Source organism: Alligator sinensis, unplaced genomic scaffold (genome assembly GCF_000455745.1).
Source record: "Alligator sinensis unplaced genomic scaffold, ASM45574v1 scaffold1044_1, whole genome shotgun sequence".
NCBI classification, from domain to species: Eukaryota; Metazoa; Chordata; order Crocodylia; family Alligatoridae; genus Alligator; species Alligator sinensis.
The window spans coordinates 133,412-205,500 of NW_005842283.1; positions in this window are offsets into that span (position 1 = coordinate 133,412).

The following is a 72,089-nucleotide window of genomic DNA, read 5'->3' on the forward strand; positions in this document are numbered from 1 at the left end:
GACTGGATGCAAGACCCTGAGGACAAAATGATGCTGCTCCTTAAGCACAGTCAGTTGCCCCTGTTGATCTTTCAGCATCTCCTTGATAATTCAGGAATAATGAATCGTCCTCAAGTCTCTGAAATACCTACTCCATAACTTTTCTGTTTTGTCCAACCAGTGAGACCAAATTAGCTGATATTTCCCTCACTGGCCACAAAAAACTCAGCAAACAATGGTCCAAATTCATCTGGGGCCTTTGCCTTTAGGTACAACTCAATGTTTTAAACCCAACTATTTTCCTCACGGGGCTCTCTGCAGGATGATCTCTTTCCTGGCCACCTACTTGGAAGTACAGATAAACTCAGTCTTCAGTGTACTTTAAACAGTAACATGTGACTGAAGCCAACAGCCTGATATGAACTCAAGTTCACAAGTATAGTTGATTGGAAATCAGTAAATAATTCTGTAGAAATTGCACAGAATAGAAAATCTCGTTCTCTCTTAGCTGCACTGCCTTTGTAATGCTTATGAGAGTGAAAGGCAGTCAAACAAAATTTGATGTGAAAGCAAACAAGTATTATTCAGAACACACAACAAGAGCAGCTCTACTCTGAATAATGTGCCAATTGTAGATAGTCACTTTTCCAAGTACAATCATACATTCAATGGGTACAGGAAATGAAAAAGCTGTGGCAACTTGTATTACATCATACAATTTGTAGTTTGGTTTCAATTTTCATCGGTGCCTACATTTTAGATGCTTTTCTAAAGTAGCTTGGGAACTCAGGCTGCTATCCTGTGTAATTTTCAATACCTTCTGTTTTTGGTCAGTAAAGAAATGCTGGAAATGCCAGAATCTCTTGCAAGGTGCCACTACCTGTTTCTATTTAGAACCAAATGGCAAACATAAGTTGTAATTAATAAAAGTAAGGACAAATATTGTCTGCTGGAGAATTTGTTTCTGTTGGGCTGCTTGTACATGACATGGGGGTTTACTTTGATTTAATTCTCCCCAAATTGAAGTGGTGTGTTTTTAAAAACACCACTTCAATTTAAACTGAAGTAGACTCCCATGGCATGTACACAAGGGTCGGGCCCAATCCTTAACTGCCTCCGGTGGCGGGGGTGGGGAGGTGGGGGTGTGAGTTGCTGGGAGGCCAAGTGGTCCCTGAGCTGCAGGGAGGGGCCAGTGGTTTCCTCCATGGTGGCCCCCCCCAGGCTGCACCTGCCCACAGGCACCTGACCCGAGCAGTCCTAGGGGCACCGCAGCAGTGGAGGGAAGTACCAGGCCCCCATGCAGCTCAGGCAGGCAGGCAGGCTCCAGGGAGAAAAAAAAAAAAAAGAAAAAGATCAGGCTCGCCTCTTTTTATTTTCCTTCAGTGGAAAGGAATCCCCTGAGCTGCATGGGGCCTGGTGTTTCCCTCTACGGCTGTAAGGTAGCAAACTAAAACACCTTGAACATGTTTTATTTTGCTGCATCCCAAAGTCATTCAATGAGCAATATGCCGCTGACAGTGTAAACATTAAAGTGTATTACGCCACTGACAGTGTAAACAGCCTCACCATTAAAGTGGTGCAAAGGGCATTTAAGCCACTTTAAAGGCCAATATTATGGTGTATACAAAGGCCCTTGTGTGGACTAAAAGCAAAGTCCCAAAGTTGCAGTTTTGGACCGTATAAGAAAGAATGATAATTTATTAACCATGTTTTTGCTGTGAATGTGTCATAAGCCTGCTGTAATGACAGGTGAGTATGTGTCACTGTTTACTCTTTCTTGGCTACGGAATGCCCTTGGAACCTAAATGCTTTATTCCAATGGGAATCTCCTGGGTAAATGTTTTCAGTAAATTAATAAAATCAAGGAATTTGTAAGTTGCATCCCTTCTGACATGAATCCTGTGAGGATCTTGAATGCAATCTGGGATGCATGTATCTTTCATACTTGTATTATGCCAAAAGCTCTGAAGCAAAGGGCATAAGAGCCATGAGAATTAGGCCAGAGGTGATAAGCATGGACTCAATTATATTTAGGAATGATGTTCTAATTTTATCTGCTGTGTGACAACAGCTAATTTGCCAAAACTGTCTCAGGGTTGGGTCATACCAAACAATGTGGAATCTGATTTTCATTTTACTTACACCAATTTGATGGTGTAATAAATATATAGATGAGAGACATTAGAGCCAGCAGTGGTAAGAAACACATAAGTCTGGTTTATATCTATGCTATGTAACCAGTAAACCTGGTCTATTAACTTCACTGTGGGCATGCTAGTAGGGAGGGAAAGACTGCAGAAAGACCTGGATAGGTTGCAAGTGTGGGCTAACAAAAATAGGATGCGTTTCAATACGGACAAGTGCAGGGTGCTGCACTTGGGCAGTAGTAACCGGCAACACAGTTATAAGATGGGAAACTCCTTTCTTGAGAGCACAGAGGCAGAAAGGGATCTTGGAGTCATCATTGACTCCAAGATGAACATGGGCCGACAATGCAAGGTCACAGTTGGCAGGGCTAACCGGACCCTATCGTGTATCCACAGGTGCATCTCAAGTAGGGCCAAGGAGGTGATCCTCCCCCTCTACGCGACACTGGTCAGGCCGCAGCTGGAGTACTGTGTCCAGTTCTGGGCACCCCACTTCAAGAGGGATGTGGACAACATTGAGAGGGTCCAGAGGAGGGCCACCCGCATGATCCAGGGACAGCAGGGCAGACCCTACAATGAGAGGCTACAGGTCCTGAACCTGTTCAGCCTTCCCAAGAGAAGGCTGAAGGGAGACCCGGTGACCATCTATAAACTCACTAGGGGGGACCAGAAGGGTTTGGGGGAGACCTTGTTTCCCCTAGCACCCCCCGGGATAACAAGGAATAACGGCCACAAGTTGTTGGAGAGTAGGTTTAGATTAGATATCCGTAGGAACTACTTCACAGTTAGGGCGGCTAGGATCTGGAACCAACTTCCAAGGGAAGTGGTGCTGGCTTCTACCCTGGGGGTCTTTAAGAAGCGTCTCGATGCCTACCTGGCTGGGGTCACTTGAGCCCAGTTTCCCTCCTGCCCAGGCAGGGGGTCGGACTTGAAGATCTACAAGGTCCCTTCCGACTCTACTTCTATGATTCTATGAACTCCTGATTTATGTTGGTGTAACTAATATCAGAATTAGGCCCACAATGTTATTCCAATGCTTTCTTTTACCTTAAACAATTAAAAAGGAATTTAATCCCTTTCTGTCATTATATGCAGTGGCTATGATGCTCATAGTGCTTATCCTGTCTACTATTTTAGACCTCAACTAATAATATTACACAAACTTGAAATGAATACATTTTTTGGCTTTAGAATAAAAAAGAACAGCACACCTGGGAGAACAGTTTCCTTTTTCATGTGATGGTATAGACTAGAGGTATTTTTTCCATCACATGCATGTACCTGAGAATAGTATGTTTTCTTAGGAATGTGGGATATGTATAATGTTATGTGATTCAAATCATCCTTATCCTGCCTTCCTCTGTGATAAATGATTATTTTCAGCAGCATGGAAAAAAGTAAATGCTAGGTGCCCGCATTAGGCCTGCATCATTAAGCAGGTGCAAGCCTAAGTCACTGCTGTGTGTTTCAGACTATGTGCAAAATCAGTGATGTTCATTTATCTCTGTCAAGAGAGACAACACAGATTTTACTGGTGCTTGTTCTCTGCGCAGGCGTGATTTTCACCCAGTGCGGGTATCTGTGCAACTAATGCCTGGAAATAAACTCTGGTGCAGTTTGCGCCGGAGTCAACTACTCCTGCATGCGTGCGCCCACGACTGCAGGAGTTTGAGCCAGGGCAGAGCAGGCCTGGGTTAGCTGGGGGTCCACGCAATCAGCCCCAGGCTCCAGGTGGTGGTGTTGGGCAGCAGGGGGGCTGACTGGGGCATGAGGGTGCTAAAGTACAGGGCTAGGTAGCAGGCAACACCTGCACTTTAGCACCCTTCTGCCCTAGTCAGCCCCTGTCACAGGCCACATCTATACGAGACGCTACTGTGCAGTAGCAATGAGCTACTGAGCAATAGTTCATTGCTACTGCACAGTAGCATAGGGGGGCACTAATCATAATGTGATGCTACTGCGCAGCAGTAACGAGTGCAGTAGCAATGAGCTACTGTGCAGTAGAATCAGAAAAAAGAACGTGTGAGGACCCTACTTCACAATAATGCCAGTTACTGCACAGTCATTTAGTACTTGGTTATGCAAGCACTAAATGACTGTGCAGTAACAAGTGCACAGTTCACTGCTCGTGTAGATGTGGCCACAGTCTTCCCGTGCATTTGATCACACATAATTACTCTGCCTGGTATAATAACTGTCAGGAACAGTACTATTTTATGGAAGAGTTAATTAATTTACTGCATCCTAATTCTGTAGACTGTAATGCTTTACTGTGGAGCTAATTAGTCTACTCCGCAGTAAAACACACAGGTAGATGCACCCAGTGGGTGTGTCCAGATGGGCGTGGTCATGGAGTATGTGGCACCGCGGACATGTTTGCAGAGCCACGTACTGCACAGTCCAGTGTTCTCCGTACTGCAAGAGTGTGCTGCCTGAGTGTGCACTGCACTGGGTTTTTTTTCCATGCATTTTTTTGACCACTGGATATCCAACACAGTGCAGCGCACACTCGGGCAGTGCATACTACTGAAAAGCGGAGCTGTGCCGCCTGGAGCTGTGCTGAGGCTGCTGGCCAGGCTCTGTGCAGCAGAATCGACGCAGCTGCAGCTCCAGGAGGCCGCTAGGACTCCAAGTAAGGCTGCTGGGGCCAGTACAATCTTGGCCCCAGCCTCCCCTACTCCAACCGGGGCAGCTTGCCATGCACCAAAGTGCACATGGCATGGGCATCCCCTGGAGACAAGTAGCTGCAGCACAAAGTGCACCACTGCTAGTTGTCCCCAGGGAACCAAATGTTCATGCACGTCTGGGCGCTCCCAGTGAGAATAATCTTAGAATTAAGGAGAGAGTTAAGCCTCCATGTAAGCAAGTACAACTCTCACCCAAATCAGTAAGAGTTGTATTAGCTTTTGCCAGGATAAAGAGTGTTTATCCTCTCCTGCAGAGACATTCGTATAATATGGCCAGATTAGCAAGAACCTTAGACCAGGAGTTCTCAATCCCCAGGCCGTGGACTGGTGCCGGGCCACAGTGGGTCATCTTCAGGTCTGCAGCATGGTCAGCTGCTGGACTGGAAGTGGCCATGGACTGGCAAACCGCGGCTCTCCAGAGCCGGGTAGAGGAGCCGTGGCTCCTTCTGAAGGGCCCATGGCAGCGCAGGGTTTGGCCCACCCTCCTGCCTGGGCCATAGGGGTATCCTAACATCTCTTTCAGGAGGAAATTCTGGCCGCGGTTGGCTGTGACTTCTGGGCTGCGGTTTGCTGGGCCGTGCCCACTTCTGGGCCGCAGTTTGCTGGGCTGCGGCATAAAAACTTTGGGAACCCCTGCCTTAGAGGATTTTCTTTTCAGTGGGACATATTAAAGGACAGTGGAGTGAGAAAGAAAGGTAAGTTTCTCCACCCACTGGATATAATGCATTTTTGATTAAGGAATATGGTCAGTGTTGGGCTTCCCTTACCATTCCAGAGCCCTGCAGAGTTCATGGAGCAACTGTCTAGGAACATGTGTAGGGTGCTGTAGCATGGTTGGAGAAGAGGGGTAAAATGGAGCTACAATGGTAGTACTCTATTGTGCTTCCTTACATGTGGGCAAGATTCAGGCAGAGATGATCCCCCTCACATGCCCTTGAAAACTGTCTGGAAGCTGCAGCTGGTGCAGAACACAATGGCCTGCCTCCTGATGGGGTTGGACCACTAGAAGCACATAATTCCAGTGCTCCAGAATCTGCATTGGCTTCTTATAGCTTTCTAAGCACAGTTAAAGATGCTGCTTTTGTCCTATAAGGTCGCTAAATGATCTGGTCTCTATGTACCTAAGGGCTTTCTTCTCCCTTTTTCCCCTTCACGACCCCTAAGGTCAACTGAGAGTGGCCTCCTACGAGTACCCATCAAGTTTGCTTGGAAAAATGTGTGGGATGTTGTTTTCAGTAGTTGCTCCTCATTCCTGGACCTCCCTCCCTCTTGAGGCCTGCCAGAGCCCAAGCCTGGACATCTTTTAGAAGAGCTGTAAAGACCTTTCTTTTTGGGCAGGTGGTTAGCAAACAAAGTTAGTCTGGAATAATATTGGGCAGGGAGAGGGTTCTCTTATGTGCAGGGATCCTGGTTTTCTCTGATTTCACCCCCGCCCCCCAACCACCCAAAAATTTTCTGTTAAGAAAAAGTAACCCCAAATCCACATTTTCCATTATTAAAATGAAACACCACTATCTATCTATCTATCTATCTATCTTAGTGGTGTTTCATTTAAATCATAGAAAAATGTGGATTTGGGTTACTTTTATTTTTAACCAAATATTGGGGATTTTTTTAAATCAGAGAAAACCAGGGTCCCTGGTTATGCATTGACACATCTGCCTTTAAGTGTTTTGTTCTGTTGTTTGTTATTTTGTTCTCCTATTGCAAGCTGTCCTGAGCCTTTATAGGGAAGGGTGGCATATCAACCAAGTGAATAAATGAGTGAATAAATGAACACCCTAAGGCTGAATTTAACTCTAGGATTGTTTAGGAGAGTGTAATATATAAGTTAAAAAAGGTTACAGCTTTATCTAATACCTGTTACTAGATATCCCTACTCTTTTCTATTCCCTTGGTAGGTAGTTTGCACTGTTTTTGCACACCTCACTGGATCCCGGATAAAATAAAGTTATACTATGTTACTGTACCCAGGTACCTATGTCTTGCTAGTAACCAATTCTCACTCTCTGTCTAAGATGCTTCACTGTTTAAGTCACTAGTACATTTAGAGCACCGTTTCCAGGCAATGCCTGTTTTCAATACCCAAAATCTGTTTCCATTTTTATAGAGGCAGTGTGTGACAAACTTTATTTATTAAAAAGGCTTAATATTATGACTTCAGGATCAAGAGGAAATATTTTCCTCATCTTCAATTTTGCCTTGGATTTTAGGTCATTTAGCACCTGATTTTGTTTCCTTGGAAACCATGGCAGATGCTACAGGGAGATGGTTGGGAGGTGGATCAAGAGATCGGCTGATCTCTCTGAATATTCCCCTGGTTCCAAGAAACATGATGGTGAGACACAACACTTAGAACAACATGTCTTGGCATGGTTGTAAGAACCAACTCCTCTTCTGGATCTGTGCCTGCCTGGAAATCAATGGCAGCACTGTTGTTGTCTTTCTGGGGTACAGCATAGGGTCCTTAGTCCCCAAATTATAAATTACTTTTCTGAGTTCATTCCTCTTAAAGTCTACAGCAGTGAAACTAAAAGAAATAAATCAATTCAGAAAGCATAATTTTTGGAGAAGAGCCAAGTATAATAAATATGTCACAAGTCAAGGATACTCTAGATTAGGAGAACAAACTTTGATATTTTGCCATTTATATTTAAGGAAATGGCAATGTTCTTTTGTGATTGTTTAGATAATTCTGATGCTATCAACTGTGTTTTGAATACTAGAACTGTAAAAATATCTTTAAACAATTTAGAAATGTAAAAATATTGAAATTCAGTCTGTTGTTTGATTTTTATTTGTCAAGTACTTAAGAATTTTAAAGCGAGAGGCAAGGATTTCTTAGGGTGATATCTTTTACTGGATATCACCAGTAAAAGATCACCAACTATATAGTAGATATGAAGTTAGGAAAGCTTTTGAATGCAAGATATTCTTCCTCAGGCCTCTGATCAGATCATTAAGTGGATGCAAGACTACCGGCAGGCCAGATGGAACTGTTTCAAGTGGGCTGTATGTTTGACACCCTTGCTCTAAATGTTAGCTACATGTTGTACAATTGTGAGGCAATATATAAATAAAATCATCAAGTTTGGATTCAAATTTGAATTTCCCCAAAGACTGGAACTATCTGGGCCTAAGAGTTTATTACATAAATCTCTGAAGTATTCATAATTTACACATATGGGCATATTCCACTTATACAACACCAAAACCAAACAAGTACTAGTTCCGGTGCTGAATTTAAGTTGAATGAATCTGATGATCTTTATTAAGCTGCCTTCTCTGGGAATGTGCAAGTCTCAGGGAGCATAGGTCAAATTTTGAGACAAATGTCAGAATTTGAACTAATAGCTTTTCAAAGTTCAAAAAACTAAAGGAAAGATGTGTCAAATACTCATCCCTGAATGTGAGGTGTGTGTAGGCACTCAACCCCACAAGGAAAAATAGGAGGCTCTATGTCTCAGATTCACTGTCTCCATGATTTCTCCTCAATCTTCCCCGCTGTTCTGAAGGAAAAGAATTTATGATATCCATTTTCAGGGTGCAGATTAGTCTTCCATAGTTAGCTAGCATGCATTCAGGGGTTGAGCCATGATATAACCCATTCTCATTCATTCCCTACCCATTATTTCCTGTGTGTTCCCAGGAGCACTAGTCCTCACATTTAGAGCTCGGATCTAGGGAGATATAACATAATTGCGTAAGGAGAGGAGAGGAATCTTTATTTCCCCAATATTTTGCAAAACTGAATTTAGGTGGCTAATCAGAATCTGGCCATAGTTATTATGACAAATGACAGTCTACATCAGTTTTGTAATTGATGGGTCCAATTCTTTTCTTATTTTGCTAGTGCAACACAGAACTGTGTTGAAAACACTGGGGTCATACCAGAGAGAAGAATTTGAGCTAAGAAGGGAGCAGAGAGAAACCTGACTGGTTCTAAGTATAGTGACATTTATTATTTTATGAATAGTAGAAAGGTGCTAGTGCTGTGCAGCCATCCACAAGAAAATTTGTTCCTGACAGCTTCTCTTCCTTCTTTCTTGTTAGCGATTTAATTGCCTTTACAGGGTTGTTCACTGTTGTCATACTGTTATGCTGGGGAGATTAATTTCAGTATGGGGAGATGATTTTCTCTCCGAGAAACTTTTTGGATTTTTTTTTGGTCTTTTTTTTTACAGCTGCTTATAGGCTTTTCTGGCCATCTGATCAAGGAATGCAGGTTTTGACTCAAAGATATGGCTCGAGAGAAAGAGAGTTGGAAATACAAATAATATCATGCAGGTGTTGAATGAAGTTGCCTGTTTAGTTCATGAACTTTTCATTGATCTTTATTTCAGTGACAATGTTGGAATTTGTTTCAGTTTTGTTTGTATTTCTTTCTCATATCTGTGTCTGACTATAAAGTCAGCCCTTATGTAGGGAAGTAGAATTCCCATTGGTTTCAAGATATGTCCCAATTTACTCCAATGGTAATGCTGGTCTGTTATCTATGAGGGCAGGGCAAATTTATCCTTAATTTAATCTCATTAGTTTTACTAGAGTTACTGGGAATGGATTTAGTCCAATAATGTAAAAAACATATAGCAAATTCTTCAAATATGAGTGCCTAGAATAAAGCAACATAAACAGGGCTATAGACTCCAATCCTTTAGGGTTATTTTACACTGTAGAAACAGTGCAAAATGCCAGTAAAACATCCAAAGATAGCTGATGAAAAGCTGACAGAAATGGTTCCATTTAACTCTTTCATTCCCCTCCTAGGAAAAGGAAAAATATTTTGAAATGGTGTAGATGGAAAGGAGGAAGTGTCTAATCTATCACCTGAGTGTGGTACAGACTTGTGTGAAGACAACAGGACCTAGGATCACCAAAGTGCCACCACCTCCCTGACCTGTTCCATTCTAGATGAATTGGAAAATCTGAATCTCAGAGTTACTGAGTGTTCCCAGATCTCACTGACTTCAGTACATGTGGTTACTCAATACTTGTAAATCTCATCCTGCCCCTGAATATAGGGTTAGGTGTCTGATTTTAGGCATCCATGTTGAAAAATAGTGGCAGCCGATTGTTAGATAAATGTTTTGTGGAAAGAAAATAGGTTCATGTGATTGGCTCTAAAGAGTTGGCTTGGAACCTGGATTTGGTCTCAAGTGAAAAGAATTGTTGGCTCCAATTATGTATCCATTGGACTTTTGTCAAGATAACAAATCCACATAACAATTTAGCTTAATTTAGCATTATGGACACTCTTGTTTAAAGTATGTGTAAAATGACAAGGGTGTTAAAAGCTAGGATTGAAATACATAAGCACATTTGAGAATGTGCTTCTTATCCCAGTAATGAACAAACAACATATGTTCTGAAGATTTGGTTTGTATAAGTGTCCATCCTTCTCAAGGGCTGCAGATGAAACTGTAATTAAGTTAGAATAGATTTTATTATGAGATTTCAAATATTCCTAGTACAGGTTGGGCAGAAGTATACAGGATCATGGACAGGCTTTATGAAGCTCAGGACAAGATGGTACAGCAAGGCCCAAGTGTTACCTAGTCCCCACGTCATTACCAGTAATCCTGGTTTTCTTTAATTAAAAAAAAAAAAATCCCCAATTTTTGGTTAAAAGAAAACAAACCCCAAATCCTATGTTTTCCTTGATTAAAATGAAATGTCACTATCTCTCTCTCTCTATATATATATATTAGTGGTGTTTCATTTAAATCAAGGGTAAGTGTAGATTTCAGGTTACTTTTTTAACCGGAAAACTGGGGATTTTTTTTTTAAATCAGAGAAAACCAGGGTCCCTGGTCATTACCCATGGTTACCCTCTCCCCACAGAAAGGTTCCCTTTCTTACCTTGCACTTACTCCTCCTACCCAACATTTGTATTTCCCCTCCACAGCAAGACAAACAGTCCCATCCCCATGACTAGACACTCATTCACCAGATATGCTTCTGTGCCCGCCTCTGCTCCAATAGGTGTTCCTGAGCCGCTTTTGCTCGGGCAGTTGACCGGGTTTGCCCCGGTCCTGCAAGAGGGCCCCAGAGGGTGCCTCAGATGATGTTGGAAGACCCTTGAGACTCACCTGCCACAACTTTGGATGGACCTTCAGTGGTGGGGGTCCCCTTCAAAGCAGCCTCCAGGGTCGTCACGCCTTCGACGGGCACTCACGGGGCTCCAACCTTCCCTACATCCCGGCCAAACACCACTTTCTGCTGCGGATCTCTCAGCTTTCTTTTCTTACTGGCCCCTCCTTGTCTCTTCCCTAGGACATCCCCTAGTCCCAGATCAGCGGGACTTGGTGACCTAGGCTGGGCTCTGGTCTGAGGGCTAAGAGGCCCGAGGTCCCTGCAGACCCTATCTTATTCTGACACCCGGTGGGCTATCATGTGAAAAAAAAATGAAACCACCACCACTGTGCCTGCCGGAGAGGTGTAACCACCGGGCAGGAAGGTCCTGAGAAAATTAACGACCCCTAGCCCAAGGAGCCCTGCAACTGATGGGTGCCTCAGAGCCCCCTATGCGGCGCCCATCTGGGGATGTTGCTACAGCCCCCTGAGGTCCCGTTGCCCCTGCGGGCTCTCTCGCCGGTTCCCCTGCTGGCTCTCTCTCCGGTTCCTTCACCGGCTTCCGTGCCGGCTCTCTCTCTGGTTCCTTCACTGGCTTCCCTGCCGGCTCTCTCGCTGGTTCCTTCACCGGCTTCCCTGCCGGCTCTCTCGTCGGCTCCACAGCTGGTTCCCTCACCAGCTTTCCAACCGGCTCTCTCATCAGCTCTGCAGCTGGTTTCTTTGTAGCTGCGGCTCTAGCCGCTTCCGCTGCTTCGGCTGGCGCCGCCAACTTTCCCCCCCCCGGCAGGCAGACAGACCCCGCGGGTGCAAGCTCCCGACCTCGGGTTTCCCCGCAGGCTCCCTGGTCTTCTGCCTTCTGCCTGTGCCCCCGGGGCTGCACTTTATTCCCACCGGGTGGCGTGTCTCGCTGATGTCACCCGGTCCCAGCTGGATATGAGCGCAGCTAATGAATTGCGCGGGTGGTTTCCCGGCATGCGCTCCCCTGCTACCTCCGGCTCCTGCAAGGGGTAAGTATGGGTTTTCTTTCTCTTTGGTTTTGGGCTGGGGTTTCCCCATAGCCCTGGTGTCCCTGGGACAGCTTCCCTTAGATCCCATACAAATATCCAAAAAATAGTTAATTGTTACCTACCTACCCACCCAGGCATCCATGCATACCTTTCTTCTCTTTCTGAATATGAGTCTGTAAAAGTTGGGGGATAGTGGCATCTGGCTGGGCCTGCTGAATGATACTTTTGAGTTGCAAGATGAACCTCTTCTTTGGGCTTTGGTGAAGGAAGTCCCTTAGTCAGGAATCCTGTCAACTGCTTTGCAAAAGATGAAGGCCTAACATGGAGTCTCATGGCTAAAAACAATTGTTTTTGTGGGACCTGGTTGCCAGAAAAGGAGGTCCAGATGAAATCCAAAGAATGCTATATCATGGCTTCCTGAAATAGCTACATGCAAGTCTTATTGGTAGACACAGGCTGATCAACATTTTAATTCAATACAGTCCTGAGACAGGGTTTGTAACAAAAGAGACACAAATAAGCCCTGGGTCAACTCTGGGTTGGGAGCACAAATGTCCAATTATGCTTTCTTGGAGACAACTCTGGGAAAGTACTTTAAGAATTGGCATTTATGGCACCAGTATGACTAAGGTCCGGAAGTACAGAGACATGGTACAGCATCTTTCTACAAGGAGATGCTCTAAAGAGATATGTACAGCTCCAGGATCACCTCAGACTTCACAGCATCTGCAAGAATAAGGAGAGAAGCTTGTTTTTACATTTGCTTTCTACCAACCTGCGAACCTCTGGGCCCACAGACTGGACATCAACAGACAATTCCACATGGACCAGTCAGGCCAATGCCAATTTAGTAAATATGGGAAATAAGAGCTTCTACTGTCCATACTGCTTCTCAGTTGGGCAATAATCTTTAGTCCACTCTCTTTAAAATGCATGCCCATGCTGCAAAATATAGGAAGTTGAATGTACAAAATATATAAGGTTCAGGTGTAGTGCTACTGACAGTATTTGGTTTTACCTTCTCAAAAGGCTTAGATTTTTACCATAGGTTCAGGTATGCTACCACCCCTAACTTTGTGAGAAACAGTGAGAAGCAACCTAGAACATTTGATCTTGTGTTTTAATTTCTCAGTGTCTTTGCCAGCTTGTCTGTGTATGCTAGAATTTGTTCTGAATAACAATCCTAAGGAAGAACTAGTCCCTGCTTGAGACAACTTTGGAATTCCAGGAAGGACTTACAAAGATTGTTTGGCTGTTTTATGGTATTATTTAGTCTGAATTATTTGCCCATCCCTTATTTACCCACATTATGCCTGGCTCCTGCTATTGCGCTCAATCATCAACTTTCATGAGCAACAGAATTCCACCCTGTCAACAAAACAGGAATAAATGTTTATCATGTAATTCAACATGCAATTAAATCTACGCAGCCCTTCATAAACCAAAATATTTACAGGGAAAGAAAAGCAAGCTGTCACTAGATGAAAAAAAAAAAATCAGAATATCAGTAACAGGACTGTCCTGATTAGAGAAAATTTTTCTAGCAAATGCTAAAACTTAAACACCAATGGTATTAGCCAGGCCGGGGGATTAGTGTGTAACTTTGTGCCTTTTGCTATCATCAGCTTTTTTTAAAATGAGGCGAGGAAGGAAATGATGGAGTTGGCACTGTTGCAAAGTTTAACATGTCATCGCTTTGGCTTAGTTGAGAAACTTAAAAAGAAATTACAATTATCAAAGTACAGTACAGTTTTTATGTTTAATACATCTTCCTGTGGGAATTCTCTCACATTCCCACTATGACTTCTGCCACCACTCACTTTGTTGTCCACCCTAATTTATTACCAGGCTCTCTCTCTCTCTCTCCCTCAAAAAAAAATCCATTTATTTCAGCTACACATCAGTGCTTGTGAATGACCCCAAGAATGATAACCTTAGGCCTATGTCGTAGGTTTTAGTCTAGAGCAGTAGATTCCCAAAGCACAATTACAGGAATTCAAGTTATTAAGTAGCAGGGCCTTTATTTCCCTAGAGATACTAGTGTGGAAGTCAAGGGAAATACAATGACGTTGTTAACTTTGTATTTATAACTGTTGGTAGTCCCACCCTCAGCTGCATTGTCTGAAGTACTATTATTATTTTCATAAAGAACACAGAAGGCAATTTCTTTTTATATAAATGCCTTATTTCTATAGATATGGGTAAAAACATTTTTTCACTGCCAGTTTATGGTCTATTAAAAAAAATCAGCATACTATTTAATACTTTGCAATTAGTTTAATTAGATGCGTTATTTTAAGTGACAGTCTTTTAAAGAGATGAGATGCTAAATCCTAAAAATAACTACCTCTATTATCACTTCTTTGCTGAAGGTCTTTTTAAAGATATGGAAACTGAGGCAGAAATGTTAATGACTGCAAGGCCACCAGGGCAGTCACTGTCAACAGGGAACTCAGCAACTGCTGACTCATCTCCGGCACTTAGACTTGTAAACTATGTCCCACTGTACCTCCTCTTATTTTTTTATTCCTCTTTTCTTTTCTCTTCTCATTCATTTCTCTTCACCCCTTCTGTGTCTTCTCTTCTTGTATTTATCTAAAATATGCAGAAATATCTATAAACCGTTTGGAATAACAATATTTGCAAGTTCTTTCAGGAAGTTCCTGTACCTTGGCTACCAACTAAGTTTTAGATTCCCCTCCTTAAAACCAACTTTATTTTTTATAAATAAAAGATAGGCTTACACTGCCATCTTCACTCAAGACACAGCCTAAGTTGAGCTCATTTCCCCCTTAAGGTCACAATCAAAACAAGCAGAAATCTGGCAAACTAGCTAGTTTTAAAATAGCTATGGCTTTCTATTTTCAACTGGGATTAGAAGTCAGAACGTTAAAATTTTCAAGAAATTGCTATTCTGACAATGATTTTGGTTTAGCTGACCCCAGGAAATACTTGAGAGACACCCTTGTCAGAAAGGTGTTGCTCACAATGACCTCTCAATAGGTTCAGGGAGACACTCATTCAGCCTTCTGGTAGCTAATCCAAACTTTTCAAGGTTTGCCATGAAAATATGTCTTTAAACGTTCAGCTGCATTAGCTCCCAAATTTGAGGTTCATGTGACTTTGTAGCTCCATCACAATTGATTGTAACATGTGATTTTACATATCTAACTCAAACGATCAGTAAACTAATGTGCAGCAAGGTGCCTGTGTTCCAACAGCTGGCATTTAGTCAAATAAATTTGGATTTGAGGCTCTAACAGGATGTGCTGGTGCTTTAAAACCTGTCACAGGTCCAGCAACATATTGTTGTTCCTGGACTTTGCCCAAAATAGACAGCTTCTAGATGCTGTTGTCCAGATAAACCCTGGAAGCTACAGGTAGAGCAAAACATGTTGGGAAGGGGATATAAAAGCAGATATAACTCAGAACAGTAGGACCTGACGTACCACTGCTTTTTCCCTGTCCCGGAGAAATTTTGTGGCAGTCTTGAGGCAGAGGCAGTGTCTGCAGCAACTGCAGCAACTTCAGCAATTGCAGATGCTCCCCCTGCCTGAAGAAAGGTGTTTGCACCCAAAAGGTTGCAAAGAAGAATTTTTCCAACTGTTTCAGTTGATCTAATAAAAGATATCACATTTACCCAAAGAACCTTGTCTGCCTGTGGTACATCCATAGCAGCTAACATGGTAGTAGCTGGAGGTTTGTCAATGGAAGCAAGTTTCTTTATGAAATGTGGGGTATCTTTCAAATAATTGGAAGCTCCTACAGCATATAGGAATGATATTGAGTCAACATAGCCAGAAACTCCTTCAGTGATGGTGCCACTGCCAGAGACAGTGGACTATCCCTGGCTACCAGGGCTGTGGATCTTCGGTATGTAAAGAAAATGTGCTTTGCCTGGATTCTCAGGAGGTGGAAGCATGAGGTCTGATTTAGTGCATGCAAAGCCAGGCACCAATCTGGTGTGCATGGGGCTAGGGCTAAATCTGTCTGGGGTCCAGGATATTGCCTGAACCATGACTGCCTGTGAATTGACCCATAGGGACTGCAGCCCAGAAAGATTGGGTACCACTGCCACAGACACACCATTAATGACCTCCAGTCCAACCCCTCCTGGAAAATGATGACCATCTCAAGGTAGCCACTGTAAACTAACCTGTTTTAGTTTGTTTGCTGGCATCCCCCTCAACTTCAAATGGTGTCTGTCTAACTCCTATTCTCACCAAGGCACCTGATCTTGCTCTGGAACCAGATGCCGCTATGATCCCTTATCAACCCAGGCCACATCATCACTGGACCAAATAGCATGTATTATAACATCTAAAATTATTCACTTACCCCTTTATCAATGTCACCTGCTCCTCTACTAACATCATATATTCCAGCACCATCTTAGAGTGTCCCTTAGCTGTCTACACTGGAGAGGTGGTATAATCCTTACGTGTATGAATGAAGGAACACTGATATGGCATCAATTCAGAAAGTCACACAAGCCTGTGGGAGAACACTTTAAGCGCCCTGAGCATTCCACCTCTGACCTGAGCAGCTGTTCCTAGACAATGAAACCTTAAAACCAAATTTGAACACGCCATACAATGATGTTGCTATGGTGCCACACTTCAGTACTTCCTTTTGGCTCTGTGTGTGTGTGTGTGTGTGTGTGTGTGTCTGTGTGGCAGGGGGTTGTGGAGGGTGTGTGTGTGTGAAGCTGGCAGCACAGGGGCCAGTGCCTGTGCTCATGGGAATAAGGTGGCCAGGAGACACTGCCCAGGGAGAAGAGAGAGGGGAAGGTTGGGGCGGAGAGCCGTGGCCAGGCTGCCTGGTGTGGCACGGGAGTCCCAGCCCAGGGCAGGGGATGCCACAGGCCTCCCCTCCCCTTCCTTCCTGTCCACCCCAGGGCTGGACATGCTTTGCTGCTGCCCTACTGAATTGGAATCACTGCACACCACTCTGGTCGGGACAGGGGCAGCTGGGGGCCCCTCCAGCAGGGCTGGGGGGGGCAGAGGGATGCAGGTCAGGAGTGAGGGTCACTGGCAGGGCTAGGGGGCTGTAGCTTGGGAGCAAGGGCACAGGAGGGGCAGGGTGTTTATGGGTCAAGAGTGCGGGGAACTGGCAGGGGTGGAGGCTGCATGTTGGGACTGAAAGTCACCAGCATAGTCTGGGGAGCAAGGGACTGTGGGTCGGGAGTGAGTGGGGGCTGTGGTTTGGGAGTGGGGTGTCCCCCCAACAGGTGTTCTCTTTTTTGGAACTGGAAATATGGTAACCCTAACTCAGTGGGAATTTGCCTACATAATGAATAAGGACAAACTATATACGGTTTTCTCTAGTATGTGCATCCCTCCCAATAAGCACTGAGTAAAGACAGAGTAGCACTGAAAGCAGCTGAAAGGTTTACACATACCGATCCACTTTCAAAGCTGGAGTAAAATAACAATCTGTTTCTTAAACTTTTCAAATTACTTTTCTGCTGGTTTTCCCACATGTTCCATCCACTTTATGTGTTGCAATACAGCTTTAAAAGATGTTATGAGAAGAGCTGATTAGGAGGTTTTCAGCAAGGCATTTTTTTCTTTGGTTGAGCCAGTTCATTGAAACTGGTGTGGGAACATACCATTCTTGACAAAACTTTGATCAAGAAAGGTTTCTCAGCTCCAGGACAGAATTTCTGGTCAAAATGAGAGGAAATCAGTAAACAGACATCTTATTTGACAGACATGTTTGTCCTGGGGTTTGACCTGTATCAAAACAGGCATGGCACAGTCATTTTTACACTTCTCCCTTGCAAGCTGCATTGCTGCCCCTCTGCCAGATTAGAGCATGCAGCCTGAATGGCTTGTCCTAGGAAAAAGTGCAATAACTTAACAAACACACACGGCCATGTCTTGGGAAAACTGTTAGCACATTTTATCCCACATACTTCAAAGGGACTTGAAATGGAACAGTGGACTTTGAGCTTTCTCCTATGACAAATGTAACATCTATTTACATCCAAAGAAAGAAAGAGGGAGACAAAAAGTATAAATAAATGAGGAAACAATCACCCTATCGCAGACTAGCCACAGGCTGATGTAGGGTACACACCTGGGACACAAGAGATTCAAGTTCATGTCACTATTCTGATTAATACTTATGAGAGACACAAGGATTTCTTAGGCAGGTATCTTTTACTGGATCAACTATGTAGTTAGCATAAAGTTAGACAAGCTTTTGAATGCAAAATATTCTTCCTCAGGTCTCTGATCAGTTGGACTAAATTTAGACACATTTTTGAATGCATGACATTCTTCCTGAGGTCTCTTATCAATACAATCAGAGATATCACCAAATAAAAGATGTCACCCAAAGAAATCCTTACCTCTTGCAAAATTGCTGAGCCATTATGGGTGCACCTACATGAGACATTTACCATGGAGTTGACTAAATAGCTCCGCAGTAAAATGTCACTGTCTAGACATGTGCTGCTATTAGGATGGAATAAACTAATTAAGTGAACTGTAGGATAGTACTGCCAAACACAAGTACTATCTTAAGGTGGAGTTATTTACTCCACCACAGTGCATCTATAGATGCTGACAGGGCTGACTAGGGCACCAGGGTGCTTCAGTGCAGGGGCCGTCTATGGGTTAGCCCCACACTGAAGCACCCTTTTGCCCCAGCCAGTCCTTCTGCAGCATGTTGAGCCATGTTGGTACAGCCCCAGGCTGGCAGGCTGACCTCTGGGACTCCTTGCCAGCCAGGTCAATGTGCTGTGGTCCCTGGTGCTCATGTAAATACTATGCCCAGGAGATAAACTCCAGTGCAAACTGCACTGGAGTTTATTCAGTCAAAATAATCTCACATGTAGATGTATCCCACCACTCCAACAGAAGACTTCCAGACAACCACCCACAAAGGAGAGTTTCCTAGTTGACTCTGGGATTCAGGGAAATGGCAGAGTATGTACCTGAGGCTGGGTCTTACACTTTTCAGCTGATTGCTCTAAATCACCAGTGTATTGTTTACACTGAGGCTAGGCCTGTCAGAGTGAGCTTTTCTCTGAACCTGATCATTTCTTCAAATGTTAGGGAAATTCCATACGGTGGGAAACATTTGCTATAAAAATATCCTTTGGACATACGCTTCTGTATTTTGGACATGGGAAACTATTGTGCCTAGTCAGTATCCATCTTTTTGCAGATATCTTGCCATCAGAGAAGGAAATCCACTGAAGCTATTCCACTGGAAAGGTAACTCTACCTTTGAGATGGACTGATTTGTCATTGCCTTGTTACTAGTGTGGACATGGTCATTCATATCCTAGCATGAAAAATATTTAAACATGGCTGAAAATGACTGGCAAGAATATGGCCCAATGTGATAATCAGGGATCTGGTTTTCTCTGATTTAAAAAATCCCCAGTTTTCAGTTAAAAAAGTAACCCCAAATCCACATTTTTCCATGATTTAAATTAAACACTATAATTTAAATTTAAACTATCATTTAAATTGGGGATTTTTTTTAAATCAGAGAAAACCAGGATCGCTGGTGATAATGAATGATATAAGTACTTAAAGTGAGTGCTAAACAGCTCCCTTCAGGAACTGCCTAATCATGAATGCATCTAGATTCCCTGGGCATTTGGGTTTTAAACTTGAAGTTTCCTGGATGCTTAGAGTTCTGCTTCTACACATATCCAGCATTGCCCCAGACTTGGCAGAACTGAACAGTTTAGCATCTAGCTTATAGATCCCAATCAGACTTATTCTAATCAGAAATTAGAAATCCTTCACATATCTTCCCAAGGGGTTCCTGGTTTTCCATGCTTGCTCTTCATATTCTGAATGCACAGGGACATAATTAGTTTATGTATAAAATGTAGTTGTAGCCAGTTTCTTTCAGAACTCATCTGACTGTGGTGCTATGTCCTAATGCACAGGTCACATATCCAGGAAGTATAGCTAAATTAAATTTCCCTTTCAAGCTGAGAAAGCTCAGACTCATATTGCTGACCTTTTAGAAGAGTGGCTAAACCACCAGGCCATATGCCATTCTAGCTGGAGGTATTCTTCATCCCTCTTGTTGAAGATGTGTCACTGTGCAGCAAACAATTCAAGAGCCACTGAACAAAAGAAAACAAGAAAGAAAGAGTATGACTCTGTAACCTAGCCTAATGCTTTGGACCTTCAATTTAGGGGAAGTCCTTGGTTATGATCCCTATGCCAAGAATTTTTTCTGTATCTTATATTAAAAGGTCATTTGATGATATGTAGATATGCTTGTGGAAGCAGTGACCAGATCCTAGGTCATCACCCTCCTTCTAGACGCCATTTAGTGCTTTAAATACACTAGACTAAATGCTATGCCAAGCATTGATGTATGCTCTTTCTTACACCTCAATGCACTGATGTGGCAGAAGGCCGAACATTGCCTCTTAAGAGGCTCTTTCAGAAGAGGTGTAAGCAGGGTAGCACAACAGACACCTGGATTTATGCTTTTGTTTCCACTGGTTCCAAGCAACTGTCTCCGTCACCATTTTTGTGTTCTTTGGAACTCAACCTAAAAAGGAACAAAATATGGAATCAGCATGCAAGTTCCCAGCATGTACTTTCACAGCCTAAGGGTGAAACTGAACAGACTAGACCAAACAGTGCATACCTAGCTGCCAAATAGTGAATGCTTCAGAGCACATGATCACTTTATAATAAAATCATGAGGTATCACTGTGCAGAGTATATAAGGGAACTTTCAATAAGCATAAAAAAACTGTTTGAATTTTGTGAAACATAGTAGTGAGCTTAGAATTATTTTATAGAAAGTGCCATGAGTCTATCAAAATAACGAATGTAAGAAAACTAGAATTTTTCTGAAGCAATTGTAGGGTTATAAATATCCTAGATCTGTGATTGCCAAAGGATTTGGCATGATTCTGCAAGTGTTTCGGGGAGTGATGGAAGTGTACCCTGAGATCCCTCTATGTGAGGAGGTAAATGCTCTCTTCCCCAACCTGGCACCCTGGGCCTGCCCCAGGTACTCTGGCAGCACCTGCAACTGCTCGGGGGGGGGAGGGGGGGTGATGGCTCCACTGCTGCTGCCTTCCCCTACCATTCTCCACTCCCAGGCAACCCCTGTGCCAGTCCCCTTGCTCCCAGCACTGCGCTCTGCTGCAAGTGGGCAGGTGGGTTGATGCACAGATAGAGCCAGGCTTTGCATCCCAGCTCATCCCCTTCACTGTTTCCACATTCCCAGGGCTGGCAGGAGAGGCTGTGAGGGCAGTTGCTAGTGGGTGAGACCCTGAAGCAGCAGTGTCAGCAGCAGAGGCTGCCCTTACCCCCTGAGGTACAGACCAGAAGATGGGATGGGGAAGACAGTGGAAAGAGCAGGGCACAGCAAGATGAGGTCTTGCTCTCCCCCTGGCTTAGTGGCAGCAGTTAGATTAGTGATTCTTTAGACTCCCCTCCATATCTTGTTTGAATTTAGATCTATCTCAGTGATTTTTGAACTGGCAACATTCAGACAAGTTACGGAGTTATTTTTTAACAGTACATCTCAGCTCTGGTATGATTTCCTCTGGCAGTGGAATGGAATATATTATTTGCACGAACGCACACAGCTTTTTGAGTGTGCCAACACTTTTAATCCAGAAAAAAGTGTACTTCAGGTATCAAAACTTTGGGAAACAGCCTTAGGGAAAAGAACTATTTGGTATCTGTCACAGCTGAACGTGCAATTTTATAGACCATGTGTTTTAAAATAGTGTTACCACCAAAAAAAGTTTGTGAATGCTTTGTCCAAATGAGGAAGAGTGAAACATGTAGAAAAGGAAGCAACAAGAGCAGAGAGGTGAGATCTGCAGTGTGGATGGTAGAATGCCACATAGGGTGCCAAATGAGACCAGCTTAGTTGTGGTGTTAAGGTCTGAAAGGAAACATGAGGTACAGGACTGTAGTGGAGGTTTTGCCCCGTCATGGGTTAAGGTGAGAATGCCTGCTGTAGATTATTTATAGAATTGTGTTTAAAACAGACATATGGAACAACATGCTTTTTACAAGTAATCACCCTGGGGCCAAATTCTGTCCTCAGCTATGCATACAGAACAAGTAATTGTGCATGCAATTTGCAAGCTGGTAATAGTTAACTTGCAATTACACACACAACTTCAGGTTTGCACATGAAAAAGCAGTGGGTGTTCATTTTGAAAAATAAATCTGTGGGAATGGTGTAAAGATTTACTGGGTGTCGCAGAGCACTGAGGTGCCCTGCTCCTAAAGAGGGGAAACTGCTAGGGAAAGAGCCCTAGCAGTGAATATGGAGTCCAGCTGCAGCTGTTGGTGGCCGGGGCAACGAAAGCCATCAAGAGATCACACCTGCCAGCGGTCAGCTGACTGTAAGGGGCAGGGCCTGGCTCCCATATAAAGCCCAGGGGTTGAGGCCAGACTGGCAGTTCCCTGACAGCAGCTAAGGGGGAAGGAGCTCTCTCAGGGAACAGAGGGGAAACCTAACTGGAGGAACAGCATCTGACACGGCTGAGGAATGGAGTACTTCCCGGTAGGCTGGAATGTTGTTATGGCCGGGCGGCTTCCGTTTAAGTTATAGCCGAAGGGCTTGCATTTTGTTTGTTGTTTAAGACCGGTGGTTTGGGTGAGGCTATTAGGGGTTGGAGGAGGCCTCATAGGGGCCCACAGCATTGTCGGAACCCCAGCGCCAGCAAGGGTGCAGCATTTGGGGTGCACAGACCCCAGCCCCAGAGAGGGGCAGCTGAGAAGCCCCAGAGAAGGGGGCATTGCTGAGAAGCCCCAGTGTGGGCGTAGTGAGCCCAGAGGAGGGGGCAGCATTACTGAGGAGGCCCCAGAGAAAAGGGGCACTGAAGAGCCCCAGGAGAAAGGGCAGTGTTTTGAGAAGTGCCAGAGAGAGGGCACGGAGAGAGACGGGGCCGCGGAGAGCCTGAGCGCCAGGGAGGGTGTAGACCTGGACCGAACAATGTCTATTCCAGCTGTGAGGCTTGGGGTGTGGTAAAGGGGTGGTAGGAGCCACGCATAGCCCATAAGGCTAGGGTGCCCCTGGAGCACCCATTGCAGAACGGGACCCACGAGGGGTCCGGGAAACCACGGCGAGCGTTCATCAAGACGTGACCGAGAAGGCATAAAAGACAGCCTCCCTTATATATTGTGTCATCAAAGACGTGGCAGGGGAGAATTTTGGGGGAGCTCTTGAGCCAACTTGGCATGGGAAGGGGGCCTTGAGGAGATCACAGCCCTCCTGCAGGACCCCACCGTGACACTGGGCTAAAATTGAAATTAGGATGAAAATAAATTATAAATGAATTACTGCTGTGAGTCCTTTTTCATGACCTTTTAATAAACCCTTTGTAGGGACCCAGTATCAACTTTAAGTAGCAATTTGGACACTGCTGGGCCTATTTCAAGATATGCTTTTATTAAAAAATAGAAACTTTGGAAGAATATAGACCAAAGTAACTGCTGTACTGCAACAGGAAATGTTGGCCCTTTCTCTGGCCAAAAACCCTTTCAAGGGAACAAAAACTTGTCCCTGTATTTTGGGGGCAGAAGGGAGATCGTCTTCTTTCTTGGCATCGTAGAATTAATCTTTGTTCTTATTGATCAGAATGGATAGCACTTAGAGGATAAGGCCTTTCCTATTTACATTTCACAAATAACCCCTAAATTCCTCAAAGCCAGCCACCACCATGAGCCGTGTCCCAATTGCTGAGGAATCTAAGAATCCTCCAGAAATTTATTTCCTGGGACACCTGAGATTCCTCTAGCTAATGCCCCGTTTCTCTGTGATGCCTTCAGTATTGTGGGGCTAGTATTTTAGGTGCGCATCCCAACTGCCAGGGATGGGTGCAGTAAGGCCATGGTCCCTACCTGCCCACCACCTTACTTGAGTAAGCTGTTGGGGAAACCAGATAGTATCATCACTTCTAACCTCAGATGTTCTTCTCTTGCCCACCACATCTTGATATGTTTCAGCTATTGAGAGTTGGATGTAGGGTTGGTGGTGATTCTGCTGGGTTTCCTAGGAGTACTTTATTTGTGGGGTTCCTCCCCACCTTACATCCTACATACCACTTCCAGTTAACACATGATGGACTCAGGATCCTGCCGCCCCTTATGTGACTGCTGGTCAGCCAGGGAATTACTGAATGAACTCTTAGGAGTTCACATAGAGCCCTTCGGTTTTATAAGGCCATTTTAAAATTAAATAATTTATTGGCTCATATGTCCATCAATTCTGCAAAATGGATAAACCTGAATCAATTTGTCACAGACCAAGTGGGTTGATCCATCTATGTCAGTCCCTTCAGGATACCATCAAATAATTAGTCCTTCAGTTATACTATAGTTACTTTAGTCCAAACCCCACAGGCTTCTCAAGCAAACCAAAAAAACCCAATGGTTCCCTTAAGGGCATATCCAAGGATCCAAACAGAAAAGGGAAAAAAAAAAATCAGACAGCTCCCCAACTTTCAGGTCACATCGATTGATAAGGGCACTGTGACAGGACTAGCTCAGGGCTGGGTCTCAATGTCAGCCTGTCCACCTTTTTAGGGGCAGTCTACCCTGTCTCACTTGCCACAACTTGATGAATAAATAACTGATGTAAGATGTAGGAGGCTGCCCCTTTAGTGCCATGATGCCTAGGGCATTGTACGTGGCTCTGACCTTCGCTATACCATGTCTCCTGCCTTGCAGATGCCATCAACTATGTGGCTTCTGCCCCACATTGGGCCCCAAAGTCTGGTGTTTGGCCCCGAATTAGATCCTCCTAATCAAGTGGACTCAATCCCTGCCATCATGCAGGGCTGTTAGCGCTCTCCAGACCTCTTTCTCTCTTAGGCATGGCTCCCCTCTGGGACCTTTGGCCACACAGGCCCTGGCCCACCTCCAGGCCAGTTGGAACTTCAGGCCCCTGGCTCTGGGCATCCTTTGTGGTGGGCACTCTAGCCCTTTTGACCATCCTGGTCCTGGCCCCACCATTGACCAGTCAAGGGCTTTGTCTAGGCTCTCATGCTGCTGGCCCACTCCCGCTCACATGGGTCCACCTTCTCGGGCTCCTGCCTATCCCTACTACTGGGTTACCCACCAGGTTGTGAAGGCTGGGGTGCCCCATCCTTGCCTTTCACTGGGAAAGCAACTGGTCTGGCATTTCCTGAGGACCACTCCACCACAGGCGGACCCACCAGCCCATCCTACCCCAGCAGGGTGTAGTTTTATGTCATGCCTCAGGACCAGGAGCCTCCTGCCATCCCCATTTCTCCTGCCCTGACCTCCAAGATGTTGTGAGCAGCAGCTCCAGCTGGGTAGTGTTCTTTCAGCTGCTTATAGCAAACTGCTGCCTCAGCCCTGAGGGTCTGGGTTGAAAACAGAGGCTGCTCAGCCCCCTCCTCCTATCCCAGGGCTCTCCTGCAGTCATGTGATAGGCTTGTTACACTAGCTCACACCTGCTGGTTGTCCTGTTGCCCGCTCTGGCCCTTAAAGTGGCAGACACCAAAGATGCTCTGCCACAGCACCTTGAAGCTGCATCCATAATTGGTGCAAATTAACTAAACTGAATTCTTGCCCTGCCTTTCCTCCCCAAAAGGTTAGGATGACTGGTAGGACAGGAGCACATGCTGTGGAAACATGGCAGTGTGCACCTTGTTCTGGTCAGGCTTCCCTCTGCTCCTGCGGTAAGTACTTCTTGCTCAAATTTCCCAGGGCTTTTCTCCCATCCTGCTCTTTCCCCCTCACACCAATAATAGCCTCTTTTGTCTGTATTTAAGAATGCAGTTGTTCTTGCCTTACAGTAACAGAGCGGACACAGACAGAAGTGCAACTCCAGGGTCTAACTCATGGTGACTCACAGAAATCGCTGAGAGTTAGGCTGATCCCTCCAGTCCAATAAATGTTAGCCGTTGAATTGGGAGAGTGGAGGATTGCCTCCAAACCCAATCCAGGAAGAGAGGCTACATCTTCCCCTGGCTCTGTCCCTTCCCCACCCCTCCAAGTTCTGTTGTTGTCTCTAGATAGGATGAGGGAAAAGACAGGGGAGGGATGTCTTGTGGGCTTTTCTCAGACCCACTGGAGTGTGGGTGTGGGTAGATTGGAGCCCTGCAAAGTGAGGGGCTTTAGTCCACTGCTTCCCTTACTCCAGCAGTGTTGAGAACCCCAGAAAGGACCTTTCTCCCCTGCCTTTCCCCCTCCCATCCAGAGACAACAGCTGCAGCTCACTGCTGCAGCTGGAGCAGATAGAAATAAATTAAGTTGCCCCACTTAGGAGAAGCTTCATTTGAACCCTCATACAATGAGGTTAATTTTGGCATGATCAGAGGGCTTTGCATCCATAGTCTTCATTTGGGCATGGCTTTAGAGTGATTTCAAGGGGCCTATAATGTGACAAATGTTTTTTCTGTCTGCACCCAATGACATGAAATGCTTAGCATTTTTGCCTACTCCTTTTTCCTTAAATATGCATCCTTCATTTCTTTTGATTAAACCATGTAAAAAATCATTAAGATACATAGACAGTAGGGCTGTGCAAAGCTTCGGCTGGAAGTTTGATCTGGTGGAGATTAGGCCCAATTCAGTGGCTGAATCGAATTGGGAGACCCTGCAATCTCTCTGAATCGAATTGGAACCCTCTGAATCAATCTAGAAAGATTCAGAGAGATTTGATAATACAGACACAGCTTTAAATGTTTTTTCTACATACCTCAAGGTACCAGGCGGCTCGTGAACACTGAGATGCTGGGGTGGATGGAGCGTCCCATGGGAGTGCGGGGGCATCCCCAGCATGCTTGGCAGCAGACCTAGAAGTGGACCAGAAACACTTCTGGTCCACTTCTGGATCCATCGCTGAGTGCCCAGGGGACCCACCCACCAGCTCCGGTGACTGGTGCCTCCTGGATATTGGGGGGGCACCCAGGGTCCCCCCACAGAAGATCGCTGAGCCGAGGGGGCATAGGGGAGGGGGGCAGTCCCTCATGTGCTCGGCAGAGAACCTGGAAGTGAACTGGAAGTACTTCCAGTCCACTTCCGGGGTTGCCACTGAGCATGCAGGGAGCCCCCCTGCACTCCTGTGGGATGCTCTGTCTGCCCCAGCACTGCAGAGTTCATGAGCCATGCCTGGTACCTCAAGGTATGCAGAAAAAACATTTAAAGCTGTGTCTATGGCTAAATTGCTGATTCTCTGAATCAGCATCGAATCTTCAGATTTGGATTCGGCCAAATTGAATTGGGACAGTGATCTGAATCAACAAATCAAATCACTGTCCCTGATTCGGGCCAAATCTGAATCAACTACGAGCCATTTTGCACACCCCTAATAGACAGCATAACATAATCTAAATAGTAATAACAGCAACATAAATTAATACAGCATAACATTGGCTTTTCAATGCAACCACACACTGTATCAGTAAAACAAACACATGAAACATGCACAACTCTCAGAAACACCTCAAAATATTGTGGAGTTCATAACAGGGGCCTTAAATTGTACTTATCTCTACACCACTGATTTTTTTTAAAATTTCCTCTTAGATTGGTTTCTGGTGAAGCCACATTCCATCAAGTTAACACTGCGGATGCTAACAAATACATCTTCCAGTTAAGAATACTAGCAGAATATATACTAAAGGATTAGACAATGCCTTCTTGCTGTGTATTCTTAAGCTTTGGTTTCCATAAAAGTGAAACAGAAGTGAAACCCTGCATTCTCAGGTCAGTTATCACTAGAGAAAGATGTACCCTGAACACAGCAAAATTTCTGCTCTTACTGTGTTTCTCAAATTGTTTTATCAACAAGGAGTGCACTGTCATGGCTCCCTTAAGAACACACTGAAATACGAAGAAAACAAGCTTTTAATAACAACAGCACTCTTATCAAACAATTAATGAGCAACTGCCATTTCATTTAAGGCTGGCTGCTGAACCAGAGACTAGTCACTCACAAATACATACTTGGAGACACATATAAACAAGTTCTTCCGCCTTCCGCTTTTAGCATGGGAACATAGCTAAAAGTGGATATTTCATTAGCCAATATCCACATCTACTTCCACATCTTACCCATGTCTGTTGTCCTGCTATGATCTAAATTTTAATCTTATAATTTTAATGAATGCCTAAGAATGCTACTTTTATTCCTTGTATACTTCTACCATGAACAGCAATAATAGATGATAATAATATAATAACAAAAATAAGAGGTAAAACAGAAATATGCTCCTATTTTAAAGAAACATGTCTTTTGAACAATTATTCCTCTATTACTACCATAATTTTTTGAAGTGCCAGGATAGAGGTCCCAATTAGGTGCCTAATTTCAAGATAGAAACAGCATATTCTATAGGAAGTTATTTCAGAGAACTTTAAAAACAGTAGATATAGTTGGCTAAATTTTGCAGCACATTCCATCTTACATGCATTACTCTGGGAACTCAAAACATCTCTAAATCCAATTTAACTGACCTACTGAACTCGGAATGTGGCTGCTTAGCTTACATCTACAACGTACTGGTGAATTTATTCCATCATATACCAGCATTCAAAATATAGTAAAAGTTGTGTAACACCGTCTCTTGTGTTAGGGGACTGTTTTTTGTCAATGTAAGGAATAATATTTGAAACAATTGCAAAGTGGCAATTTGGGGATGCATTTACAGGTACACTCTGTCTCCTTGTCTATTCTTAGCTTTTCTAGTCATGCAAAATATCAGTAACTGGCTAAGTAACTACAGGCAGTCCTTGACTTTAAAATGTTTTGAGTTGCAATGAATGGCACTTAAGATGTTTATAAATTGACACCCTGTTTCAACTTTTAGATGTCAGTTTCGAGTTTATGACGGTTCATTTGACGCGACGCCAGTGAACAAATTTGCTGCGTTGCCCATCTCTCTGAAGAACATCTGTCCAAACTTCTTTGGACACCTTCCTTTAAGAAAGCAGACAAGACTCCAGAAAAACCTGCAGCCAAGGCTCCAGCCAAGAGCCCTTCAAAAAGTCCAGCAAAGTCACCTCAAAGAAGTCCTTCCAAATCAATCTGGTTGCTATTTACAATTTAAATACATTAATGTGGCTATATTACTCATCTATAATTGACTACAAAATTCTGGGCTATTTTTGGTGAAAATAGGGTATTGGGCCTTGGTTCAGGAATCAATCCCTCATTTATAACATTGTTCCTATGGGAAAATTGGTTCCGAGTTACGACATTTTGACTTAAGATGCAGTTTTCAGGAACCAGTTGAGTCATAAGTCCAAGGGCTGCCTATACATTAATTTTAGCTGCTTTGCAAAACTTGAAGTGATAAAGGCTGTCAGAGCATGCTAATAAATATGCTCCCCCACCTTTTAAATAATTGATGATTTTATCATTCCTGTGGGGGAGTACAAAGACTGCTGCCTACTAATTTCTATATAATATAATAAATAATAATCTCAAATGTATTAATGGTCAACAAAGTATAAATTAAAATGAATTGATATTAGGATGCTGAACATATGTGGATGTTTGAGATCACCAAGTAGGTTGAGTAACAGTCATTAAGTACAACAAATATACCTGAAAGTTTTAATAAACAAAGTGAACTGCACTGGGAACAGGTCTAGAAACTACCTGTTTACATTACATTAGCAAAGCCAGTGCAGCCTAAATGATGATCTGATATCAGGAAAGAATACAATATTATACTCGGCATATATGCTCAAGTATTTTTGACATGTACTATAAAAGGCTTTACTTAGTCACACTATCCTGAATTGGGTGATGCAGGGACACTGTCATCCCTGTTTGAAAATCCCTTCGATAGTCAATTGTCTTTGACATCCTTGACAAGAAGATAAGTGTGCACAAATCTTTCACCCATTTCCAATTATTTTAGAAAATGAAATACATGTGTGGTGCCATCCAATGAGTTACTAATGGCTAGATTCTCAGCTGCATACACATCAACACACTATCAACCCCTTCCCCTCTTAAGATCATCCTTCACTGAGTTTTGAGCATTGTTGGTTACAAAAAGAGTCAGCGCTAATGGAATATCATAGATCCATATATCACACTTTTTTTTATACTCTGCAGAATATTTAGAGATGCATGGCTTTTGTGTAAAGCTTCAGTAGATGTATGGAGTCCTCTGAGACCATGCCAGGTGCTAGAACTCTGTATAGAAAATCAGAGCTATTCTTCTGATTCTCTCTGGCAGCGAGGCAAGTTAATTTTTTGTATCTCCAATTCAGTAGATCAGGGATTCCTTCTAATGCAAAAGCTAGGAGTAGAAAGGTTGTGGGAGCCAAGTTCAAGTTGTAATGCATTTTTTGACATTTACACTAACATTGTGTACCCATACCTAGGCCATATCTAGAGCTTGTGAACCTCAGCTGGAGCAGGGTGAGAATGTTGCCTGACTACATGCTTATGTGTGTTCACCTGTGTCACATAGTTCCATTTGTGTCCATATCCTGTCAGACATGTATATATGACTTGTGCTGATACCAGTGAAAATACTGCTTTGTTGTATTTGCTTTGGCCACTGTTGTCTCTATTGCTACCACAGGTGGCAATACTGTGTGTCTAAGAATGTTGTTACTAAATCTTCCATCAGGGAAAAAGGCTGAACTTTGAAAGCTGAGACTCTAGACAGGAGGCTTAAGATTAATTGGTGCCTCTGCACTCTGCCTGTGCTTCTGTGGGACTCTTTGCTTTAGTAAAGAGTACTTGTGTATATATAAGGATCACAGGAACATGCTCTGACTAATTCTTAGCTATTTCTAATTAACCTCTCCACTTGTACCCCAAACTAAAACCCCATGCTCTGTGATTTTGACTTGAGGCTTAAATTTACTTAAGTGTTTTGCAATCTCTCTGATTTCTGCTTGTTTGATACCTCTATAGATAATAACAATTAACATTTGTATTCACAAAATGTTATTCAACTGGCTATACTTGTAAGCAAAACATATATTGTATCTCTGGCTTAACTTTCAAACAAAAAAAGATACAAATATCCCAAAGCAGATTCAATGTTAAAGAGGAGCATGGGTTGAAATATGCAACTAAGCAGGGCCTTTTTTTTTGGTCTTCACTGAAGAATCATTACCACACCTTCAGACTTTTTCAAAGATAGCAGTCCTGTTTTAACAATAATTAATTGCTATTACTGTTCATAAAATGTCACTACACAGAGAGCCATTGTTAGATAAAACTTATACACATCCCAGATGTGAACATAAATGATCACCAAGGCAATCTGACCCAGAATGTGGGAAACATTCAGGATCAAACGTCCTACAGGCAATTGGTTTTATAAAGTACAACAACTGCCCAAGGGTATGTGCAGATATTACATTTAGATCAACCAAACTAGGGTTAAGTTGATCTAAGTGCCGAACTGTACATACATTTTTGGAGTTTAAATCGAGCAAAAAATGGCCAGCCTGATTTAACTTCGTTCACCTGAGGAGAACTCTCAGGGGAAGCCACAAGTGACAGTACTGTCTGCACGTCTCAGGGCTAGCTTTGCCTGTAAACATGGTATTATTAGTTGTTTTCTACTCTTTCACATGAGAATGATGTCTCATTACTTAGAGGTTTTATAATTTATATTTAGGCCAACTGTCTCAACAAGCTATAAACAAAACAGGGAACTAAGAGCCGCAGTCCACAATTTCAACCAGATCAAATCTGTGCTGCATGTCAATAGCTTTCTATGTTATGTTTCTGTAAGTTTATTTGTTTGTTTTTACTAATGCAAATAATATAATTCATTTGTAACAGGAAGGTAAAGGGAAAATTGGTGTCTCATTTCTCAAAAGCGGAGTTTTGTGGGATAAACCACTTACATTCAAGTAAGTTGTAAAAAATGGTTAATCTTTATTCCTGAGAGAGCTGGGTGGAGCAGGACTGAGATTCAAAGTATAAACAGGGTTTATTATTGCTGGTGTTAGCTCACCATAACAGCCATCGGGTCAAATTCAGAAATGGAGATACAAAAAGGTACATGTGAGGCACTTATATGTTAATTTATTTTAGGTGTAAAACCAAAAGGAACTTCAGAATTCACGAAGTAAGGGATCAATCATACATGACAGCTTAAGTAAGGGGAAGGCGTGAACATAGCACTAGCTCCAGGGACCAACTTAGGGGGGAAGGGGAGTACAAAAAATGCCCCATGCACCGCTGCTGCCCATGGAGTAGAATTGCCCAGCTATACCTGTTTCTACAGATTCCTATTTACATGAATAGCCCTTTTGATACCAGTGGGTGCATCTACAAGTGCAATTAATTTGAAGCAGTAAACTCTGGAGCAGTTTGATCCAGCCTAAACTACTCCCAGGTGCAGCATCTATATGTATGCCTGGGATAGCAGCTAATTGAGCCAGGGCAAAGCAGTTCATACCAGGGCTGGAGGCATGGGGGCAGGGGGTTCAGCTCCAGGCTTCAGGTGGTGGCATTGGGCAGTGGAGGGGCTGGCTGTGGCACAAGGGTGCTGAACTTGCGGAGCAATGTGGCTAGGCGGCAGGCGGGAGTCTGGCCCCCCTGCTGGCTGGGCTGACCGGCTGCAATTTTCACCCATGGTCAGCATCTACACGTGCATTTAATTGCAGTTAATTGCCCTACCATAAGATAGTAGTGTTCCTGACTATACTATCTGATGGCAGCATTAAATGGGGTAATGTGGCCTAATAGCATTGCATGTGTAGACAGTGATGCTTTGTTCCACAGCTAATCAGTCTACTCTGTAGTTAAGTGCACGTGTAGACATGGCCAGTGGGTATGTTCAGGGATGTGATGTTTACTAACAAGGGAAAAGGTTTGCAGCATCAAGCCTTAAATATGGTGTCAGCCCCTATAGAGAGAATGGGTCCTAGCAGAACACCCAAGGATAAACAGGTTGGGTTGACTTGTGGTGTGTCAATGTAGCTATACTGCTTTTAGTACCCATGCTAGCTTATTCAGTTCCCTGTAGACATGCACCAATCCCTTGACACTAGGAACTGGGGTTTTTAGAAAAAACACTAACTATCATAAGAGGTTTGACAAGACTTTATCCCTACTATGCACTGGGACATTTTACATTGGTTTGAACCTGGGCTGTTACCCGGGCAGTGGATGCAGCTACACATCACCCTGCATTGCTGTAGCGATGTGCTACATAGCCATAGCACATTGCTATGGTGGCATAGAGTGATGTGGGTCTACATGTGACTGGCAGCTACTTCACCATAGCAGCATGCTTTCCTGTTTTAGCACACCACTAGAGCCAAGTAGCAACAAAACCTAACCCCCCACCATGTGCATGGTGCAATACAGGCGGTTACTGCGCTGTGCTTTAGTACTTCCAAAAGGAAATACTAAAGCATGGCACAGTAACAACATTGGCATTGGGTGACACGTAGATGTGCCCAGTATGTTCCATTCTACAGAATGGGGCTTTCCCAGTATAAGCCAAGCCACTGGGAATCTTTTTGTTCCCTTGAGTATCCCAGTACTTTGCTTGTGGCAGTGCAGCTCCATACAACCCCCAATTTAGGACTGCCCTTCAAGGCACAATCAAGCCCATAGAGAAGGAACACAGGAAACCTTTATTTTTCTACAGGACTGACATAGTGCAGGCAGCCTCTATACAATAATGTCCCATTTATTGGTCCTTTCAGTTAGTTACCTCCTCCTGACTTGGTGAAACCAGAGGTCATTTATCTGCATGGTAACTCTGAGCTCTGAAGCAACCTTAAGAAGCTAACAATTATTCATTGTTTCCCCGCTATTTATCATGGTGCTGGGCTATGAACTCCTCTAGTGTTCTGAGAGAGAGAGAGATTGTCTAGAGGAATTGCCTCCCCTCTTACTCACAGTCACATAGACCAGCTCTCTTCCCATCTGTAGCTCCATAATATGTCTGTGAGAGCTAGGGCAATTGCTTGCCTGGAAAGGTGATTTAAGAAAAGTATTTACTATGTCTTCCACTTTGTTCTAAATTCATTTAGGAGTTGGAGACCATGAGGAGGCAACAACATGTGACAAATCACCAGCACAGGAAAAGCTCACTATATAGTATCTCATATAGTACAGAAGACCATATAAAGGGGGTGCACCAAGATCTGGGAGAACAGTTATTCACCAGGGCTCCCCAAGGGATAACAAGGTCTAATGGCCACAAACTTCTGGAAGGCCAATTTAGATTGGGAAAAACTTCTTTACAGTCCGAGCGTCCAGGGTCTGTAACAGACTCCCCCCAGAGATAGTGCAAGCACCTACTCTGGACCCTTTCAAAAAGTGCTTGTCTTGCTGGGATCATTTGACCCCAGCAGACTTCCTGCCTAAGGCAGGCGGGCTAGACTTGATGATCTTGTGAGGTTCCTTCCAGCCCCTAATGTCTATGAATCTATGAGACTATGACCATATGGAAATTTTTAAGGGTCTTCCTCTGAAATAATCTCTGAGGGAAGTAAGTAGAAGTGCTGCCTACTCTCCCTTGGGTTTTCTGAGGGAAGAGGTGATTTAACACTCACTAGGGAATTGTTCCCTGTTATACTGCAGTGTTCCTGCATCCTAAAACACTGTGTTCAGACTGAACATTATCTGGACATGACGTACCTTATTCATTATCGGTATTATGTGAGTCTTTGTTCTGGTGATTTCTAACAATAACAGCTTCGATGCGTATTAACTGACTAAGGATTTTTTCTGGTAGGTTCTTCACCTGCTAGAAACTAGAATCCTTAAAATATGTCAGGATAATAAACCCAGAAGTCCATGCAAAGTAAACTGATTGTAAATGTATTTCTGTTTGACTCATACATTAAATTAATCGGAGTATTTTCTGTTATATTTGCAATTTTTCCTTTACAAGTCATGCCCTGGAACAAGTCCTTGTGTTGTTTAACCCCTGATTTCCAGGAATAAAACAGCTACAGTCTAAGAAGTATGACATATAGTACATGGAACTCACTTCATGGAAAATGCAGTTGTGCAAATTCTCTTTCCGTTTATTTTGCTCCGGGAATTATTCTTGCTTTTGTTAATGTCTGGGGGCCAGAGGGGCTGAAATGCATTTTGCAGCATTCCACTGAGCTTTGGACAAGTGTACTGAGTTCCTCTAACCATCTTTTTGTAGCCAGATCTTGGAGTCCTTTTCTGAAATTCAGTGGTAGAGAAATTGTGTTAAAAAAATCTTAAGTGGTCAATAGGTGGATCCTGAAAAGTTGTAAATTACTACACTGGCCCCAATTCAGTAAGTGTGTAACTTTAAGAACATGAGTGGTTCTTTAATTATGCTAATATTAACACAAGCACTTTGCTGAATTGGGATCACACTAATTGAGAACTCAGTACCTAACTGGATGAAGCCCAGGATTTGTGGCTAGTGCAATCAATGGACCCACAATGATTTACACATGCTGAAGATTTACAATTACATTTACATGGCATCAGGATCTTCTTTCTAAATTTGTTATGATGATTCTGGCTGTCTGGTCCTGATCAGATTATTTTAATTCTTATAGAAATGCATATTGCACATCAACTGTAAGTTCTGCACATTTGTAAGGACAACTATATTGACTTGATTTCCCTTTCATTAGTATTAGTCCATTGACTTCATTGATGCTACTTTGAGTGTACATCAGTATAACTTAGTAGAGAATTGGGCCCATGCTGCAATTAATGAATAATTTTGTGTTTTTTTTAAACAGTGAATGAGCAGTTACTATGAGTGAAATTAAAAAAAAAGGACAATCAATTTAATAGCCTCAACTGGGCTTCAGGTGAAAACGAACTCCAATTTCAGTTCTGTTTAACCAATGGTATGAACCATTAATTATTATTTGGCAGAAAGCCAGGAATAAGTTGACCCAGAGATTAAAATAAATTTTTCTGGGCTCTGCCTTTGTTTGATGATCATACGACAAGATGAAATTTCACAGTCCACTTTCTTACATTAGTCTATGCTTGTAGAGTTTTCTTATTTTTATAAATATTTATCTCATTTTTAAAGTAAAAATGGGGCCAAATTGTGGTTTCAAATTAATGGAGGAGAGCAGAGGCTGAAATTAGCAGCTATATAGTTATTCACCCCCAGGTTCTTCTATTTGGTTGCTGAAACTATACACATCTATGAGAGCTTTAAAGTGAATATTTTATAAGAACTGATCTCCATGTAAAGGAAACCTCAGGAATTTTTCAATATATATGTCTCCCATGGGAAGCACTTAAACGTATGCTATAACAGAAGCAAAGAGCTGCATCATAGTCAGATTTTACTAGTGTAACTTCGATTATTTTGAATTTTACCTCAATGTAAGATTAGAGTTAGGTTCATCGTATGAAAATATTAGAGCACAATATTTTTATATCTGGGAATTTATTAATATATATATAGACTAAGATTGCATATACAATGTTGCCCACTTGGGCTGTGAAAAATTAAAAAGGGAGTATTTTCCTAACAGAAGTATTCACTTCTAATTCATAGGAAGACCTTAAAAAACGTTTTTCTATTTCAGCTAAATCAGAATTTGGCTTAGTCATTTTAAGGTTGTTCTTGAAAAATAATGCATGAGATCTATGTAGCTGGCTAATTGTTATGATAGTGCTGTGCACTAGTTGATTTATTTCTTTTATCAGTTAATGGGGCAGAACTTAAGATAAAATATTAGAATAATTTATCTCAGATACCATGCCTTTTTGCTTTTCCAAAGAAGGAAACCATAATTCCCAGAGTGAATCACAATGTTATACACTTTTTCTGCAGTCCTCAACATCATTCTTAAACTGTGCTTTCTTTTCTGACCAGCAGCCAGAAATACGCTCAAAAACTAGACAAATAGTGTAACAGGAAGCATTGCTCATCCTGAGGCGCTTTACAGAAGGAAAACTAATGTGCACACTATTTACATTCTGGGATCTGTGACGCTAAATCATTCAACCCCTGGCTGCACCTGAAGAACAAGTTTATATTTAATGTGATATCATTACAAATCTCAAGCCAAATTCTATTCTCTAACGCACAAGAACTGTGCCAAATGAATTCAATTGAAATTGTGGAGTATAGCTGAGAGTAAAACCTGGCACCAAGCTTGAACACCTGGTTCCTTGCTTTTAACAACTATCCCGGAAAAATTTGGCTGCATCTGGGCAGCAGTACAGTGTCAGCCCCTCCGCATAATCCTGCATTGCATTTGTTTTGTGATCTTGCAAATATCCCGTTCCTTTGATTTCTAACCCTACAGAAGAACTTGCTCAATGGCTACCAACTAAAATAGCTCAACGCTTTTGGAGAGAGTGAAAGGAGTGCAGACAACAGAGGCTGCTATCAGTTGGAGAGGGATGTAGAAATAAACAAGTCACTTTAGGAATATCATGAATCTCACATGGCAGGTAGCAGAAATGTCTCTATCTTTTTACCTGTCAATTAAAGTCTCCTGGCACATAAGTTTCTCCCTTTTTGTCCATCATCATGCCTGGCTTGAGGATTAATTTTTCAATTCATTAAGATTCTTAAACATACAGCATGTGTATGTAGCTTTATGCATTGGAGTAATTATTGAAATAAGTCATGAGAATGGCTTGATGTTTGACTCATTCATCACACGAAGGACTTAGTCTATATTCCCTGTGCAGCTGATATTTCTACTGAAGGGAACAGTGAACAGGAGGTCTTATATTTTTGGGCATGCAGCGAGCATGTCCAGATGAATATGTATGTGCGGTTTGTGGCGCTGCAAACTGCAGGTGGTGAGTGTGCAACAAGTAAGACTGTTAGAGACAGCCCAGGTGCTGGCCCCAGCCTCTCCTACCTTACCTGGGACAATTTGGCATGCCACAGAGAGTGTGTGCAGGGGCGTGCCCTGGGGCACAAAGCAGCTGCACAAATATGTGCTGCTGTTATTTGTGCGGCAGCAAGTGCATGCCCCTGTATGTGGGGGGATGCCCAATGTAGCTATACTGTCTTGTATTATCTGTACTAATATATTGCTTGATATGATCTAAGTTTTAAAAATATGTTGGGAGAATTCATATGAAAGACAGTTTACTAATATGCACTGTATTTATGAAACTGATCTACATCACTCTAAGCCTCTATATACATTGTGGAATTGTAGGGGAGAAGCACACTATTGTGAGCAAAGTAAGACCTATAAAAATGTAGGGGTATTATATTGTTATAGTCTAACATACTTGAACAATTAGCATAATTCTGATTTTAAACTGGAATAAAATCAGCCAGCTGGAAGTTAGATTTATCATGTTTCACATTTTTGCCACAGAGAGACAGAATTAACTGACTCAAGAGTGAAAACACCAGAAGTTGCCAGGACCTTATCTGCATTATAGAACCATAACTTGCAGCTGGATTAGTAGTGGTAGAGGTGTATATATTGTCTAACATTCCCTTGTGCAGAAAAGACCAGGTACATAATAAAGTTTTGTGTGTGCATGTGTATAAAATAGGTGTTTCATCTTCTTTTTATTGTAGTTTTTTAAAGAAATTGATGAGAAATTTGGCTTTCATTAAGCAAATGAATCCTTTTTTTTCCCCATATAAGTGAACCATACATTTATGACTCTAAAACATACTATTTTTATAGAGCATAGTTTGGAAATCCATATATGTTTTCCTAAGCTCTTCCATGCTAATGACATAACATAATTAGAGTAATGTAAACCAAAACCCAGACAATGACCTTTGTTTCCTACATTAAAACCAGAGGCATTACAACTTGTACTCTGTTAATCTATTTGTTTGTATTTATTGCAATGTACAGAGTGGAAACTAAAGAATATCACTAACATATATACAGTCTTCATTAAAGAAAATTATTTTAAGTAGTGTTTCAGCTTGGCAAACTAAATAACTTAAGAACTGGAACTTGGTATACACTCTTTGTGAAAGTTTATCCTTCCCTGAATGCATTAGTTAATTTAGCCTATTGTGATGTACAGTTGTTTCAGAAGAGGAAGAATGTGCATTGGGAGCAAACTATAAAGTCTCAGGATCTGGTGAACTCCTCACTTATTTCTATTGTGGGCCATATAAGGAGGTTTCATGTGTAAATTGATTAGATTATTCTTTTGCATGAAGTATGAAGAGCCAAAAAGTGTGTGTGTGTGTAAAATCAGGTTTTCTTGCCTGAGTTTTACAGTTGGATTAACAGAACAATAAATCACATTTCTCTTATTTGTTCCTGTCTCTGCTAGAGCCATTACTGAGTAATTCTGGCATTTTCTTTGTTCTATTCTACAGAACAAAGTGTGGATTTAATTTCTTACAATTAATAATATATAAACTTTAAAGGCTACCAGCTTCTGTACAGGTTTCCATTTTCTACTTTTCTCTTTATCAAATAAATATTATATTTCCTTCTAATAGATTTGTTTGTCTGAAGCTTCTCTTACCTCATGGGAGGATATTTCCCATACATACATTTCCTGATAAACAAATTGCAGGATATTTTGTCTTGACTAACATTTAACTTTCATAAGTATTCTCTTTCTGAATTGTGATGTATACAGCAGTGTTTTAAAGCTTTTTGTAAGCATGTGTGCTTGTATTTTTCATGCAGAATATATTTCATTTTTCTTAGAGGAAAAAAGTATTATTTATAAACCAGGAATCTGGTTTTCTCTAATAAAAAAATCCCCAATTTTTGGATTTAAAAAAGTAATCCCAAATCCACATTTTTCTGTGATTAAAATGAAACAGCAGATATATACATTGTGGATCTTGGGGTACTTTTTAAAATCCGAAAATTGGGGATTTTTTTTATCAGAGAAAACCAGGATCCCTGTTTATAACTTGTCAGAGTCCTAGGATCCTTCCAGTCTCTTTTTGTAGACTTCTAGATATGACAAGAAATATTTACCATAATTGTAAGGACATTAGTATATAAAGTAACGAAAAGCATTTTATTATAAAGACACTGTAGATATATCTAGAACGGAATTTTACAGTGTATCCCAACACACATTTGGGTCTTCAATGGAGTCATACAAAAATAATACTGGTGTAACAGTATGAAAAATCAGGACTCTCCTCTTTAATATAGAGGTGTTGATGTTGAAGTGTTGGTCACTGATCCAACTTGTACCAGATGGAAATTTTTTCAGATTAAGATGTAATGGGGCAGATGGGAGTTGCTCCTATGGGCTACATTTCCCCTTCAAATTGAGGATATTTTTCATCTTCCCTGTTTTGTGCAAAATGGGCACATCTACATGAGACACTGACTACACAATAGCTGAAAAATATTGTGCAGTAGCATGTTATGGCATGGACATTGCTAATATGTTATGGCAAAGTATTATTAAGCTACTGTGCGGTAGCATCACCTAAAAGACATTTGCCAGCACTACTGCACAGTAACAAGTACTAAATAAATGTGCAGTAATGACTGCTCAGTAGTGTCACATGTAGATGTGCCCTCTGGGTGTAGTCTTCAGGACTTTGGCAAGCTGCCAAAATAGCCTTGACATGGATAAATTCTGATTGTTCTTTCTTCAGTAAATTTAGAGGAGCACCTTTACAGACTTTTTTTTTTGATGTGCAATATCTCTTGCATTCTCCTCATAGAGCTAGTTTCACATTATATGAAAATCTTCCACCTTTACCCCCTTTTGCAGTCATAAAACAGTGTTTTGGGTAAGTGCTACTGTGGCAGAGGAGTTTGAATAACATGGGAATTTGGAGTGATCAATCAGCCAGAAACTGCAGCACTTCATTTTCGTCCACATTGCTCGATAATTTTGCCTTTATTGAATATAAACATCAGCTGTAGACCTATTCCAGGATATTTCAGTCCTGACTTGACTCAGAGTCTACATGTTGTTTCAATATCCTCAGGTGAACTGAGTACTTGGCTACATATAAACCCAGTCTCTGAACTGGGCCTGGTAATTCATGGCTGCAGGTGACAGGGAAAGGAGCAGAAGACAGAGCTGGCTGACAGTAAAAAGGAGTTACCCTGGAGCTGGGGGGAATCAAGGCAGCTCCTTATGATGATGACAGTTGTCATGGCCCTCAGGCACTTGCGGTTGAGTTATAATAAGATGGTTAACCCTCTGTGTTCTGGTTTGTGTCTATGTATTTAAGGCTGGAGAAATGGCTTATGGCTTTAGAGGAAGTCCAGAGACCATGGAGCAGGGTGCCTGGGATATTCTCTGGTTGTGAGACCAGCTTTGATCAGAAATGTGTGGGGCTGGAGCCCAGGAACCAAGAGGCCAAGGCAGTGGACCTAAGCTGAGGGGCCTCAGACAGATAAAAAAAGGGTGAAGTTGAGGAGGCTGAAGGCCAGACAAGGTTTAGGGGCCTAAGAGGCCCAGTGTTATTTTGGGGTGAAGAGGTCCCCTACAAGGGGCAATTAAGAGTGATCTGCGAGACATGGGTGTGATTATGGGACAGTAGGAGGTCATGATTCTAGTGCCTAAGGCACCAAAGAAGAGGCTATCCTAGTCTCTAGAGGTAGTCCTGGCCTCTATAGGCAGTCTCCCCTTAATTATACACATTTCAATTGAGTCATGGTAGGCAAGAGGCGGGAGGTAGAGAAGGATGGGAAGCACTAACAGAAAAGGGGAAGGTGGATACCCCAAGCTGTAGCAGATCCCCACTTTTGGCCTCAACTTGCAATTCTGAGTGGGGCAGGATAGTACTGTTTACCTTGGATGAGCAATGTTGGTGGCAGGTCTCAGAGTGTCAACATTAGTTTTCCAGAGGTCTGTGCAGAGTTCATCCCAGAGCTGTGCAGTGGTCCACCTATATACATGTTCCCCTTAGCCATCACTGTGTAGGTTTCTTTCACTGCCTGTCACTATCTGATCAGTTTGAGGCTGGTAAATCAGCCATTGGCTCTGTTGTCCAATAGGATAGGAGCATTTGTTGCTATCAAGAAGGTACTTTCCTTTCAGATGAGAAGGCAAGGCAACACACAGTAATCTGTCAGTGAGTCTGCATGGCTGGAGTTCACCAGCTGCATAGGGGCCAGTAACAAGAAACCCTAGCCCTCTCACCAGAAAGCAGGTCCGTCTCTTTAAGGCCAGAACTTTCTGGGCACGGAGTGCTGGTAAGGAAGGGGTTAAGTGCTGAGCCTAGCCAGCTAGTCTGCTGACCAGAAGGGGCAGGACTATATAAACCCTGGGCAGAATGGCAATAAGGGGGTCAGCAGCTGAAGGGGGAAGGAGTGTCTCCAAGAGTTCCATGTAGAAGCTGGATGAGCGGTCCAAAGGTGGTAACTATGGAAGCTGGGGAGAGATGGCAGCTGTGCCACAGCAAGGACTAGAGCCAATGGTGGGGAGCTGAAGCACAAACCCTACGAATGTAAGCTGACCTGCTGCTTTGTTCGAACATAATTGCTGGTGGCAGTTATCATTTTTCCTTTTTTGATCATTGGATAGATGCTGGCAGCTTGGATGAGGCTATTAGGGGAAGGAGGAGGCCTCAATTTTGGGGACCCACTATGGAGTGGGGACCCTGGTGCCAGCGAGGGCGTGGCTTTTTGGAGGCACAGGCCCCAGCACTGGAAGGTGCAATCTTAAAAAGGCCAGGGAGGTCTGGTGCACTGGGAGTGCAATTTTGTTTTGTTTTTTTTGGGGGGGTGAGAGGGTGCGAGTCTGGTGTCACCCCTGGTTTTGAACTTGTGGCCCCTGGCTGTGGGGCCAGGGCCTGGGGCCTCAGGGACAGGGATTGAAGCAGGAAAGGGGGCCACAAGACCCAAGACACCGGAAAAGGCTACAGCCTCAGAGTCAAACCCTGTTTTGTGGGTTTAGACAGGGAGGCCTAGCTAGAGAAAAACAGGGGTCAGGCCCACATAGGAGAAAGACCCCAACATATACAGTATAATAGGCAGTCTCCTGCTTGCATAATAATTTCCATTAGGATGTGGCAGGGGAGTATAGGGCGGGACATAAGAACACCAGAGAAGGCTCCAAGGGCACCCCACATAAGGCGCGGATTATCAGGAAGATGGCGCTGGGGAGGGTGACCTGTTACAGGGCCATTGGTGGCATGCCTGTACCTATTCTGTGCAGGCTTTAGGTTTATCAGCAGGGATCCTGGTTTTCTGATTTAAGTCAGCAGTCGGGTAATATTAGTGGCGTTTCATTTTAATCACGGAAAAATGTGGATTTTGGGTCACTCTTTTAAATCCAAAAATTGGGGATTTATTTTTTTCCAGAGAAAACCAGGATCCCTGGTGATAACATCATTAGGAAAATGTTATTAACTTGGTAAGAAATAGCTGGATATGTTAGTAGTAAGTGTGTGGTAAAATTACTATGAAAAACGTGTTTTAATAGGAAAAGGCAGCTGATTTAGTAGGAAGTAAGGAGCTATTTTTCTACGAAATATGTGGCTCTTTTAATAAATGGGAAATGAGTGGCAAACTAACTATGAAATATGTGTTGACCTTAGTAGGAGATTGGTAGCAGGAAATATATAGGTAGATTTCTTTTTTTCTTCCAAGTATTCCGGTATTTCAATTGGCGGGAAACAGGTGGGAATCTTATTGTGAAATCTCTGCTTAGCTGATTAGGAAAAAGTTTGCAAACAACCTTATTCTGAATTATGCTGCTATTTTATTGTGAAATATATGAGCATGTTAAGATATTTGACATCTGGAGTTTAGAATAGTATATACACGTGGAGTGGGGGTTGGCCTTCTGTGTGGATCATTGTATGCAGAGTCATTAGGATAGGAACATATAGAATGCCTATTAAATGCATAACAATGAATACTTCAAAAGCAGTGAGATTGTATTAAACATGCAAAAATATTTTGAAACTGTAAAACATATACACAAGGGAAAACTTGAAATCTAAAGATACACAATTTTGTATCAGCACTGTTCCCTCTTGTGAGGAGGGGTATTTGTAGAATGGCGTAATTTCCCCAGGAGACAAGAGTTAAGCAATCCTCTAATGTCCAATATCCTCTTGATTGTATTAAGGCTTAGAACACCCTGGAAAGGAGCTATTTCTGGTTATGATTCCAAAATGCAGGTGTTTAAGGGCTGTAGAAGACACACAGATATAATCTGTGACAGTCCTTGGCCACTGAGGTTGAATCTAGCTGAGGATGCCCATGCAGGGGTGTGTGTTTCCTGTGGCACATATTTGTGCTGCTGCTTTTTGTCCTAGGGCATGTCCCTGCATGCGCATACTGGCTTGCAGCAAAATGACCCAGGTCAGGTAGGGGAGGCCCCAGCAGCCTTGCCTGGAGTCCTGGGGAACTCCCACGGCAGCAGCGGTGCTGATCTGGCTGCTTGGAGTCTGGCAGGTCGACAGTGTGGCTATAGCTGGCCACGCTTTGTTTCTGGTGGTGCATGCTGTGGCCATATGCGCTGCACCACTTCTTTTAGCAACAATGTTTTTTGACACTGGGATTTCCCAGTGTCAAATTTTGGTTGCATGCAGTTTGTGGCACTTCAAACAGCTTTGAGGCAGCACAAACCGCACATGCATGCTCATCTGGATGCACCTAGAGCTACCATATCGCCATAAGGGAAATTTGCATTTCCATCATGTCCATCAGCTGTGCCTCTGGGGTCTTGGATAGTTTCCTGATCTTTTTCCTTTTCTCTTTCTCCAGCTTCACATAACCTTCCCTCCTCTGGATTGTGCATCTAATTTTCTATCCCTTTGTCTCTACTTAAGGGTTCTCTTAATAGATCATTTTTTGAATTCTTCTTCTATCTCTATCTAGAATGTTAGTTAAATAATATTCTTGTCAGGTTTCACCAACTAGGAGGGGGAAAAAAGAGAAAAAAGACAAATAGATACTGTTTAAATTATAGTCTTCATTTTCTCTTAATTTGAATCTTGTTTCATAAACTCCTTCTGTTCTTGGGTGGCATGGAAAGTATAAGATGTTTTCATAATATGCCCCCCCCCTTTTATAGGACGGTGTTGTAAGCAGAATACCAGCAGTTGATTGATCAAAAATGTGATCAAGGAAAATTGCAGCATAGGCAGGTTGCTAATGAAGCCAAGAACAATGCAAATGACCAGAGAAAGAATTTAATGTCTCTTGGCATGCTGCCAGTGGAATGGGAGATCAAAAAGAGGGGGGGATAATAATTCAGTGTGCTTTTCTGCAGGCTATTGATGCAATGGGGAAGAAGGAAGGTCTATGTGTGGTGGAATAGGAAAAATAGCTTGGCAACTGTATGCACATATCTGCAGGCTATTCTTATTTTGGAGGATGCACCCCTGAGATGCGTTACTAAAATTTATAGAAGGATTCTATTAAAACAGGCAGTGGGCAAACCAGGAAAATATGTTGTATCAAAAAATATGTTGTACCAGCAAATAAGATGAGACCAGCAAAGCTTCTGGAAGAGTGGAACCATGAAAGATATGGGCAGTGTTAAGACTGCTGCAGTGATGTGAAATCTCATGTTAAATTAGAGTATTACCTTTTGGTTTAAATTCTCTTTTGTATTGTCTGAGTACCTGGCCTAAAATATAAGAAGAATACTTTTACTTCCACTGCTACTATTAGCACAGTTGTCCTATGGTAAATCCTTATGGTGCCTTATTACAAAATTGAAAGATAATATACCTGTGTACTATGCCTTTCCTGAGTTGCCTCCTAATCATTCACTTGGCTAAGAAACTATGAACTTTAAAAACTTCAGTTGTTTTTTTTTTTTAATTGTATTTGCTTCTACAGTCAAAAAATGGCTTTACTTTAAAACTGTTCTGCCATGCCAACCTCCTGAGTTCATGGATGAAAACCATGATTGAAGGGGATGACTAGCAATTTGGCTTTTATATTTAAGGGCAGCAGTAGCTAATGTTATGTGCTATCAAAAGCACACTATATAAACTATGTTTAAGTTAGTTCCAGGCAGGTTTGGAAGGGCAGAGAGCATCATTTTTGCCTCAAACTTTGCCCATCGTGTATAGTGACTGGTCAGGATAGACACTCATGCAGTAAGAGGATGCAGGAAAGGAAAGAGCAATGACAAGAAAGCAGGAGAGTTGCTCCATTCTCTCAAGTAGCTGCCATTTTGAGCAATGAGTGTAGGGGCATGTAAAAGCACAGAAAGCAGTGACTGTAGACCGAGATGCGGGCATCATGAAAGTACCCAGAATTAAGTTGCTTATAAAACCTTTCTCATAAACTTTTATTAAAATGCTAGGAAAACTGTGGCTGTGGTTTGCTCCACAGTTTGGGTATCCTCCCTTATCGCACAGTTAGCTCATCTACCTATGATTTGGTCAACTCTTGGAAATGGATAGTTTCTTCCTTTGGGTTTCCTGAGAGGGCTAAGATCATTGTCTTAATGCTTGGCATCCTAGCCATCCAAGACCAGGGCATGTTTATTCAATGGTGTATACACAATGCAATAATTTAGTGGTGACATCTTTCTCAGATATCAATTTAATGGCTTTCTGAAAATTGTCTAATGAGGCTCATTGTCTAAATCCATCATCACGTTGAACTGTGGTAGTCCTTCGAGCTGTTTTGTATTTTATTTTAGTCTCACTTCAGTCTATAATTTCATAGCGTTAAATCCAATGCTCAAGTTGTTTTTGTTTATCAGTAATGACATTTCTGTTTAAGTCTTTCAGTGAAGCTATTTTCTTCATGACTGGACACCAATTGCTCATTCAATTCCTTTGTAAATTCCATAGCTATCACCTGCATCATCTGCTTTCTGAATATCATCACACAGTTTCAGCCAAAAATCTTGGGTATATCTTTTGGCCTCCTTTTGCATTTCTTTATGAGCCTTTCTCAGATTGCCACAAGGCCTCGATTTGGATGTAGTTCATGGTCATATCCAGGACCATCTCAGATATAAAGGAGAATGTAATGTAGCTCCATATCCCACCAAAGGTCCTGTTCTTCACACTCCTGAAACTCAGCCAGAGTTCCTTTCTTTAGTATGGCACTGGATTGGGTCCCAGTTGTCCTCTCTCCAGTCACTGGATAACTCTGACATATTTATGTATTTTTGTGATAAAATGTGGATACACTTGTAAAAGCTTCTATCCCAAGAGCACAAATAAGGCCATGGACAGGTGCTACAGTTCTCCTGGGAGAATCACTGTGGCTCACAGGTGTGGATCACACCTGTGATCCACTGTGGATCAGAGGTGGTTCTCAACCACCTGGGCAATAGCGATCATTGCCTACTGGAATTCATCATCCAGTGCAGGGTGTCAAAGGCCTGCAGCAAGGCAACAGCCCTGGACTTCAGGAGAGCAGATTTCAATGAGGTAAGGAGACTAGTTGGGGAGGCACTGAGGTCCCGGAGGGGAGGGGAGTTGAGAGTCCAGGAAGACTGGTCGTTCCTTAAGGAGACGATCCTCCAAGTCCAAAGGGTGACAATCCCCATGCGGATCAAAGGGGGCAAGAGTGCTCGAAAGCCCCCATGGCTCACCAAAAGCTTCCAGGAATGTCTCAAAGCCAAAAAGGAGGCATATACCCAATGGAAGGGAGGGGCCATTATCAAGGAGGATTATACCTCCATTGCTCAGGACTGTAGGGGGGCCATTAGGAAGGCTAAGGCAGAGATAGAACTGGGAATAGTGTCCCGGATCAAGGATAACAGGAAGTCCTTTCCTAAATACATAGGAGGTAAAAAGAAGGTACTGGGTAATGTAGGGCTTCTACAGGATATGCTAGGAAATCTAGTGGTCACACCAGATGACAAAGCTAACCTCTTTAACAATTTCTTTGCCTCCATGTTTTTGAGCAGGGACCGGGGCATCCCCCACACTGGGATCTCTGACAGACCCGGGGAGGTGCTGCCAGGCCCAGGGTCAGTGAGGACCTAGTCAGGGAACTTCTGGTGGAACTGGACATGTTCAAATCAGCAGGTCCTGATGATCTCCACCCCAGAGTACTGAGGGAATTAACAGAGGTCATTGCGGGACCCCTGGCACAGCTTTATGAGCATTCATGGTGCTCTGGTGAGGTGGCAGAGGACTGGAAAAGGGTCAATGTGGTCCCATTTTCCATAAAGGGAGGAAGGAGGACCCAGGAAACTACAGGCCAGTTAGTCATACCTCGGTCCTGGGGAAGCTCTTTGAGAAAATAATCCAGGAGCACATCTGAGAGGGACCAGCAGGGGGGATCATGCTTAGGGGCAACCAGCATGGGTTGATTCAAGGCAGGTCCTGTCAGACCAACCTGGTGGCCTTCTACAACCAGGTCACAAAATCCTTGGATGCAGGTGTCGTGGTGGACATAGTCTTTCTGGACTTTAGGAAGGCCTTTGACACTGTCTCTCACCCAATTCTCATTAAAAAATTAGGCGACTATGGCATTGATGCCTACACAGTCAGACGGGTCGCAAATTGGCTGGAGGGTCACTCCCAGAGAGTGGTGGTAGACAGGTCATTTTCAACCTGGAGGGATGTGGGCAATGGAGTTCCCCAGGGCTCAGTCCTCGGGCCCACACTGTTCAACATCTTTACCAGTGACTTGGATGAGGGGGTGAAAAGCACCCTGTTCAAATTTGCGGATGACGCTAAGATGTGGGGAGAAGTGGGCATTCTGGAGGAGAGGGACAGGCTTCAACTAGATCTAGACAGGTTACAGGGGTGGGCGGATGAGAATAGGATGGGTTTTAATACTGACAAGTGCAGGGTACTGCACCTGGGGAGGAAGAACCAGCAGCATACCTACAGGATGGGGAACTCCCTTCAAGTCAGCACAGAGGCAGAAAAGGATCTTGGTGTCATTATTGATTCCAAAATGAACATGAGCTGCCAATGTGGGGACGTGGTCAGGAAGGTTAACTGCACCTTGTCATGCATCCACAGATGCATCATGAGCAGGTCCAAGGAGGTGATCCTCCCCTTCTATATGACATTGGTCAGGCTGCAGTTGGAGTACTGTTTCCAGTTCTGGGTGCTGCACTTCAGGAGGAATGTGGACAGCATCAAGAGGGTCCAGAGGAGGGCCACTCACATGATCGGGGGCAGCAGGGCAGGCCCTATGAGGAGGCTACGGGACCTGAACCTGTTCAGCCTGTACAAGAGAAGGCTGAGGGGCGATCTGGTGGCCGTCTACAAACTGGCCAAGGGGGACCAGCAGGCTATGGGCGAGTCCCTGTTCCCCCGAGCATTACCAGGAGTAACAAGGAACAATGGCCATAAGTTGACTGAGAGTAGATTCAGGCTAGATATCAGGAGGCGCTACTTCACAGTCAGGGAGGCTAGGATCTGAAACCAACTTCCAAGGGAAGTGGTGCTTGCTCCTACCCTGGGGGGCTTCAAAAGGAGGGTAGATAATCACCTGGCCGGGGTCGTTTGACCCCAGCTTTCTTTCTTTCCTGCCCACGGCAGGGGGTTGGACTTGATGATCTGCTCAGTTCCCTTCCGACCCTACCAACTATGAAACTGGTCTCCCAGTAGAAATTGCCAGTGTGCAGGTATTTATTCATTTTCTCCCAGAGGAAACATGGCCCCTCCACTAGAAAGGGGAATATCTTTTGGAAGACATTTCAATTGAGAGACACTCTCTCTCCAGCATGAATGCCTGTATACTTCTGCTCTACTCCTACATTATTGGGAGGAGTGAAGCAAGAGCTTCCCAGGGGGACTACAGTTCAGGGAAGGTCTGTGTTGGGGGTGAGGGGGTGACATTTCCTTGCAGTGGGGGAGGGGGCATTTCCCTGCAGCTTGATTCCTCCTGATCATGGAGAAGTTGAACCGTTGCTTCCCAATGATCCTTCCCAAGGCTGAGGTCACCATGGTCTGGAGAAAGCATGGGAATATTGCTCCACTGTTCCTTTTGCTCCTGGAGACCAGCACCAAAGAGAGGATCTGCTTTCTGCCTGTTCCCCCAATTGGGGTGTTTCTGTCTGCTGTAGGACACCCTTCTGGAGAAATATCTGCTGGAAAGATTTCTAGTATTCAGAAATGAATGCCTGTTCATACCCAAAGTTGAAAACCTTAGCATGGTACCACCCTGATACACAAGGCATAGTTAACTCAATCAGGAATATGGCAGAGATCTATGAGAGAGAATCTGAAAGGGCAGATCTTGACTCTTCACAACGTTCTGAAGTTAGGTTAATAACATCCATTCAAAGGTGAGTTGTCTCATAACAAAAGGAAATCATTAGTGAATGATTAGCAAGGCACTGTAGTGTAAAATAGCTCAAGAGAACTGGCAGCAGATTTGAAATACAGACAACTCTAAGCCACTTAAAAGAATTTCTCTGGGCTCTTGGATCACTATGGTCAAACACTAATATAAATTAGTGATGTAGATTTCAAAATCTGCTACAGGAAGATGATACTGAGCTTGCTTTTACCTGTCTTATACTTATTACTATACAGCCTCAGGGGTTTTGATCCTGATTGTGGAATTTCAGGAGATGTCTACATTGGTACTTAATCCTGCTGCAAATGTATCTGTAAACCTTGGGTTTGGACCTATCAACCTTCCACATTGCAAACCCCGGAGCACATTACAAATGCCTTCCAGCAGCAGTCCAGGCTGTCCCCTGAGTATCTGGACAGAGGCTGAGATTTTGCCTACCTCTCTGTCCTCCTTTCCTTGTGTTCAGAACTGAACTGGGTGCTTCATCATATAGAATAAGTTTACTAGTGGACCTTCTGTACCCTATTTCCTGTCTCTACTGCCCATGATTAAAAACAAGAACAGAAGAATGGGTAATTTTTAATAGAACACTTCCTGTCCTAAAAATCAGTGTGGTCATGACTTGCATCTCCTTTTATGCCTCCTGCATACTTCTACAGGAAAGTAACATAGACAGGAAGGAATGGCTCGTGTGGCTTTGGGTAGCTGAGTGCAAGGAGAGATAATGGAAGACAAAAGCTGACTTATGTCAAGAGTCTATCTAAAAGGATGAATATATCCACATTGGAAATTCTGTGTGCCTCAAAGAGAAGAGATGTGTGGAATACCATGGTCACCAACATCCTGTTTGGATATGGTACCTAGAGAGAGAGAGATTGCAAATGCACAGCTGCTGGCAGCACCTGCATTTACTTTGCCTCTCGTCCCCCCCCCCAGTTGACTCCTGGGGCATTTGCTCCTATTGCCCCCCCCTCCCACTCATTCTGCCATTGGTAAATCAACTTTATTTGTTCTTAAGGGCACTGAACTTGTCACAACTAGATATTAACTGTGTGCTTTTAGACTATATTAACTAACCAATGCTAAATCACACAGTTTAACAAACTAAAGTGATCTGGAAGCAAGACAGTATGTACTATAACCATATGCTAAGCTGGTCAAGTTGAAGGCTGGGGGAGAAAGCTCTGCATAGTCCAGTAATGCTTTTTTAAATCCTTTACAAGCTTTTAAAGCTGTAACTGTTGCTTTGACTTGATTCTACAATATACCTGTCAAGTCTCAAGTAATTTAGGAAATATTATGAAGGTCTACTGACTGAAAAATCTGTTCCCATAATCTACTTATCTGACCAGAGCACAGTGACCTGCTTTTCCTCTTGCTATTAGTTGCAGTTGTTTGACTGCCTTGTATAGATCTTCTGTTTTACCCTGATAAAGATGTCACTTAGCATCTGAGAACAGGTTTTCCTGTTCATTTGTTCCTGTTCTTTTGCCATTTTTGTGTATTTTTGTAAGTGATTACCTCCCGAATTTCCTGTTATCAGAGAGACCTCCAAATGTGTAGGTTGACTTAAATAGTCTGTTAAAAAGATATCTGTACTATTTATTATATAAGATTAATCCATAAGGAGAGATGCTTTAGTTGCTCTCATGCAGCTTAATCTTTGAAACTTTTCATATGGTTATGCAAAGCTTGTATGAGTTCAGATCCTAGTAATCGGCTAACTTCTGTTTCCCATGAAAGAAAAAAAAATGAATGCATGTGTGGCTGAATTCTTATGATTCAGCTGAAATCAGGAGAATGAGGATACCAGTGACCTCTTTTCTTTGATACTTTCCAAAAATGAAAAGGACACCATATGACAACGTAGGAGATAAAACAGAAAATACCTTCTTTCCTGATGCATTATTTTTCAAATGAAAGAACAAACTGTAATTCTATCTAATGTGCTGAACTACTGATAGGAATATGTTTACTTATGGGACAAGAAGCTATGATACCTGACACCTCCTGGGAAAATAAAGGATGAAAGCTCACTTTTAGTTCATGACTATATAAAGGGGAAAAGAAGCACAGTCAAGGGGTAGGGTCATTCAGATTAAGCCAGTTGAATTATCACCTGGAACAAATTTTATATAAATAGTTGTAGAAATTACACATGAGAACTGAAAGCTTAGTCTTATTGAAGTCACTAGCAAAAATCTTCTTCACTTCAGTCAAGATTTCACTGATCAGAAAACTTGCGTAACGGATAAAATAAGAGCACTGTAACCTATTAGTAGAGGATATGGAAGGAAAAAGTGGACAAGAAGGAAAAAGATAAGGAAGAACTCCCTGCTACTTTATCACATATCCAGGAGGATCCTGACTGGTTGGTTTTCCTGTGTCTTCTCTCTTCATACCTCTGTTGTCTGCTAATTGCCTGCTAACTACACTATGCCTGCCTATTCTCTGATCATCAGTTTACTTCTTGCCAGTGCCATATGTTACACTGCTATTTATACTTTTGTTGAATTTAGCTCAAGATGTCATCCTGAAAAATATATATATATGTATCCATGTATATGTGTATCTATATATGTATAACTTGTGACGTAACAGATCTAGGTAGGAAAGGCATATTAATCACTTGAAAGCAGTATAAATAAAATTGTTTGACACTAGTAGAGTATCTTGGATAAAGCTGCATGAAAATGTGCTTCTTGAGCATAACTTTGCAATAACCCTGTCAGGTAAATTTATTATCACTTACAAAGGAGGAAACTGAGGCACAGAGAGGTTGTTTGTCCAACTTCTTACAAGAAATCCAGGTTCAAGCCAAAAATAGAACCTCAGGGCTAATTCTGTCCCTAGTAATAACACAAATGATTCAGTAAGTCATCTCACCTTTCCTGACTTAAACTTCTATGCCAAGGGTTGGGCAATGTTTTTGGGCAGAGTGCCAAAAACACCCCAGCCTCAACTTGGAAAATATTGGCATGCCAGTGGTGGACAGCACAACCCCAGCCCATTTTCCTGCCATCCACTCTGAGGCATATGTGCATCTGCCGCCAGCAGTAATCTGGGCTAGGGCTCCATGGACCCCAGTGCAGTAGCATCCCCGATGCCTGCCTGGGCTCTGGGCAGACTCCTGCTGCCCACCGCGGCAGCTTCAAGGAGCCCGATCCTTGTTGTGGCAGCAGAGCCCTGGCCCCTTTCCTACTGTCTGCTCTAATGCGTGCATGCCAAGCAAAATGCCTTCACGTGCCATGCTCTGGCATGAGTGCTGACTATTGTTCTATACCTTTAATATGAAACCATCTTTTCTTCCCTGGTTCTTTTTTCATTACTTTTCCTCTTCTTTTGCTAGGTTTTCAATGACATAATAAAAAATTAAGAAAAAAAGATATTTTGAGAAAAAATCTTTGAACTCCTGGTCTATCTCACCATACTATATGTTCACTAGTTCATTTAATAGGAGGTGTGTAAGCACAAAGAAAATTGTGATTGAAAGGCAATGACATAAGAATCACAAATCAATGAGTTGGCTCCCATTTCTTCTGTCAGCTTAAGCAGCTGCAGCAGAGACTGTTGATCCTGGATCAGTCTTGTCAGCCACCATCAGTCGCCAATAAGGCAATCATGGAAGATAATCATCATAGACTGTGAGGGATTGCCGAAGAAGAAACCGTTGCAGTTTTCAGTGTGCTATGACATTGCCAAAGCACTACATGACATTAAATTGGATTAAGCATGCCAGAGCAGAATTATCCTTTAAATAAATCTCAGGCTTGAAACAGCTGCACTATTTCAGGTTATGGTAGTAAAATGTTGAAGAAAATGTGTCTTTAAAACATTATTGATTTTTTGTTTGTCCAGGTGAAAAAAAATATGACTATTAGAAACATTCTCAGCATCAATAGCAAGGTATGTTGTATCTGTTGAAATGTCATACCCCAAAAGCAGTGATTCTCAGTTAGGGTGCTGTGGCATCCTGGGGTGCCTTGAGATTTTTTCAAACGTGCTGCAGGGTGCCACATGAGTGTAAAGTGGGATGCCTTCAGTCCAAAAAGGTTGATAAGTACTTCCCTAAAAAGTACTTACTCTGTACTTACAAAAATATACGGACCATATTTAATATACCAAAATGACTAAATAAGCTCTTGTCTGAACAAGGTAAAGAAATAACCAGGGGATATTCAGGCTTTTGTGGAAAAGGGCTAGGGCATGGACTGGGGTTTAGAGCATCACTGGATTTTTTTTTTTTTTTGCCCATCAATTTTATTTTGAAATTTCACACCACATGTGTTCTATATTCTTACACTATTTGGGGATTTTGGAATCCTTCTAGGAAAACTTATTTTATATTTGATTAAAATGTTGAACTTTTAGACAAATAGCACAATGTATTATATTTTCTCTTTACTGTAATAATAATAATCTTGATCATAAAAAACTTCTGAGTTATTTTAAAATGTTGATTCAAATATGAAATCTTTTATATAAATATACTTTAGTCTTATGTATATGCATAAGCTGTGATCATTCTGTTAGAAAAATCTTACAAGAATTCCCTTTTATATCCAAATTACTGGACAATCATCATCCACTTTGTTTGATGTGGGAGGCATTTAGTTAAACAGCCATTTTATCACGTGACACTTCCCTGCTTTGATTCTTAGGCAGGGTTTGAGCTGACCAAATGGGACACTTGTGTTACTTTTTCCAGGTCTGCTTTGAAGACTCACTTTTATGCATTTAGTTCTTGGTAGCATATTATTGTCCCTACTAGGAAATGCATTAAATGTAATTTCTCCCAAACTTTATCCAAGGTGAGAAGGAAAAATAGAGGAACAACATCCATCATCACAGCTCTAAAAACTCTGAGGGAAAGGTTTGCCAGCTTTATCCTATAGATCCTCACTCGACTATAGATCAAGCAAGAAATCCCAATGATTTTGACTAGGCTCTTTGTATGAAGGTTACTCATGTGAATAAGATTGTATAGGATCAGTCTCTTAATGTGGCAAGCATAGCACTCTTCATCTTCAAAGCTACTAGAAAACATTAATTAGTTTGTGTGGCAGACTTATGTTAAGGACAATTTGTCTAGTTTCTGTCCACTTGCTTTAAAATGCAAAAAACGATTTTTTTTTTTCAAAACCTGCGTGGCTAGGTCCAGAAAATTATTGTAGTTTTCATTGAACATGGCTTCAATTTATCAGCATAAGTAACTGATGTCTTATTTTAACAGACCCTTATTTGTCAGATCCATTTTTATTAGGTTTTAGTAAATAGGCCCAGTTTTCAGGCTATAAAATTAATGAACTAAGAGTCACTTTCCCTTAATATATCATATTACCAGAGCTTATTTTTTATCTATTACATTTTAACTAGATGTGGTGAAGTATCTTTCCACAGTCATACCGTCTTTTTGGCTGACTGTAAATGTTCTGCATTGTTGAATTTCAAAGCTATGCTTACTGTCGTTAAACATCCTAAGGATCCCATTTAAATAAAAACGCTTTGGTTACATCTTTTATGAGGTATTAGAGAGAGGGAGGAGGTGAAGTAGGAATGATTGCAGAGTGCTGGGATGGGCCTGCTGTATGGCAGGATTTGCCACATTGCCACCCCTTTTGTAAACTCTCCAGTGTAGCTTTTTCCAAATCCATTAAAAGAAATATAGGTTTCCAAGTGCCAGTTAAACCTTGCAACACTACTGAGAAGTGGAAACTGAGGAACAAAAAGGGTAACGAACTTGCCTGAGGATACAGCAGAAGAGTCTGTTATTTAAGAAGGTTTGGTATAATTCTCATTAGGAAATCAATCAGTAGATGAAGGCCATGGTAAAGAAATTATAGGAGGCAAAAGTGACTTTCTGAGGAGAGCAAGGTGTGGGTGGTACTGTGCAGAGCACTAGGGATTTTGGGGGGATGGCAGAAAGGGGGGCAACAGCAGGGTACCCAGGGTCTTGTCTGCCAGATTGTGGCCTTGCAGCACTCTAGCTGCTGCTGCTTTGGTGTGGGCTCAGCTTCCGCAGCTGCCATGTCCCCTGTAAATCAGTGTCTGAGACTGATGCTCCACTTGTCCACCCCCAGTTACGCCACTGCCTTCTGTGTCTCATGAGCAGGGATACTGGTTTTCTATCATAAAAAAAAATCACAAATTCTCTGATAAACCCTCCAAAATCTGTGGTTAAAATTTAAATGTCCCCCACAGCCCTCTTAGTGTCCCTCCCTCCCCCCCACAACAGCCCTGCCTGTGCCCCTTGCCCCCCACCTACAGCCCCTGCCCCCCAGCCCTGCTGGAGGGGGCCCCATCTGCCAGGGCTATGGGGCCAGGGATCCAGGTCCACAGCCCCCTGCCCCCAATGGAATGGCTGCTGCAGCAGGAGCAGGATCAGGCTCCCCCCAAACTGTGGGCAGGCTTCTAGCAGCAGTGTGCACTCCCGGGGGTGGGGGAAAGGGGAAACTGCACTCTGCAGATGTGGTGGGGGGGCCAGGCCAGGTGCACACTGTGAGATTGTACTCTCCACCCTGCTGCCCTCCCCTAGGCCCTCCGGAGCGCAGCATTTGCAACCCAGCACGGCATCACACAGGGGGGATGTGCAGGAAAGCTGCCTGCTGCTGTGAGCTCCGCACTGCCCTGGTCATGCTTCCACTGCAGGTGGGGGCAGCAGCAAGGGGCACAACCCTGCACTGCCCCTGTGCACACAGAGGAACCATGGCCAGGACAGCATGGAGCTTGCATTACAGAGTGACAAGCAGCTTTCCTGCATTGCCTTGCTGTGCCCTGCCATGCCGTTTGCACATGCTGCGCTCTGGAGGGCCTGGGGGAGGGCAGCAGGGTGGGGAGTGCAGTGTTTGTGACCCAGGGTTTGCAGCCAGCCGGGCACTCCAGCTGGGGGTGCGGGTTTGCAGCCTCACCACTTCCGGCTGGAGTGCCCGGCCGGCTGCAAACACCCCCTTCCCCTCCCCTCCCTCATCCCCCAGCCAGCTTGGGCACTCTGCAAACCTCCCAACTCTCTCAGCCCCCAGCCAGCTCCCCTGCAACCCTGCCCTGCCCTGCCACCCCCAAGCCCCACTTACCTCCAGGAAGAAGAGTAAGCCTTAAGCAGTCTCTGGTAAGTGTGAGCTTCAGGCCCTGACTTTGCCCCTCTCCTTTCCCCTCCAGGCAAGGCTGGGGGTTTCCCTGCCCCTTTTGCAAACAGCCCTTGCAGGCTGGAACTCAGCCAGCCTGCAGAGCTCTTTGCAAAAGGGGGAAATCCACGGGTTTCTCTTCTAAAAGGGAAAATCCGCATTTTCTCCAATTAAAAATGGGAAATCCATGGTTTTCCCTGATTTTCCATGGGAAATGGAAAACCCAGTTCCCTGCTCATGAGGTCACTTCTTGAACAGTTGAATGGTTTGGGTCACTTGAGGAATGAATCCGATTCCAAACCGTGTCATCTGCAGAAAGATGACTTCATGAGAACTGAACTTGTGTGATGTTCCAGCCCTTTCTTTTTCTGTGGCAATAACAGTCCCATTTTACTCACTTCAGTTACCATATCTGAGTTAACACACCAGGATGATCTGGCCTCTGTTTTACAAATGAATGCCTGCTTCAGCCTTGTGCTTATTATTATTTTCTTTGCTATGGTCCTTGGTTACAACTGATTGACCTTTTGCTGTTTTACAGTTTTCTAGCCTTTTACATTTTGGGCTACATAGCTATAGCATAGAACATTCCAGGAGCTCCTATTATGCACTGTTATATTTATTGTATAAGTCAGTGTTTTGAAGCCTGGTGCCTCAGTTGTGCCTAAAATTTGCATCTAGAAAGCATATTTACTGTAGGAAAAATACAAATGCTAAATTGCATGTGCCAATATGTTTTGTTAAGTGGAAGTAGGTATATTTTGTTGGACAAATGAGGGAGAAAAAGAGGTTGACAATATAGTTTCTAGGGATCACCTTGTTCAATAAATACAGACTTACAATGAATGAGAAGAACTAAATAATACACTCTATTTGTGGAGCAGTAGGCCATTTCTGCAGTCCCTTTGTCTCGCTAACTAACCCGGGGGTGGGAAAGAAAACAGCCAGCTGGCTGGATCTGTCCTGACAAATTTTGTCCAGCCTGTGCAGGCCTTTGGCCCCACCCCACTTAGGCATGGCGGGTAGCCCAGGCCCCAGGTGCACAAGTAGGTCTGGGGATGTGCAGCAGCTAGACTCACTTTCCAGCAGCCCCTGCAGCAGTAGCTCCTTCCAGGTGCTGCTGACAGTCACCACCGCTTCTAGGCTTGGCCCCACTGCCTGGGCACCAGGGCTTTTCTGTCCCACACCCACCGCTGGGGGCATTGGACAGAGTGGGTGAGCAGGGTCACCATGAAGACTGGCCCAGGACCTGCATAGGCAGGGTAAGCTTGGTTGGGCAGAGGTCATAGGTGCCCCAGGCAGGCAGGGAGTGATATCAAAGAGTGGGGTAGGTAGGTGGGTGGGGCCAGGGCTGATGTTGGGGCTGGGGCCAGGATTGGGATCAGGATTGTGGGGCAATGACAGCATGGATCTGGGGCCTGGGGCAGAGTTATGATCTGCTGCCTGCATGTCACTGCAATGGGCACCAATTCTGTGGACAGGGGTGTCAGGAATGGATCTCAGTTCTGCTCCAGGCTCCAGCCCCACACTATTACTACCCCATGATCCAGATCCTAATCCTGATCTTAATCCCAGCCCCAGCATTGGGCCCAGCCCCACCTGCCCCGCCCACTCCTGGATACCACTCCCTGATTGCCTGCAGCCTTATCACCCCAAACCTGGCTAAGCACATCATGTCCACACAGGTCCCAGGGTGGTTTCCATAGAGACCCTGGAATTGCTGGGTGATGACAATGTGGGGTTGGGGCCTGGGGCAGTCACGATCTATTCCCCAAATGTCCCTGCCCACAGAACCGGTACCCATCTCAGGAAGGTGCAGGGAGCAGATTATGGCTCTTCCCCCAGCCCCATGCTGTCACTGCCCCATGATCCTGATCCCAGCTCTGCTCCTGTCCCTAACCCTGCCAGCATGTTCCACTCCCGGATGCCAACCCCAACCAACCCTGCATTTCCATCTCCTCTGCCTGCCTGAGCATGGGGCAGAGCCACTTAGGGAGTTTTGGTGCACTTCTGTGGGCAGGGGAGGGAGGTGCTGACCTGACATTGGGGCTGGATTAACCCTTTAGGCAAAAAACTTGTGGACTCTTGGCCATCCCCCTCCCCACCCTGGTGTTGCCGCCCATGGGGAGCGGGGCTTGGAGCTGGCACTAGGAAGCAGCTGCCATAGTGGCGAGGCAGGCAGAGGGGAGGGGAGGGGAAGGGAATGGAATGGAAGGGAGGCAGATGGGACCGTTTGCATCACCACCGTGGAGGGAAGGGCTGGACCTCCCCACAACTCAGGGCCTTAGACATGTGCCTAGTTTGCCTGTGTACTAATTTGGCCCTGCTTGGCACCTGGGTGGGGGAGAGTGATGAACCGGCCCATGACAACCCGCCAAAACTCCCTCTGGCCAAAATAATTTCTCATCCCTGAGATAACCATACATGAGGGACCATTTCCCAATTCCCATCTTCTGTAGCTTAAGTAAAGGAGCATCTCTAAATTATAACTTCTATCATTATATAGTCTACAGTGGCCACAAAGTCATTTCCATTTTTTTTAATTGAGGTAAGAAGGGGGAGTAACTTTTGAGTTTGCTGAGTATAAGCTTGTCCACACAGAAAGTGTGCAAAGATCTGAATGAAAGTGCCCACACAAGGTTTTAATGAACTTTAAATGAAGTTCAATAAATCAAATGAGTTGATTTGTTTTAATGTATCTGAGTGTTCCTGTGTAGACAAACCTGAAGAGATAGCGTTAATGACAACAAGTGAAGACCAAAGAGATGTGTCCTCATAATGTTGACTGGATCATAACTTTAGCATCCATTTTAATATTGAGTTTAGTATAGTTTTGATGAAAATATATTTTAAGTTAAGAAAAAAGTTAATCATCATGACGTTTTTAAAGGCAGTGCATAGTGCTTTATGAACCTTTATATGTTTTTGCTTCATATACAGACTCACATTGGCTTTTAGCTAAAGCATCAAAAAGAGGTTTGTCAAGTGAGACTCCTTGACATTCTTTGCCCCAGATTCTGTGGTTGCATGTTTAATTGCGCACTGTTCTCTGAACACTAATTAAAGCCCAGTTTTGCTTGTTGCTCAGTAGGATTACAAGAGGTCTGGCTGTTGACACGGTCAAAGATCAACCATTACCCCATACAGAGCAGACTGGAGCTTCATAATGTATACTGTTGAAAGCTCTTCTGAGAACCAGAGCAGAGTCTGCAGCTGTTGACATTCTCATAACTGTTTTGGTGAAAGTGCAAAGCCCAGCTACCATAGATTTTGAATTTTGTTGCTCAAAAATATGAAAATGAGTGCAAAAGAGATGTGTATTTTTCTCATTTAGGTCAACAAAAAAATGTCAGTGGTAATCATTTGAGTTGTGTATAGTTAGGACAACTGCATAATAGATACAACTAAATCCTCCAATAAAAGAACAGTCTTTTCAAAGTGGAAATACATGCAAGCTAAATAGGGGTTAAAAGTCACTTAAATGTAAATATTAATCACTGAGAAATGTTTGCTGCCCTAAAACAGAATACAGTAAAAGACCTGTTTTCTGGCATGAGTGGGGAACGAGGAGTGCTGGTAATCTAAAAATGCTGGTTACCTGAGGCACAAGGGTTTCCGGCCGGCCGTGGAGTCGAGTAGGGGTGTTGGCGGCTGCACGCAGCACAGGGTGGTGGGTGGCAGTGGTGGCTGCCATGTGTGAACTCCCCCACCCCTGCATCTATCCGCCTGGCTGGAAATTCCAGTTAATAGAAATGCCGGTTAGTAAAATGCCAGATAACAGGGCTTTTACTATATATTGAATATGCATGTATGTACATTATATATTTAATATATATGCTGTATATTATATATACACAATATGATTGTCAGGAAAATGCTTGCAGGTGAACAAAGTATACAGGTAAATCATTGGTCAATAATTATAACCAGGGATCCTGGTTTTCTCTGATAAAAATAAAATAAGTCCCCAATTTTCAGATTTAAAAAAGTTATCCAGAATCCAGTTTTTCTATGATCAAAATGAAATGCCACTATATATATTTTAGATTATCTATCTATCAGTAATGTTTCATTTAATTAGGGAAAAATATGAAATTGGGGGTTACTTTTTTAATACAAAAAATTGGGGATTTTTTAGCAGAGAGAACCAGGATCCCTGGTTATAAATCATCAATCTCATCCTTAATAAGAGAACTTAAATCTTATATATTATGCGAATAAAGTTTATATATGAGTGAAACATGTCAGAGGTATTCGGCTATCCAGGGGGATGAGGGGAGAGGAGAATGAAATATTATTCCCTATTCATAGATTTTCTAGTACTTCAACCAGTCAAATTCTAATGTCTCAACCAATGAAACTTATATCACGTGAAGTGCTATTCTGAATATCATTTCAGATTTCTATATATTAATTAAATGTTACGCAATTTCACTTTTCTTTCTCATTTAAACCTTGACTAGTGAAATTATCTCAACTATTGATCACAAATGCAATAAAACAAAACACCTTTGGATGCTCACAGACAGCATTATTTGCTTGCTTTTGCTGCAGGAGATCAGGGCTTGGCTTCAATTTCCACTACACTTTGACTGTTTATCTGTAATGGCCATGCTTTACATGAGTTTTGGGCACTTTTGGATCAGGATAAGTTAAGGATATTCAGTGTTGAGGTTTTCATTCATTGGTTCATTTGGAGCTCCTTTCAGTAGATGCTACAGCTTCTTTGAAGCATTTGACCTTTTAGTAGGGAAGGTTGATAGACTCCTCCAAGTCTAGACTGCAGTGATACTCTGAATCTGTTACCATGGAGTGCTTGTAAGCATGAACTCTTTAACCTAAGGCTGAGTGGCTTTATGTCATTCTTACTTCCACAGCATGACCAGTGTTTAAGAACTGAAGTTGTTTCAAACTTCCCTCCTTTGTAGGGTGGAATGAAGCTAATTTTATTGTTCTAAAAATTATAATTCCTTAAAATATTTCCCCTTGAGTAAAACTCCACAGCATCCTTTCTTGAGTTATTATGTTCGTATATTATTTTCTTTTACTCTTAGCATTGGCAGTTCTTGGAATACCCCAAACACTAAATATATATTTATAAAACACTAAATATATTTATAAAAAACACTAAAAATATATTTATAGAAACTATTGTGAGTATTTGAAGAGTTAAGTTACTAAGCGGGCGGAGGGAGGGCAGGGGCGGTATGGCTCAACATTTGGCCCTTAGTCATGATGGCAAAGGTCAAGTTAAGGATGACCATAATATTTTTTAATAGCAATCTCAATAAATTTAAATCAACAATGCAGATTTTTGTTCGTTTGGTTTTTTTTGTAAATAGCACTGTTCAGCTGTATTAATCAGTTATGCACTCCTGGGTCCATTATTGCTCTTGCTGAAATCAGTAGAATTTCTGCCACTGATTTCAGTAGACATCCTCATATCTTATAATGTTACTATGTTGATAATACAGCGTAATGTAGGACTCGTGACTCAACCGAGTTTTTTAACTTAAAAAAATACAAAATTTAATTTAGAAGTTAGTATTTTATCTTTTCCTGCTATACCCACTCCTAACTGCTAAACTGTTAATGCCAACAGCAGCAAAGGTTCTGTAAACTAACTCTTTCCTTCCTTCCTTCTGGCTTGATGAAAGCACTTGATACTATAGGGTGTATTGCCAAGTAAATGCAACCAAAGTAAAGAGACCACAAGTAGATTTTCACATTTTGTTAAGGCAGCTGCTGAAGTGATTTAAATTGACTGGAATGGAAAAAATCAGATGTTTATGTATATATGTGTTTGTTTAAAAAATTGATAAAGATGGAGAAAAGAATAAGGTTTCTGTCCTTCTTTGCACGTACTGTATAAAAGGAAGAGAAATAGAGTTTAAAAGTTAGAGCCACCAATGGGAGGGGCTGCCTTCCTGGTCTAAGCATCAGGGGGTTGATGGATAGCTGTCTTTTATTCTTCTGAGATCGATGCATTGAGTCCCACATAGTTTATTATGCATGACTGTTTTGGATGAGCTTGCTAAGCTATAGAAGGCCTGATTTTTTTAAATGTATATGTAACAACTTACCTAATATGAACATGGAATAACTGTGATGACAAATGCAAATCAGGCATGAAACTTTGCTTCCAGGTTTTAGTATTGGGCTTTAAAGATGCTAGATTTTTTCCAGAGTAGGAGGCCAATATCATTGTCCACAATTCCCCTCCTGTTGAATGTGTGTGGTATGATATGTCCAAGTTGTTCATGAGCCTGCTTCCCTTCTCTTCAGACTTGATGACATTTCAGTGCTGCTATGTTTCTGACAGCTGTTACATCCTTCAGGTTGAATATATTTAAGACAATAACCATTTTTATTATCTTATGCACCCATAGACTTCATCATACCTTTGTTCCACTATTGTTGAGGTTTTTTTCACTAGACAAAGTTGCCAACATAGATTTGTCTTTGACTATTTTTATTCAAGTTTAAATTCTTTTGAGAGAACTTTTACAACACATTTTTGTTTGCTACTTTACTCACCATGTGCACCACCCCCCAGTCACTAGCAGAGAACACCCAAAATAAAACAGAAGTTGTATTTCTCATACTGAATAATATTTATGAGAGTCATAAAGCCATTATTCATGGTCAAGTCTTGTACTAATGGAGACTGAAGAAGAGAAGAATTTTCCTTGAGGAAGCACAGGGGTGGCTATATATCACTGTTTGGAGAATTTTCCCCCAAGCTATGATCTAATAATTTGACTCAGAATATGGATGCTTGTGTGACTAGGTTGCAGGCTACACAATAGGTCTCTAATTCATGAATCAATCAAATATTTTCCCATGTATTCATTGTGCTTAATGTCTGTCTCTAGAATGGATATGAAGAAACAAAGAATGTTCCAAAAGGCTGTTTTATTTGGTGCTTCTAAAGTTCAATAGTAAGAGACACTGAACAATAAAATTATGGAATTTCCTATCTTTATTGGGAGCACCCGTGCTCCCAGCTCAGCAAAACAGTTGAGCAGATGCTTAAGTGCTTTTCTGAATTGAGATGGACTGCTCAATAAGGGTCTATATGCCCTAGAGGAGTAATTATAAGTTATTGTTTAGCTGACGAGATCCTTCTACAATACTAAGTGGTTCAGAAGTAAAAGTAAGTTCAGTATGAAAGATGTCCTGTGTCACTAGACATGTCACAGGTCAGATTTTATTCTTATTTTTGTATAGTGTCACAAATGAAGCACAGTCTTGGTATCTGTTCTGGAGCTTATAAAAAAAACTGGCTGGGAAACAGTAATCTTCTCAAGACATTTATGTATCCTGTTTTTCTCTCTCAAGTGAACACATACAGCTCAGTCATTTGCACATACTTTTAATACTTACACATTTTAAAAGGGATTAGCTGAAAAAGTACTGTAAAATATTTACCATATATTCAAGGAATAACCTTAATTGCTCAAAGTAAAAGGAAATGTATAGATTTAAGTGTCATACCTACTTTGCCTCCACCTGTAATATGCACTAATACAGCTATTTCTTTAGAGCCTTCCACTAAAAATAAGGAAATTATCTGTTGGGAACTTTAGATACTAATCTTTTTAAACACTGTGCAGTGCAGTAGAGATAACCATTGTATTTCCAAAACTAATAGGAGATAATTAGCAATATCCAATAACTGCACAAAATAGCTGTTAAATTAAAAAGAAAAAAGAATATAGCCTGCCCCCTCATTCCCCCCCCCAAAGACTTGTCTATGTTGGCTTTTAAAGTGAAGGCAGAATCATACAATTGTAGAAAAGTTGGGCTGGAACCAACCTCCAGAGATCATTAGTTCAACCCCTGGCATGGGGCAGGATCATTCCTATGCAAACCATCCTTTATAAATCCATTGGCTAACATATTAGATAAACTATACAATGAACCTTGATACAACCACAAGATATGGCTCCCTTACTTGTCACAGGTTAAGCAGGGGGGGCACGGGAGCCAACGTCCTGCTTGGCAAGGTTGTTAAAATATGCTTAAGAGATCCTGGGTAGAGGGCCATGTACCCCTACTACACAGGAAGGCACACCCCCCCCCCAGTCTACACCAATTTGAGGCTACCGTGGGGTAAAATTCTTTCTTGATCTCAAATATGGAAATCAGTCTGATCATGAGTAGAGGGGCAAGACACTTTAGCCAGAAATCTCCGGGTTTGAGTCCCAGAAGAAGCACTGGCACACGTCATTCAAAATCCCCTGCTTGGCTGCACCCAACAGTCAGTGCTCCTGAGGAAGGGGAGCTTCTTCTCCCCCAACACTTGTAGCAGCAGAAAGGGAAAAATGGTTTCCCAGACCCATACAGAAACTAGTTAAATCCAGAAGCATGGGACATACTCATAGTAGAACATAGGCATAATTATGCCTAGATTGTCCCTGACCAGTGGTTGTCCAACTCTTCTTGAACACCTCTAGTAACAGAGGCAACAGCTCCCCAAGGCAGTCAATTTCACTGTTCTAACAATGAAGAAGTTTCTCCTGATATCCAATTTAAACCTATTTTGCTACAATTTCAAGCTATTGGTCTACCTCCTACTCTCAACAGCAAGAGAGAAAGGGTGTTTTCTCTCTCTTTTATGACAGCCCTTTGAAGACTGCTATCATGACCCATCTTAATTGCCTTTGATGAAAGCTGAATGTGACTATATCCTTCAACCTGTCTTTGTGCGACTTTCCTTCTAAGGGGTTTATCATTTTTGTTGTCAGCCTCTCAATGCACTATACATTCTCCATGTCCTTTGTAAAATGTGGAGCCCAAGACAGCACACAATATTCTAGATGAGGTCTAACCAGTGCCAGGTAAAGGGGCATGATCATCTTCCATGTCTTACATCTAATGCTTAAATTGATGCATCCCAAAACCATATTTGCTTGTTCTGAGGCTGCATCACACTACAGATTCATACTGAATCTGTGATATACCAAGACTCCCACATTCTTCTCTGTAGTTCAGCCATTTTGTATTGTGTTTTTGATTATTCTTCTTGAGGTGTAGTATATTGCATTTTCAACAGTGAACTTTAGCTTTCAGCTCTTGCCCAACTTTCCAGTGTATCAAGTTCCTTCTGAAATGTGGTCTGATAATCCAGTGTGCTCACAGTTCTTCACATTGTCATGTCATTTTCAAAATTTCCCAAAAAGCTCTCAATTCCAGCATCCAAATCATTAAGAAACGTGTTGAACAACACTGGGCCCAGGACAGACCCCTATGGGACTCCACTTGAAACCTCCTGCAATTCTGACACACATCTATTTATAATTACCTTTCACTTATGGCTATTGAGCCAGTTGTCAAACATATCCTCATCCAATTGATATTTATTACATGTCTAGCTGCAGCTTAATTTTATGGAAGACAGAGGCAAAGTAGCTGTTGAGGAAGTCTGCCTTCATTGCGTCTAGTTAAAAGTTTCCCACAGCTTTCTTGGTCTTTCTTTTCTGGCCATCATACTTATAGAACCTTTTCTTGTTGTTTTTAATCTTCCTCACTAGGTGCAGCTCATTCTTTATCTTATCTTTGCCTTTCTTATTTAGTCTCTGCAGGTTCTTGGTGTTTTTTGGTAGGCTTCCTTGGTAATCTGCCCATTTTTCCATCGCCTGTACATATTTCTTTTGCACTTAAGGGATCCTAGAAGTAACTTGTGCACCCACACTAGTTTCTTGCTCTACTTCCTATGCTTCCATTGTATAAAAACAGTTTCCTGTTGAGCTTCCAATACTGTGACCTTCAGAAGCTCCCAGCCCTCTGGGATACCTTTGCCCCTTGATCTGTCTTCCCATGGCACCATGCCTATTAACTCCTTGAGTTGGTTGAAATCCACCTTTTTGAAATCTATGGTATTAGTTCTGCTGACTTCATGCTTTCCCTGTATTAGGATTTGTAATTATATTATGTCATGATTACTTCCTCCCTCACCTTCACACCTTTCACCAATTCTTCCCTTTTGGTTAGGACCAAATCCAAGAAAGATGATACCCTAGTTGAATCCTTAACCTTCTGGAACCAATCGTTGGCCTCCGCACAAGTTTGGAACGGACTCAACATTCTCTGTTTGGCTGTATTGTTCTTCTAGCAGATGTCTGGAATATTGAAGTCTCCCATCAATACCATCTCATAACTTCTGGATAATTTTGCACTTAAGGGATTCCTTGAATGGTACTGCATCTACCTCTTCTTCCTGACTTGGTGACGTATAATAAAACCCCTCAATTATATCAGTGCTAGTATCTGTCACCTTTTACCATCACTCAAATGAATTCTGATCTGAAATCTTCTTCCTTCTGAACCAGGGAACAAGTGTATGTGTTTTTGATGCACAAGCTGACACTACTGCCTCTTTTCCCAAACCTATCTTTCGAAGACAGAACGTAGCCCTCAGTGCTGACATTCCAGTCATAAGAGCTGTCCCATCAGGTCTCTGTGATACCAATCAAAACAGAGTTTTTTTTCACAGGCTGTGACTTTTAGCTTGTCTTGTTTGTTCCCATGCTTCTCACATTTGTATACATACATTGGCCATATTTTGCATTTCAACCTCCTTGCTTCCCTGTTGCATCACTTGTTGCTGTCCTGTGGCTCTCTGGACCTTTCTTAGCTGCTTTTTCTGGTCCTTTCCTCTCTGGATTGTTTGCTCCTTTGCTGAATATTTCTTTAAATTGTCTCTGCTTGTACAAAACTTAACAAACTTTCCAACCATTGACTTACAACTTAGTGATTTTAGGTACATAGGAAAGTGGTGCTGGCAAGGACCTCATGAGTTCATCTAGTCCAGCCCTCCGGACAAGGGAGGACCAATCCTGACTAAACCATCCTAGTCAAGTGTTTGTCCAACCTTCCCTTGAAAATTTCCAGAGGTGGAGATTCTACAACCTCTCCAGGTAGCTTGTTACAATGCTTAACCACCACTGTAGTCAAGAAGTTCTTCTTAATCTTCAATCTAAATTTCCTCTGCTGCAGCTTTAGGCCATTGCTCCTAGTCCTGCCCCCTAGGAATATGAGCCAAGAGCTCACCAGAGAATCTAGCTTATCTTCCTGTGTCTATAAATGTATGTTGATATCACTTCTGCAGAATTCTCAGGGACGCTGCTCTCAAGCATGGCCCAGCCACCAGTTCATAACATGCTAAACCTGAAAATGAGGTATTGGAACCACTCTGAGAACACCTGCCAACATTATTTTGAGCTCTTTGTCTCAGGGTGCTTGAGAGCAGTGGCAGGGGATACCCTCAATGTAATTTCACTGCCTCAGGGTAAACCTAAGATTTTCACTCCTAAGGAGGCTGTGGATGAGCTATATGTACTAGGGGTATGTGAAGCAGGCCCTATTTGATTCAGATTCAGCCCAAATCAGGGACAGTGATTCAATTTGTTGACTTGGATCCCTGTCCCTGATTCGATTCGGCCAAATCCGGATCTGAAAATTCGATGCTGATTTGGAGAATCAGCGATTCGGACATAGACACAGCTTTAAATGTTTTTTCTACATTTCTCGGTCCCCTGGGGAGCGCACTTGCCCCCACCCCTGCACCTCTCTGGCTCAGTGATCAGTCATGGGGGGACCATGGGTGCCTCTCCCAGACCCAGGAGGCACCAGTCACTGAGCCGGGGGGGCACAGGGTGGGAGGGGGCCCAGCATGTTCCTTGGTGGACCCTGAAGTGGACCGGAAGTGCTTCTGGGCCACTTCTGGGTCTGCTGCCGAGTGCGCTGGGGAGCCTCCCATGCTCCTGTGGGACACTCCATGAGCCCCAGCATCTCAGCATTCACAAGAAACCTGCTACCTAGAGTTATGTAGAAAAAACATTTAAAGCTGTGTCTATGCCCAAATCACCAAATATTTCCAAATCTCTTCGAATCGATTCAGAAGGTTCTGATTCTATCTGGAGAGATTAAAGGGTCCACTGATTTGATTCGGATTTGGAGATTTGGCCACTGAATCAGGCCAAATCTCTCATGAATCGAATCAGGGAGTGAAACTTCACATAGCCCTAATATGTACACACACACACACACACACACACACACACACACACACGTTTATATATATGTATATATACACACATACGCACGCGCACACATGTGTGTGCGTGCGTATACAACTTATTTTGTTAGTCTATAAAGCTGCATATCTACCTTGACTTCTGACTGACTTCAGACTAACATAGCCAAGTACCTCTCTCGATAACAAAGGGAATATTCTTCAACTGAACTAGATATTTTTCTCTTTCTAATAACAGTATAAGGGGTTAAGGGTTCTGGTACAGAATATTGTTTTCCTCAAAATATATGTAAGATTAAGAGAAATAAAGAATTTTGTATGAAAAAATGGGCAAAGTTACTCTATTCTCTACACTTATACAGCTGCTTCCTTTAAAACTCTTTCCTTAACCTCACTTTAGAGAAGGCAAACAAACTTGCAGTTGAGGGTTTTGTATGCTAAGAGAACATAAAGAAGTAAAGTGAGGGTCAGTAACAACTGTTAAATGTCATTTTATGAACACTTGAGGAACACTTGAGGAAAAGAATGGAAACAACCTGGAAAAAATTCTAAACAACTGTAGAAACTAAATAAAACTGCCCCATAAATGGATAATGCAGGACTGAGAAATCCATCATCTCCCTGCACAAACACACAGAGGATCACATCTGACCTTTATACCTTTAGCATGAACAGTACCATTTTCATCATTCAGAGTTCCTGTTTAATTTTAAGTGGATGCCTTTTCAGAGGTGAGGAGGTGATGGTATCTAATGTGTATATGGATATTCTTGAAAGCTTCCTTTACCTCCCTAGAATCAGGATAATATATTTAGGTTATACCTGGTAGCTTAATATTACTTGTGGGGAGTGCTAATCCTTTTGTAAAGGCCAGCAATTATATAATTCATATTGTATATAATGTCTACATATACGTTTGCATCCTAGATACAATCTTAGCACCATTACAAGCAACTAAGCATTCTGAAGCTGGGTTTTTATTAATTGTTATAAACTGAGACATTTTTGTCTGTAAATGGGAAAATATTTCTTAAAATAAACGAGAGACTCATGTAAGGAATGATCTTTCTCCTGCTGTTTCTGTTCTCCAAAAGTAATCTGTTTTCAGAGCCCTCTACTTAGCAAATTTTATAAAAAGGAGATTAATTACAGCAATAATATGCAGGAAAGGTGACATGGGAAGAAGGCAGAGGCCATGCTATGAGCAATGAGTTGGTATTATTGTGATTGCTAAAAAATGGAGTGGTTTGTCCCTCTGTTCCAAATCTGTTGACCAGGAATGAACCTAGCATTCACTCTGGTGACATACCAACCTTGTCTAGATCTACTTCTTTTTATAGTTATCTTGGCATTTTTCACATACAATGTTAGTTTTTACACCATTTTATTCTTTCTTTAAACTGAAATTCAATTTATTAATTAATTTGCTTTTCATCTAGGCTACTGTAGATGATAGTAGATGATACTACACATAATAATCTGCAACTCTTGGAATGAAGAAGGCAGTTTAAGGACAGAGACTGGATTTATCTTTAAATACTCTGTTTTTTGTTAGATTGTATCACAACCAGATCTTTATTAAAAACACGTTCTTTCAGTCTGTTACTTATGTGTAGCACCTTACCTTTAAGTAAATAAGGCATAATAAGTTTTGTTCTCATATGGGATTTGAATTCCCACATGGGAACTTGGACCACCAGCAGGAAACACCTGTTTTATCCTTGCATACCCATACTCCTACAGTTTTGTTGCATTCAGTATTGTTCCATGATTTTCCAAGTTTCCAGCTAAGTAGAAAAATCCAGCTGCATTTCAAGGTCATGGCTTTATTAGGACTCAGAATGTAATGTGTTGTTTAACATAATTAAATACATGGATGGTTTAAACACTCCAGCATGTAGTACCACAAAGAAGATATCCATAACATCCATGATAATCTTATACAGATATTATGAAATTATACCCCCATCAAAATATTTCAATTTTTAAATATATCTATTGGCACACAAACAGGGCCACCTGCTTTATTATCACTGTATTATCTACTCTAGGACTAATTGACAGTGTTTAAAAAAACTAGGTCACAGTTAACTCAAGTTATTCTCTGCATGCTAGCAATGGTAGGAGTAGCTTAGAAATTGCTTTTGTAATAACTCTCCTAATGTATTGCTTCTTTTTTGTGGGAAAATGTTTTCTTTACCATAAATGAAGAAAGCCTGCTTTTACATGTTAGAATCTATATCAGACTGTTAAGATATTTTATGTAAAAAATAAAATGAAATTAGTAGGAAAATGTTGATATAATATAAAAGAAAAATGTAAGAGTTATATAAATGATCACTCTTATTCTGACTGCAATATTCTTAGAATATTATACTAATGATTATCTCTGTAGTATATGATTGCCTTCCATGTAAAATCAGTATTAAAAGCAAAGAACCTAGTGGATTTCATGGTTTCATTACAGAGATAGAACATATGTTTCTTTTTCCTTTGTTGGGTGAGGTGTTGGAACAAATGGTTTGGGAATGAATGGATGTTCAATTTGTCAGCCTCAATTAAAGTGGAAAGATTTTATTAAAGGCTTTATTTTCAGGTGTAAGAATCTTACTTTACAATCTTTGACATAGCTCTGTAGAGTTGGGAGAAATATAAAACTGTATTAGTGAATGTTAAAAATCATAGGTATTTATGATCATAGCCAAAAGACCAACAAACCAAATCAGCCAGTGATACATATTCAACACCCTTGGCATGGTATATCTTTCTTGGTGCAAGACAACAAAACTTGGAGAAACTGCTCCAGATTTAGGTGTACCAGTGTTTTCTGTAATATTTCTCTCAGATTTTCTGCATAATTTTATTTTTTAAGCATCCTGTTTGCATTTGCTATTGTGTTCAGGTAACTGTCCAAAGACCAGGTTTACCATATGTCCAGGTATTCCTGGTCATGTCCTCATTTTTTCCCTCCCATATTCATCTGGGTGGTTTTCTAAA